Source organism: Pristiophorus japonicus, chromosome 12, assembly GCF_044704955.1.
Source record: "Pristiophorus japonicus isolate sPriJap1 chromosome 12, sPriJap1.hap1, whole genome shotgun sequence".
Classification (NCBI taxonomy): domain Eukaryota; kingdom Metazoa; phylum Chordata; class Chondrichthyes; family Pristiophoridae; genus Pristiophorus; species Pristiophorus japonicus.
In genome coordinates this window covers 44,852,654-44,924,742 of record NC_091988.1, presented here as the reverse complement: position 1 = coordinate 44,924,742, position 72,089 = coordinate 44,852,654, and the positions used below count along the sequence as shown (strand labels likewise).

Below are 72,089 nucleotides of genomic sequence, written 5' to 3'. Positions count from 1 at the left end.
ACGCACTTAGCAAGCTACCCCTGGCGACCACGGAAGGGTCCGACGAACAGGACTGTGAGATGGTCATGGCAATCAATGCCTTTGAGTCCACAGGTTCGCCCATGACGGCTTGCCCAATCAGAGCCTGGACGACCAGCGACCCCACGTTATCCTTAGTCAAAAGATGTGCTTTAACTGGTGACTGGGCAGAGGTTCGCGATGCCTGTCCCAAGGAGATCAAACCTTTCCACAGGCGCATGCATGAACTATCACTACAGGCAGACTGCCTGATGTGGGGCAGCCGAGTCGTCATGCCTTTGCGAGGCAGAGAGGCGTTTGTCCGGGAGCTCCACCACGAGCACCCGGGGATCGTTCTCATGAAGGCCATAGCCAGATCCCACGCCTGGTGGCCTGGCATTGACGCAGACTTGGAGCTCTGCGTCTGACGGTGCACCATTTGTGCCCAACTCAGTGATGACCCCAGGGAGGCTCCCCTGAGCCTCTGGCCCTGGTCCACCAAACTGTGGTCGCGGGTGCATGTAGACTATGTGGGCCCATTCATGGGCAAAATGTTCCTCGTAGTCATTGATGCATTTTCAAAGTGGTTCGAATGCACCATTTTAAACTCAAGCACCACCCCCACCACTGTGGAGAGCCTTAGAACCATGTTTTCAACGCACAGAATTCCTGACATATTGGTCAGTGATAATGGTCCGTGCTTCACCAGCGCAGAATTCCAAGATTTTATAGTTGACCACGGCATAAATCACGTTAAGATGGCACCATTCAAGCCAGCCTCCAATGGCCAGGTGGAGAGAGCAGTGCAAATCATTTAACAAGGCATGCTTAAAATCCAAGGTCCCACGCTGCAGAGCTGCCTGTCGCAACTGCTGCTGGCATATAGATCTTGTCCGCATTCGTTGACTGGGGTTCCCCCCGCACAACTATTGATGAAACGGACCTTAAAGACTAGGCTCTCGTTAATCCTCCCAGACATGCATGAAATTGTTGAGGCAAAGCGCCGGAAACTAACTGAGTACCATGACCGAAATTCGAGGGGGAGGTGGAATGAGATAGGGGACAAAGTGTTCGTGCTAAACTATGGCAGGGGTCCCAAATAGCTTGCAGGGACAGTAACCGGCAAGGAAGGAAACAGGCTACTGGTTGTACAAACGGACAATGGTCAAACCTGCCAGAGGCATGTAGACCAAGTAAAAAATAGATTCACCAACAACACTGCAGAACCAGAGGCAGACTACAGTGTGGAACTCACACCACATCTGGTGGACAGACAGAGGAAACAACCTGAGGAAAGGACAATCTCAACAGACACCAACAATCATACTGAACGAAACAGACAGCCCAGGCGAGATACCAGCAATCACACCAAAAGAAAAACAGGCACCAAGGCAAACAACTGAACCACAACTAAGACGCTCCACGCGAGAGCGTAGACCATCTGAGAGACTGAATCTATAAAGACAATAAGACCTTGGGGGAGGGTGATGTCATGTATCTTGCACTACTGTACATAACTGTATCTTACCATGCTATACATGATTGTAACTAGATATGACTTGTAACCACAAGCATACCCTACCACCAGGGGTGCACTTGCAGGAGACACTGCATACCTGTTCAACACAGGTATATAAAGGCAGGTCTCAGGCAAGTGTGGCATTACAGAGCGGTGAAATAAAGGTGCAGGTCCTGAGTGACCTTGACTTCAGCATGTGCCTCGTGTAAGTCTGTACTGCAGGGTCAGGACTTTACAAAGTGGAAGGTAGAAGTGATTAAGAGACAAAAAGAATGATGGTGCAAGGCAAAAGGAGATGGTAATGGGACAAATTAAGAAACAAAAGATGAGCTTAGATAGGGTGTAAATGGAAATGGCAGAATCAGCAACAGTTGCCAAGGGAAAGAGAGAAAAAAGCAGAAACAAAGAGAAAGAGAAAAAAAATCGGGACTGGGGTTACGGTCTGAAATTGTTGAACTCGATGTTGAGTCCAGAGGCTGTAAAATGCCTAATTGAAAGATGAGGTGCTATTCCTCAAGCTTACATTGAGCTTCATTGGAACAGTGTAAGAGGCAAAATTCTGGACTCAAGGCAGTGTCCTAGTCGCAACCATCTTCAGCTGCTTCATCAATGATCTTCCCTCCATTATAAGGTCAGAAGTGGGGATGTTCGCTGATGATTGCACAGTGTTCAGTTCAATTCGCAACTCCTCAGATAATGAAGCAGTCCATGCCCACATGCAGCAGGACCTGGACAACATTCAGGCTTGGGCTGATAAGTGGCAAATAACAATCACACCACACAAGTGCCAGGCAGTGACTATCCACAACAAGCGAGAGTCTAACCACCGCCTCTTGACATCCAATGGCTTTACCATCGTCGAATCCCTCACCATCAACATCCTTGGGGTCACCCTTGACCAGAAACTTAATTGGACCAGTCGCATAAATACTGTGGCAACAAGAGCAGGTAAGAGACTATGTATTCTGCGGCGAGTGTCTCACCTCCTGACTCCCATTCCACCATCCACAAGGCACAAGTCAGGCATGTGATGGAATACTCTCCACTTGCCTGGATGAGTGCAGCTACAACAACACTCAAGAAGCTCAGCACCATCCAGGACAAAGCAGCTTGCTTGATTGGCACCCCATCCACCACCTTAAATATTCACTCCCTCCACCATCGGTGTACCATGGCTGCAATGTGTACCACCTGCAAGATCCATTGCAGTAACTCACCAAGGCTTCTTCAGCAGCACCTCCCAAACCCATGACTTTTAGCACCTAGAAGGACAAGGGCAGCAGGCGCAAGGGAACACCTCCACCTCAAGTTCCCCTCTGAGTCACACACCATCCTGACTTGAAAGTATATCGCCGTTCCTTCATTGTCACTGGGTAAAAATCCTGGAACTCCCTCCCTAACAGCACTGTGGGAGTACCTTCACCACACGGACTGCAGCAGTTCAAGAAGACAGCTCGCCACCACCTTCTCAAGGGCAATTAGGGATGGGCAATAAATGCTGACCTTGCCAGTGACGCCCACAACCCATGAACAAATTAAAAAAGTGTGTGAGGCTTGTGGTGCAAATAGTGAAATATGGCATTTTCTGAAGCCTTCACTCACCTTGACCTGCCGTGTGATGTCATTCTTCTTGCGGCATTGGATGGAGGATCTGGGGACAACACTGGTGTCCTTCACACAGTCAGATATCTTCCGCCACAGCCTTCTCGATGTATGGGGAGATGGCTTCCTGCTGGCTTGTGGGAAGAGGACAGCCCGTCTCCTCTGCACGACAACCACTAGTGATTCCAGAGCCGCGACTGAGAAGCGTCTTCCTCTCTCCCCATGCCAAGGCTCAGCCATCTGTTCGTCGTTGCTTGTGCTTCCAAGTGGAGTTCCAAGTGGAATGACAGTGAGGTGCTGTTTCATCAAAGCACTTCCCCTTTAAGTACTGGATAAAGCCTAGGCCAAAAACGCATTCGACTGCGCCCGATATTGGCTGACCTGTTGAGCGGTAAGCGAAAGAGCAGTGATTGTAGCACTGACATTAGCACTATAATCATGTTAATGAAGAATGAGCATGAATTTTGTGTGCTACCGAGACCAGTTTGACCCAGCACAGCTTAATAGCACTGGGCCATGACACCACCTGTTTTCAGGCCATATCCAATTTCTAGACCATAGTTCCCCCTGAGCCAAGTGACATCCCTTCTCAGAAGTAGTGCAAATCCTGTACCCTCCCCTCTCCAGAAAAAACAATTTTTCCTTCTCAGTTCTTTTTGTATGGACACTCTGATATAAGAAATATTGTATGGATTTCTTACCCTGACAACAACGCCTTAATTTGTACCAGGTTCTTTTATTGGCTGTGTGAACAAAGCTTTTAAGTGAGTATCATTGGCATATTGGGTAATTGTTGGACAGGCTAAGTTCTTGGGACAGGCTGCTCTGAAAAACCTGCTCAAAAATCACAATGTTGGCTGCTAAGGTAAGTCTATATTGCAGCAGATGCTATCCTACATGTAGCACGAACCATTGCAATGTCATTTTTCAGTGACTGTTTCATAGGATTGCCTAGGATATACAGCGCAGAAACAGGCCATTCAGCCCAACCAGTCCGTGCCGGTGTTTATGTTGCACTCGAGTCTCTTCCCAGCTTTTCTCATCTAAATCTATCCCCATAACCCTCTATTCCCTTCTCCCTCATATGCTTGTCCAGCCTCCCCTTACATTTTATAGTGGCTAATGATTGACAACAACATGAAGAAGAGTTCTAGTGTTCACTTACTGATAATAAAATCATAAAGACAAGTATAATAAATGTATATATGATTTCACTATAAGTAACGAACAAAGAAAAGTTTCCTCCATGCAATCCAATCATATTCGAAGCAGTCTTCAGCAAACTATGTCTCCCTGAACGGTACCTTTTCAATATAGCTCCAGTACATTAGTTCTGAGCACCAAGGTAAGTTAGTGCACTAATTATTATTTACTCACAGAAATCTCATTTTTGCTAAAGGCAAATGAATGCAAATTTGATCATGGAAATCCTGATTTCATTTTTATGTAAGGCTGGCTGCTACTTGTAGTTTTTTCACTTTCAGTGGGCAGCCACAATAGTGCTTTCATGATGCACAATACTACTATTGTGTAATTCAACAATACTGGACCCTATCCTAGTAACTCATGCCCAAAAAGGAAAACAACAGTTCTATTTTGTTCCAATGAATTACTCCTGGATTTTTTGTTTTTCACACACACCACTTTTATTAGGAACTACTTTCTGGACTAAAAGCAACTGCATTGTAAATGGTTTGTTTGATTGTTTGTACCTTAGTAGGTTCATTTGGTTATTAATTGCCAAACCAGGTCAAACAACACATGGAAAGTGATTTAACCTTTCGTTCTTGAGCCTTTAAAGGGGATGGAGTGTGAAGAAGCCGTGCGCTTCAACAGCTACTAAAAAGAAAAGATGCAAATGTTGGAAACCTGAAATAAAAACATAAAATACTAGAAATACACAGCAGGGACACCAGCACCCACAAAACATGGATCAATGTTTCAGAACTGCACTAATTACATTTTGGGGTACTGTAGCATAATGGTTATGTTGCTGGACTAGTAATCCAGAGGCCTGGACTAATGATCTGGAGACGTGAGTTCAAATCTCACCACGGCAGCTGGGGAATTTAAATTTTAATTACATTTTAAAAATCTGGAATTAAAAGCTAATATCTGGAATAAAAAGTAATGGTGACCATGAAATTACCAGATTATCGTAAAAGCTCATCTGGTTCACTAATGTTATTTAGGGAAGGAAATCTGCCATCCTAACCCAGTCTGGCCTATATGTGACTCCAGACCTACAGCAATGTGGTTGACTCTAAACTGCTCTCTGACATGGCAGCTCACCACCACTGTCTCAAGGACAATTAGGGATGGGCAATAAATGCTGGCCTTGCTGGCGACGCCCACATCCTGTGAACAAATATTTAAAAAAATATCCTTGCTTTCTCTTTCAGACACTGGCTGATCACCTTTAGCAGTATCTATTTTTCATTCAACAGCTGTTTTTTGTATCATGTCCCAAAGCTTAAGTGATCCACAGCTGGAATAGGGCAAGTGGAAAGCCATCTCCTTCCTCTGGATACCATTAGGCCCACCCTCCATCACCAACATTGCTTACAGTAAATAAATATGGCTGAGGTGTCAAGTTGCTAAAGAAAGTGTTCAGACCAGAGGGCTGCAGAATGCCAGGCAGAACAAAGTTATACTTTTCCTGAAGCTTACATTAAACTTGATTGGAAAAGTGTAATATTGAGCTTGGGTGCAACAATGTAATAGACCAAATAGGAAGAGATCAGAGTGGGAATGAGACAGGAAGTTAAAGTGGTGAGCAGAAACTTGGCAATGTGGTTAATCTGCATTTGGTCACCCCAGTATAGAGGGCACCTCACCATAAATAGTGAATCACAGTACCCTACATTGAAAGAAGTACAGGTAGATTGCTGACTTACATGGAAGGAGTGTTTGGAAAAAAAAGGACTTGCATTTATATGGCGCCTTTCAAGACCACCGATTGTTCCAAAGCACTTTACAGCCAATTAAGTATTTTTGAAATGTAGTCACTCTTGTAATGTAGGAAACGTTTGTGGGCCGAGACTGACATGGGAGGAGGCAAATGGACATATATTGCACAGCAAAGTGCAAGGGAAGGCCAACTGGGAGTTGGGATAGTGGAAGTGTATTGTCGAAGGAACTGTTCCTCTGGAAAGGAGAAGGGAAGATTTGCTTGGTGCTGGGATCATGTTAAAATGGCAAAAGTGACAGATGATTTGGTGAATGAGAAGGTTGGTGACATGGCAGATGGGAGGTTTATGCTTCAGATTTTCAGCATTTGCAAGTTTAAAAAAATTTATTTTATTCACAACCATTTTTGGGGCCCAAGTTTCGGGCCACGCCGACCTGGACGCCCGTTTTTCGCGCTACAAAGTGCGCCTAAAAAAAACTTACAGATTCTCCGGCTCCCTGCTGGTCCTCTGGAGCCGGGCGCTGCGCAGTACGAGCTGTAGGGGGCGGAGCTAGGTCCCTGTGCTGAAAACAGTGTTGGGACCTCTGCACATGCACACTACAGTGGGCGCGCATGTGCAGTAGCTTCAGGCGCCCAAAACTGTGTGGGAGGGGCCCGAAGCACGCAGCCCCTAGCCCTGGCCGAATGGCCTCACTGGGGCTGCGTGCATAAGGCAGCCTCCCACGCCCAGCTTCCACCCGACCCGACTCGACTCCCGCTTCTCCCCCCCCCCCCCCCGCCCCCGGACCGGACTGGACCCGACCCGCGCTCCCCCGCCCCCCGACCCTACCTGACCTCCCTCTCCCTCCCTCCCTCCCTCCCACCCACCCGACCCAAACCGAACCGACCACCCTCCCACCACCCCCCCGACCCGACCCGCGCTCCTGAACCCACCCCCCACCCCCACCCGGACCGGACCCGACCCAACCTGACCTCCCTCCCCCCGCCCCCGACACGAACCGACCTGACCTGACCTCCCTCTGCCCCCCCCCGACCCGAACCGAACCAACCCGACCCGACCCACGCTCCCTCCCTACCCGAACCAACCCAACCTCCCTCCTCCCCCCACCCGACCCGACCCGTGCTCCTGACCGCCCCTCCCCACCGGACTCGACCCGACCCGACCTGACCTCCCTTCGCCCCCCCCCGACCCGACCCGCGCTCCCGACCCCGGACCCCGGACCCGACCCAACCCAATGCCACCTGCCTGTAAATCTGGTGCTGGGGACGGGCCCTGCCCGAAGTCTTGGGCCCGGCCGGGCCCGGCCCGTTCAGCCTCCCTCCACCTTCTCCTCCCCCCACTTCTCCTTTTTCCCCCCCTTCTTCTTCCCCCCTTCTCCTTTCCCCTTCTTCTTCCCCCCCTTCTCCCCCCCTTCTCCCCCCCCTTCTCCTTTCCTTCTCCTCTCACCCCCTTCCCCTTCTCCTCTCCCCCCTTCCCCTTCTCCTCCTTCCCCCTTCCCCTTTTGCTCCCCCTTCCCCTTCTCCTCCCCCCTACTCCTTCTCCTCCCCCTTCTCCCCCTTCCCTCCCCCTTTCCCTTCTCCCCGTTCCCTCCCCGTTCTCCCCATCCCTCCCCCTTCCCTCCCTCCCCCTCTGACCTCCCTCCCCCCCCCTGCCCCCCCCTCTCCCTCTACACCCCTCCTCCCCCTCCCCTCGCTGTCAGAAACACAGACACTGACAGACAGAGAGTAAGAGACACACACAGACAGACAGACAGAGAGATAGAGACACTGACAGAGACACACTGGTGGGGGGGGGGCATCCCAGCACGCTTTTGGAGGGCTCCCGGTGCTGCAGTCGGTAAGTAGAAAATGTTTTATTTATTTGATTTTTTAAAAATTCTTTCTTATTAATTTTTTTTGATTGATTTATTGGTTGATTTATTGATGTTTTTATCATTTATTATTGATGATGGCTCTTTATTTGTAAAACTGAAGTGTTTAATGTTTGTAAACTTCCCTTTAAACCCCCCCCCCCCATTCCCTATGCCTGATTTGTAACCTACGCCTGATTTTCTAAAGTGTAGACAAGGTTTTTTCGAGCGTACAAAAATCTTCACTTACTCCATTCTAAGTTAGTTTAGAGTAAGTTTTCACTGCCGAAACTTTGAAAACAGGCCTAAGTGGCCAGACACGCCCCCTTTTGAAAAAAAAATTCTGTTCCAAAGTGAAACTGTTCTAACTGACTAGAACTGGAGCAAACAAAATGCCGAGAATTTGAATTTCTAAGATACTCCGTTCTGCACCAGTTGCTCCAAAAAATCAGGAGCAACTGAGGCCGAAACTTGGGCTCAAAGTACTTGCTCTGGACTTATTCCATAAAGTTTTCTAATGCTCAACTTTCAATTTTCAGAACAATTAACTTTCGAAATCCCTCAAACGACCAAGTGAATCAGGTCAAAGAAGAAGTCCTGCTGTCAAGGTTTTCTCAACTTGATTGAGAGGTGCCTGTCAATTGGCAGCTGTGGAAAGCTAGTGATTTGAACTGCAAGCTGCACTGTACCAGACAGTTCACCACTTGGCAACATCAGTCACTTGCAGCACTGTTGAAGGTCAATGTTGTCCCAGATGTTTTTCTACTGTGTAGGATTGTGATTTCTGCCAGAGTTGTTCAAGAATTTGTCTTTTGATGACAAATTGAAGAATGCCAGTTATTCACCATAATTACTAGCCCACAGCAACATGCCACTTCTGAGAATTCAGTTTCATTAGTAGGTCATTAATCATGGAAAACAGCGGGCATTCTTGTGTTCTTTGTCAAAAGAAGAATTTCACCCCCCTTCCAATGATAGTTAATTATTTTCAAGGGAGCATTGAGTTGCCAGTGTTGGCTTTAACCCAGCTGATCACCAGTAAATTGACGACTGTAGGATTTTTGGACTGAATGCATATCAGGGATGAAAGTTTCTAAAAGGCCATTTTTGACAATGTCCCTTTGATATCCCAATTTATTTCCAGTTTGATTTCTTCACATTAAGACACACTATATTAACAATTGAAACTAATGAGCTCTCATAAAAGTACACTCATCGTGCACTTCATTGGCAGGAACTGGCAATTGAAGGAAAATTCTGTGGGAAAGAATTTGTTCTTTACATATTAAGATTTTTAAGTAATACTGACAGGAATGATTATGTCTTTTTTCTACACAGACACTGGAAATCAGTTGAGAGTGATTTAGATTAATTTACTTTATTGTGCTTTTGAATACAAAGGGACAAAAGGAACCAAGATGGTTAATGTCTACCACACAGTAATCATTTTGTACATGAATTAGGTTTCTACCGGACGAGCTACCCAAGGCTACGCTGAACAAGAACCAATAGAAGATGTTGGGGCAAGGCTCCAGTTTACGTCATTCTAACAAAGACTGGGGGGAGTTCGGAGAAAACATTGGTGAAAATGTTTTTACTTTCTTGTAAGGTGGGGCGCTTGAAATTTAAAGTCAGTTGTTGGTGACTGCCCTTAGCAGAGAACTGGAGGAAGAGCAGCTGAACCTGAGACATTTATTTCTAGGCGTAAGGTAGGTTATGCTAGAGTGTGATTTTTTTTTTTTTGTTGCAGAAATGAGTAAGGATTGGTGCTGAAAAAACAATAAAGGAAAAATGTCAGATATCCATTCAAATCCAATTCTCTTGTCCTGGGCTAGAATTATGGATACAGAATGTTAATTCTGTGGAAAAGTGAACTTGTTTGAGATTCCCAAATTCTTACAATAAGATCACGTTAATCCTGTGATCCCCTCACAAAGTAAGAACAACCAAGTTAGTCAAAGAAAGTCTAACTAAGGGAATTCTGCTTAGAGGAATTGTGATCACAGAAACATATCGAGGGGATAGTATGGCTCTGGAGCGCTGGCTGTGGAGAAGGATTGTTAGATGATCCAATTGCAGAGATTAATGCAGTCTCCGTTGAAAAGCTGGGCTGATCCTAGTCAGAAAGTGGGGAAAAACGAACTGCATACAGGGAAATAGCCCAAAGACCATTACTGAAACTATACCACCTGTAGTGGGAGGACTGTATAGGTTAGATACCTTGATTATGGTGCTTTTGTGTTGATTACAAGAGATCCCCCCACCCACTACATGTAATCACAAAGACAACAAATAGCAGTCCATGCTAGCTGCAGCTATGTACATACGCCTTCCTCAACAAACACACATCAAGTAGGTATAGTTGTACTCACCTGCTAGTCTAAAGTTTCAAAAGAGTGATAGTAAAGAATGGACAATTTGGGGGAGAAATTCTGCAGCGCCCCGTTTGAGACATTAACTTTTAAAAGTTGAAAAAATTAGCACCAGGCGCTAATGTTTTTCAACTTTTACAAACTTCGGAGTTTGCGCTACAGGAAAGAAGTGGAGTGCTAAATTCAGCATTCCACTTCCTTCCTGGAGCGCAAGAGGCAGTGGGCGGGGCGTTAGGTGTGCAGCGCTGTACAATGGGCCGTGCAGCGCTGCCACATTGGAAGACTCCTTCCCTCCCTTAAAGGGAAGGGCCATCGCTGCAGGCCCTGCAAAAGAATAACTTACTTTCTCCCCGACGGCAGCCACGATCCGGCCTGATCAGTTCGATGCATTGCAGCAGAGTGCCGGGCTGATCAATCGCCGGTGAAGACAAATGTAAAAAAAAGAGAAAGAGCATTTCAGAATTTTTTTTACTTACCTCGGTCACCTCGCCTTTAAGTATCGCTCCTGAAGCGCCCGGCCTCCCGATAAGCGGCTCTAGCAGCTGCCGGTGTTTTCACCTGGCAATGCTGGAGGGGGCGGAACCTAAGTTCAGATCCGGGACACTACCGGGACGATGCACACGGCGATGATGTCACGATCTCCGAGTGCAATATCCTACCGCCGCCACAAACCTCCCGCTGAATATAGCGGGAGTCGATCTTCTCGCTGCGCCCGCTCGGTAAGTGCTCAGCGCCCTGGAGGCGATAACGGGAGGCGGTAAGGAGGCCAATTTCCAGGCCAATATGTTAAAACCTCATCTTAATCAATTTATGTACAGCATGACAAGGTCATGTTTTCACAACATTATTTAGCGATGCATCTATAACCTGATCCATCAGAAAATCCTGATACAATGATTACGATATCTCAGAGACTCAACTTTCCATTCATTTCCCACTATACGTAGAATCGAGGGAAGGGTGGGAAAAAAGTTGAGAATCTAGTGAACTTAGTAACCCGAAAAATAAGGGATTGGGTAAATTTACAAATAAATTAATTCTTTAGCACTGAGATCCTTTGCAGCTTTTAAATGATATACATATTTCTACCATGGAACAACTGATAGTAATCTTCACCTTGACATGGCTTTGAGATCACGTCACTTTATGAAACACAAATCTCCAGGGTGGTAGTCTAATTATTCTATTGACTTCTGGATTTATTTTCTTTGACCTTCATGTTTTCTTCCAGCATCATTTAACTTTTAGCTATCTGAACAGGAATATTCCTGCATTAAAATAGCATTACAAGATTGTACTATTCTGTGCCACCATGTGTCAAGGCACTAACATGTTGTGCCACAATAGGAACATAGTAACAGGAGTAGGCCATTCAGCACCTTGAGCCTGTTCCGCCATTCAATTAGATCATGGTTCATCTACACTTCAACTCCATCTACCTGCGTTAGCTCCATCCTTGCCAAACAAAAATAATCTAGATTTCATTTTCTGCTGGACCTATGTTGGTGTAGTATATAAGATTCATTCTGTTGATTTTTTTTTAACATTGTGTCATCAGATCATGTTTTCTCCTTCAGTGACTTATTTTCTCATTAACTTGCTATGCTGGTGCTGCAGTAATTTTCTCAGCATGGCTTATGTTTTTTTGAGTCACGCTTGATAAAGGAGGTCAATCAGGCAGAAATATACATGTGACTTAAGAAATGAAAAATGCAAAACATCCAAATGTGATATTTCATGTGGAATTTACAGTGGATTGAACGTCTGGAGCTAATGTTCCATTTAATAGCTTGCAGACCAAAATGGATTTACTAATGTATCCAATCAGAAATAAAACACAGGTACTTTTTTATTTTAAATATATTTCACCTTTAAAAGGTAGATATTAGATTATGCTACATCAAAGACTTACAATTTCTTTAAGCCATATATCTAAAGTGGTGTTCAGAAAGAACTCAAAAGAGTATATATCATTCACGCCAATATTTTCTGTGGAGCTGTCGAGATTGTGTTTTCTTGTGAAGGCAATGAGACCTCGTCCTTTGAATGTACTTTTTTCTCCCCTTCCGTTTTCTTGATCTTCCTGCAGCTATACAATCTGCTGCTGAGAAGCTGCTCCTTGGCCTCTGCGAGTAGCACTCTAATCCCAGTCATAGAAAGCAGATGAAAGTAATCTGCTTTCAGGACTGAATTTTTCCTCCTTTCAACAATGCCACGACTGAGCTGATATATGAGCAATTGTGGCTGAAAATCCATTATACTTCATCGTGCTGCGCCTCTATTCACCCCTATTAAGGTATATTTTAATCTCATAAAAATCATTTTCATAACAAATTTGCCAAATACATAGTTAGTTCTCTGCTGAAAGCAGCAATAGAAGCAGCTGATGTCCATTCTATGCATTACTCACTTTTCTTTCTGTTTAATTCCTGCAATGCTTCCCAATGATTTCTTATTCCTTTGGTCACTCACCATCGCTACACATCTTATGCTATTGCGATAAATTTGAATATTTTAAACTCTCAATAATCCCAGTGACAGCACAAATATGTATTAATGAAACACCGCTTAATTCCTGCAAGTTCCTGATTTTGGACAAATTGTCAGGGATGCACTTCATTCCAAGGAGCCAGGGAAGTTTGGAATGAAGCACCAACCAGGTTTAGGCCGCCTGCCCCAGGCATGTAGGGACCTAGTTAAAATGAGAAAGTCAAAGCCCGATTTTAACTCCTGGATTGGTGAGGTCCTCACAGCGCTGAACCCATCAGCAAAAGCTGGCAGCAATCACCATTGAATCAGAAGAAACCCAGGTAATTTTATTTTTACATTTTCTTATGGTTTCTTGTGGCCCAAGAGGAACAGGAGTCCTCCCGACCCAACAAGAAAGCCTTGGGCCTCCTCTCGCCCAGGCCTTCCCTCCCTCTTCTCCAGCCACAATCTGCCTTATGGATCTTGCCGAGGGTCATTCCCATGGGTCCCCGCTGGAAATCTGCTGTCCTTACCTGGTCTGGTCTATATGTGACTCCCGTCCCAAAACAACGTGGTTGACTCTTAACTGCCTTCTGAAAAGGCCTAGCAAGCCACTCAGTTATATCCGAGAAGACATAGGCAATAAATCCTCCAGGATTGTCCTGGAATCTCCAGGACTTAAAGATGAATCTATTGGAAACTGCTATGAGCAACACAGGAGGAAAATCACAGGGGCATTAAAAAAATCATCCGCTTTTTTCATTTTGTTTATTAGTTGTAAAAATAGTGACAATTGAAAAACAATGGGAGCAACATCTTTTTTATTCATTCTCAGGAGGTGGGCGTCACAAGCTAGCATTCTGAATTGTCTTTGAGAAAGTGGTGGTAAGCTGCCTTCTTGAACTACTGAAATTTTTTTTCATAGCGATTTGGTATGACTGAGTGTCTTGCTGGGCCATTTCAGAGGGCAATTAAGAATCGACCACATTATTGTGGGTCTGGAGTCATATATAAGCCAGCCTCTGGGTAAGGACAGAAGATTTCCTTCCCTAAAGGACATTAGTGAACCAGATGGGGTTTTTATGACAATAATGGTAGTTTCATGGTTACCATTACTGATATTACCTTTTTATTCCAGATTTATTAATTAACTGAATTTAAATTCCCCAGCTGCCATGGTGAGATTTGAACTCACGTCTCCAGATTGCTAGCCCAGGCCTCTAGATTACTAATCCAGTAACATAACCATTATGCTACTGTATCGTTGGAGGATGGAGATTATGTATCAAAACAGGAATATGCCCAACCAGAGTTGGTAACCCGAGCCTCCGCCCTGATGGAATGCTGGCAGTTATAGTGGCATGTGGCAGGAACGTGTCAAAAATACAGCCACAAACCCCTCCGCCATTTTAACTACTCACCCACTCCATTCACTCTGGGCAGGTTGAGTTAAAATCGAGGTTTATAAGTAAATCATCAAAAAAACATAATAGACAAGATGACTTCTTTTCATTTCCCATAAACAGTGGCTTCATGATAAACTGCTAATCGTCAGAAGTAAACAAAGTATTTATGCAAACATTCGTTTTCTTCTTAACACTTTCACTAGATGCTCACTTCCTGCTGAGAAATTGACCCCAGTTCCCGTTCATCTTTGAAAAATGTTTCATTACTCTAAATGCATCAATACATTTGACCTATAACAGAAGGGTTAGCATCAGAGAATTAACTCAGTTCAGCACATTCTAGAATAGTTAGCTTTGAACTGTAACATTAAATAATATATGCATTTATACAATGTCAAAACATCACTTCACAGAATCAATTATTCTTGGGGTGCAGTGACTGTTGTTACGTAGCACAGCACCCATTCTATACCAGGAACATGCCAATATTTATTGGTTATTTGGTGTTTTGTTGGTTGAGAGAGGAATGTTGAGCAGGACATCTTCTTGGTCTTCTTCAAATAATGCCATGGAATCTCTAATATGCCCCCTAAAAAAGCGATGATTGTTTATCGTCCTACTTGGAAACGTGACGTTCCCTCAGTACTGTACAGGGGTATCAGCTGGTGTTCCTTCAGGCCAAGTGCTACCAATCGAGCCAAGCTGACACACATTATCATCAATCTAAATTATATTGTGTTTATCATTGCCAGAATAGCTATCCATGTACCATTTCGTGCCATTTTGATTGCTTGAGTTGCGTAAGTACAAGCCCCCATCCTAAATGCAAATACGATTTTTAAAAGAAATGTGCTGTAATGTTAGATGTAGCTAGAATCTTTTGCGAACATAATTTAATACTTCAAATCCCATATGCAGTAATACTGGGATATATGTTTTAAATACATCAACAGTATTATCCATTTTCATGCTGTCTTTTCCATAAAATACTTCATTTTTCTCTTAACTAATGTGTACATTTAACAGCTATCAGTGCTGTTTATCACAGTTTACTATCCTTTGTCATGGTCTGTAGGTTACTGCTATTAAAAATAATTGCCTGGATCTGTAAGCTTTTACGTGTTGCTTCAGGAGGAGCAACCTAGCAACCATTAGCAATGAAAACACTGAATTACCCAGGGTCACGCATAATGCTCCTTTCTAGTTACCTCACGCAAACATACACAACATAATTATGATAAAAGCAGGAGTTCTGATTGATTTAACTAGCTCAGAGCAGAATATTGTAATAACAGAGGAGTTTCATCTCTTCCTAAATCCTATAGTTTCAGATTCAAATGTGCCGCGAACATTTTCTCCAGCCGTACACAAATATTTGCAAGTTGTATCCTCTCACTAATTTTTACCATTCAAATACGTCGAGTAAACTGGGCATCTTTTGCTCATGATAAGCACGTGACAATAAGGATGAATACTGAACCAAATTCCAGACCTAAAGTGCAAGTGAGCTAAATCTTTGGAAGCTATTAAAAGAGATTTAAGCCCGGGTTTCCCACTGCCCAATTTCAGGTGGACTTGGTGTGAGTGGTTGCGAGACGTTAGCTGGGGGAGCTGTTCTACTGGCTGTCTGCAGGTCGCTGTTGCTTCTGAGATTTCTACCTAGATTAATGGGGGCCACTGAATACAAAGCATTTTTTGTCATTCCCGCCATTGCCATACTGGACCTTCAGTGCATTCCTAGTGTATTGTTGTAGTGGCGAGAGGCGGATTGAAAATATAAGCCATCCAGTGGAGTATAATTAATCACGGGACAAGCAATACCCTCTCCTCGGGACATGCAATTGCTTTTTAATTTGGGGAGGGAGAGATAGCCACACTCTGTAATGGCGATTTTCTGACTCTGGATCAGTTCCTATCGAGTGGAGGGTAGCCAATGTAACCCCGCTTTTTAAAAAAGGAGGGAGAGAGAAAACAAGGAATTATAGACCGGTCAGCCTGACATCGGTAGTGGGTAAAATGATGGAATCAATTATTAAGGATGTCATAGCAGCGCATTTGGAAAGAGGTGACATGATAGGTCCAAGTCAGCATGGATTTGTGAAAGGGAAATCATGCTTGACAAATCTTCTGGAATTTTTTGAGGATGTTTCCAGGAGAGTGGACAAGGGAGAACCAGTTGATGTGGTATATTTGGACTTTCAGAACGCTTTCGACAAGGTCCCACACAAGAGATTAATGTGCAAAGTTAAAGCACATGGGATTGGGGGTAGTGTGCTGACATGGATTGAGAACTGGTTGTCAGACAGGAACCAAAGAGTAGGAGTAAATGGGTACTTTTCAGAATGGCAGGCAGTGACTAGTGGGGTACCGCAGGGTTCTGTGCTGGGGCCTCAGCTGTTTACACTGTACATTAATGATTTAGACGAGGGGATTAAATGTAGTATCTCCAAATTTGCGGATGACACTAAGTTGGGTGGCAGTGTGAGCTGCGAGGAGGATGCTATGAGACTGCAGAGTGACTTGGATAGGTTAGGTGAGTGGGCAAATGCATGGCAGATGAAGTATAATGTGGATAAATGTGAGGTTATCCACTTTGGTGGGAAAAACAGAGAGACAGACTATTATCTGAATGGTGACAGATTAGGAAAAGGAGAGGTGCAACGAGACCTGGGTGTCATGGTACATCAGTCATTGAAGGTTGGCATGCAGGTACAGCAGGCGGTTAAGAAAGCAAATGGCATGTTGGCCTTCATAGCGAGGGGATTTGAGTACAGGGGCAGGGAGGTGTTGCTACAGTTGTACAGGGCCTTGGTGAGGCCACACCTGGAGTATTGTGTACAGTTTTGGTCTCCTAACTTGAGGAAGGACATTCTTGCTATTGAGGGAGTGCAACGAAGGTTCACCAGACTGATTGTCGGGATGGTGGGACTGACCTATCAAGAAAGACTGGATCAACTGGGCTTGTATTCACTGGAGTTCAGAAGAATGAGAGGGGACCTCATAGAAACGTTTAAAATTCTGACGGGTTTAGACAGGTTGGATGCAGGAAGAATGTTCCCAATGTTGGGGAAGTCCAGAACCAGGGGTCACAGTCTAAGGATAAGCCATTTAGGACCGAGATGAGGAGAAACTTCTTCACCCAGAGACTGGTGAACCTGTGGAATTCTCTACCACTGAAAGTTGTGGAGGCCAATTCACTAAATATATTCAAAAGGGAGTTAGATGAAGTCCTTACTACTAGGGGATCAAGGGGTATGGCGAGAATGGGGTACTGAAGTTGCATGTTCAGCCATGAACTCATTGAATGGCGGTGCAGGCTAGAAGGGCCGAATGGCCTACTCCTGCACCTATTTTCTATGTTTTTCTATGTCTATGTTTTCCCTCCTAAGATGCACTCCCCAACGCAGGAGCCTGCCAAAGGGATGCAAGTGCAGCAAAAAATGTACTGGGATCAGTGGTGGAACACATGGATGTAAAACCTACCTCACCAACTATGCTCTGGGAGGATTTGTGTTTTGAAAGTAGGGCCTCTGAGTCCCTGGTCCATGGCTTGTGCATGGAGAAGGAGCCCTCCCTCTCTGGGGCAGGGCCTCCTCATCCTGCACATCATCTTGCACTCTTATGCTCAGTAAATCTACCCTCATTCTTCCCTCATGCTCCTTTTATCGATATCTACCCGCCTCCCTAAGGTGGATGCAGCTGGGCGATTGCACGTAAAGTCTTCAAATTATGATGGGTTGTCTGGTAATCTGCTTCCTGCAAGTTCTGAGATGGATCTGACATCTGCTGGCTGTAGCGTTCTGTGTAAAAACAGACAAGCATCAGATGAAATGCCATAATAATTTAGGGGGAGAAATTGAGTAGCGCCCAGTTTAGGGGCGGTAATAGCCGCGAGGCGTGAGTTCCTGCGCCAGGTGCGGAAGTCACGCTCTGCTCGCGATATTGGAGCTACCGCCCCGAGAGGAAGTGGAGCGCAAAATAACGTGTTCCACTTTGTCTCTGGAATGCTAAGGGGGCGGAAGCACAGGGAGAGGCACGCAACGCAACACGCTGGGATGCAAAACGCTGCCACGTAGAAGGGCCCTCCCCTTCATTACAGGGGAGGGACAAACTGCAGACACTGCGGGTCCTTACCTGGACCACCAGGGAGCGGGGTGTGTTGCATCAGCCCGGCACTCAAGCAAAGTGCCGTGCTGCCAGATGGTGGCACGGACCCCGTGTTGAAGGATGCAACGGGCCACAACATGTAAGTTGGAGGAATATTTTCTTCACGCACGCCACCTCCCCTTTAAGGAACGCCCCATGAGCGGCCTACAGCCTGGTACGTGCCCCTGAAGCTGTCGCTGTCATCGCCCACCGCATGAGACAAGGCGCACCTACCATATTCAGTGTGTTCTGGCTGCCCCCAATGCATGGGACGGCCGAACAGTCAAAATTCAGCACTTCAGGGCGGAAGTGGCCTCATTATGGGGGCGGAAGTGGGGGCGGGGCAGAGTGGCTGTCAGTCATCAGTGCATAACTGATGACGTCATTGCAATGGCACATCACAACATCTCACCCCTTCAGTTAAAGGGGAGTGTCATGTATCTTACATTATTATATATAACTGTATCCTAACATGCTATACATGACTGTAATAAGATATGACTGTAACCACCAGCATACCTTACCACCAGGGGTGCACTTGCAAGAGACAGATATATAAGGACAGCTCTCAGGCAAGTGCAGCATTCCAGAGCTGTGAAATAAAGGTGCAGGTCCAGAGTGACCTTGACTTCACTACATGCCTCGTGTGAATCTGTATTGAGGGGACAGGACCTTACAGGGGCGACAAGTTACGGGATTACAGAATCCACAGAATGGCGAACAACGGATCAGCTGAAAAGTACAATGCGGGAGACAATTGGGAGGACTTTATAGAAAGGCTCCAGCAAAGCTTTGTAACCAAAGACTGGTTAGGCGACGATAAGGCAGATAAGAGAAGAGCCCATCTCTTGACCAGCTGTGGCTCGAAAACATAAGCTTTAATGAAAGATCTTTTGGCACACAAGAAACCAGCAAGCAAGTCGTTTGAAGAATTGAGCACACTGGTAAGAGACCACCTGAAGCCAGCGAGCAGCCTACACATGGCCAGACACAGGTTCTACAACTACAGACGCTGTGTGGGCCAGAGCATACCCGACTTCATGGCGGAACTTCGGAGGTTGGCTAGTTTATGTGAGTTCTCCGATGAACTGAGGAGAGAAATGCTGAGAGACTTTTTCATTGAAGGAATAGGCCACGCAGGCATATTCCGAAAGCTCATAGAGACCAAGAACCTGACCTTAAAGGCAGCAGCACTGGTTGCACAGACATTCTTGGTAGGGGAAGAAGAAACGAGATTGATTTACAATGCAGGTACGACAACTAACGAAATATCGGAACAAGAAGTTCACAGCACTAAACAAGCTGCTACCCCCACACACAGACAAAACCGGGAGGACAGGCTCTCAACAGCAGGCAGAAGCCATCAAGGGCCACAGAAACGGCCATTCACACCTCATCAATCCACAATGTGAGCAATCAACTACAAACTGAGAGAAGCTCAAGAGAGAGCAGCCAGACGCAGCTCATTCTTTGGGAACACTTTGAACAATGGAACAGGTCTGTGCTGGAGGTGTGGGGGTGGGCACTCATCAAGGGGATGTTGATTTCAGCAGGCTGTTTGCAGAAATTATGAATATACAGGGCATTTGGCCCACATGTGCAAAAAAATGGCAGCTCGGCTGGTATACGAATCGCATGGGTTGGAAAGCGGACCAGAAGATGGTGGGCACAGTACCCAGGACATCGATGTACAGCGGGTCAACACGATCAATGGCCGCTGCTCCTACAACAGGACGCCTCCTATAATGATGAGGGTCCTACTCAACGGGATATCTGTCAACATGGAGCTGGATACGGGAGCGAGTCAATCTCTCATGGGCGCTCAACAATTTGAACAACTGTGGCCGCATAAAAGAGACAGACCCAAAACTCACAAGGGTCGACACCAAACTAAGGACCTATACCAAAGAAATCGTACCAGTCCTCGGCAGCGCCATGCTCTCTGTCACACACAAAGGGACAGTGAACCGACTTCCTCTGTGGTTTGTCCCCGGAGACCCCCCAGCACTGCTGGGGAGAAGCTGGCTGGCAAAACTAAACTGGAAATGGGATGATGTCCATGCCATGTCATTAGAGGAACGGACCTCCTGCTCAACAATTATAAAGCGATTTGAACATCTCTTTCAGCCAGGTATGGGCATTTTCAAAGGGGCCAAAGTCAAAATCTACATCACACAGGATGCTAGACCGGTCCATCACAAGGCCAGAGCTGTACCCTATGTGATGAGGGAAAAGATTGAACACGAACTAGACAGGCTTCTGCAGGAAGGCATTATATCACCTGTGGAATTTAGCGACTGGGCAAGTCCCATCGTCCCATTCATGAAGCCTGATGGATCCGTACGAATCTGTGGGGACTACAAATCTACCATAAACAGAGTCTTCCTACAGGACCAGTACCGGCTGCCCAGAGCGGAGGACTTATTTGCCACATTGACTGGAGGTAAACTTTTCTCAAAATTAGACCTCACATCTGTGTATATGACGCAAGAATTGACCGAGGAATCCAAGCTACTCACCACTATCAACACACATCGAGGCCTTTTCATGTACAATCAATGCCCATTCGGCATCAGGTTGGCAGCTGCCATATTCCAGCGCAACATGGAGAGTCTGCTCAAGTTCATCCCGGGGACGGTTGTGTTTCAAGACGACATACTTATCACGGGCAGGGACACCGACTCCCATCTCCGTAATTTGGAGGAAGTTCTAAAGCGGTTGGATCGGGTAGGCCTACGAGTCAAGAAATCCAAGTGCCTGTTTCTCGCACCCAAGGTTGAATTTTTGGGCAGAAGGATTGCCGCTGATGGAATCCACCCAACAAAGTCCAAAACAGAAGCAATTCACCTAGCACCCAGACCCCGGAATGTCTCAGAACTGCGCGTCTTTCTCGGACTACTCAATTACTTTGGGAACTTTATGCAGAACTTGAGCACACTGCTGGAGCCTCTCCACGTGCTACTCAGAAAGGGGTGCAATTGGTTTTGGGGGGACGCCCAGGAACGCGCCTTCAATAAGGCACGCAACCTTCTGTGTTCCAACAGTGTTTTGACTTTCTTTGACCCAGGTAAAAAGCTAGTTCTCACATGCGATGCGTCAGCGTATGGGGTCGGGTGCATTTTGCAACATGTCAATAGTGCGGTCAAATTACAACCCATAGCTTATGCCTCCAGGTCACTTTCGCGGGCGGAGCGCATGTACGGAATGGTAGAGAAGGAGGCGCTCGCGTGCGTGTACAGTGTCAAAAAGATGCACCATTACCTTTTCGGGGCCAAGTTCGCGTTAGAAACCGACCACAAGCCCCTCACGTCCCTCCTATCCGAGAGCAAGGCAATAAACGCCAAGCCTCGGCGCGAATTCAACGGTGGGCACTCATGCTGGCGTCCTACGACTATACCATAAGGCACAGACCAGGCACAGACAACTTTGCCGACGCGCTCAGCAGGCTCCCCTGGCGACCACGGAAGGGTCTGACGAACAGGACTGTGAGATAGTCATGGCAATCAATGCCTTTGAGTCCACAGGTTCGCCCATGACGGCTTGCCAAATCAGAGCCTGGACAGCCAGCGACCCCACGTTATCCTTAGTAAAAAGATTTGTCCTAATCGGTGACTGGGCAGAGGCTCGCGATGCCTGCCCCGAGGAATTAAAACCCTTCACAGGCGCATGCATGAGCTATCACTACAAGCAGACTGCCTGATGTGGGGCAGCCGAGTAGTCATGCCTCTGCGAGCCAGAGAGGCATTTGTCCAGGAACTCCACCGCGAGCACCCGGGGATCATTCTCATGAAGGCCATAGCCAGATCCCACGTCTGGTGGTCTGGTATTGACGTGGACTTGGAGCTCTGCGTCCGAAGGTGCACCATTTGTGCCCAACTCAGCAATGCCCCCAGGGAGGCTCCACTGAGCCCCTGGCCCTGGCCTACCAAACCGTGGTCACGGGTGCACGTAGACTATGCAGGCCCATTCATGGGCAAAATGTTCCTCGTAGTTGTAGATGCATTTTCAAAGTGGATCGAATGCACCATTTTAAACTCGAGCACAACCTCCACCACTGTGGAGAACCTCGCAACCATGTTTGCAATGCACGGAATCCCTGACATATTGGTCAGTGACAATGGTCCGTGCTTCACCAGCGCAGAATTCCAAGACTTTATAATTGACCCCGCGCAACTGTTGATGAAAAGGACTTTAAAAACAAGGCTCTCATTAATCCTCCCAGACATGCACGAAATCGTTGAGGCAAAGCGCCGTAAGCTGACTGAGTACCATGACAGAAATTCGAGGGCGAGATGGAATGAGATAGGGGACAAAGTGTTTGTACTAAACTATGGCAGGGGTCCCAAATGGCTTGCAGAGACAGTAACGGGCAAGGAAGGAAACAGGCTACTGGTAGTACAAATGGACAATGGCAAAACCTGCCGGAGACATGTAGACCAAGTCAAAAGCAGATTTACCAACAACACTGCGGAACCAGAGGCAGACTACAATGTGGAACTCGCACCACACCTGGTGGACAGACAGAGGGAACAACCTGAGGAAAGGGCAATCCCAACAGACAGCCCAGGCGAGTCAACAACAATCACAGCAATCGAAACAGACAGCCAAGGCGAGATACCAGCAATCACACTCAAAGAAAAACAGACACCAAGGCAAACAACTGAACCACAACTCAGACGCTCCATGCGAGAGCGTAGACCACCTGAGAGATTGAACCTATAAAGACAATAAGACCTTGGGGGAGGGTGATGTCATGTACCTTACATTATTATATATAACTGTATCCTAACATGCCATACATGACTGTAATAAGATAAGACCTGTAACCACCAGCATACCTTACCACCAGGGGTGTATTTGCAAGAGACAGGTATATAAGGACAGGTCTCAGGCAAGTGCAGCATTCCAGAGCTGTGAAATAAAGGTGCAGGTCCAGAGTGACCTTGACTTCACTACATGCCTCGTGTGAATCTGTACTGAGAGGACAGGACTTTACAGGGAGGGCCGCTGCGAACTCTGCAGCCGCTTTAGTGGCAAAAACTGGGCCACCAGGGAGGGTTTTGGCTGGGCCAGCGGCCTGGCACGAAAGAGGGGGGCGGGGCTGCCTGTTGGCGGCCTGGCTGAACCCGTGGCCATAATTGTCAGGCTGACCTGGCAGACGGCCGAAAAAAAATAACATGGCGGCCGTGGTAGTGCGTCCTCCCCTTTAAGGGCGGCCGTGCCATCATGCCACAGGAAGTGTAGCGACAGCAAAAGCTGTTGGCACCGATTGGCGGCAGGGCAGTTCCCGCGGGGCCAATTTCTTGAGGGGCAATTTCGCGAAGGGGTCCCTGCTAGTTGGTAAGGGGACGGCACGTGCTCGCCGCAGCGGGAAAACGGGCGGAGCGATCCCAGGCACCGCTCCAAAACTGAGGTCGGGCAATTTCTAAAATGGCGGCCCCTCGGCAGAGACGCGGTGGCCATTCTGTGCCATCCCCTGGCCACCGCTTTCAGGCAGCCAGAGGCCTTATCGGATTTCAGCCCCAGTGCCTTGAGATTCTGAGCAAGGAGACAATCCCAAAAGAAAGAAAGAGCTTGCAATGTTTTTAATTCATTCCGGGATGTGGGAGTTGCTGGCGAGGCCAGTATTTATTGTCCATGTCTAATTGCCCTTGAGAAGATGCTGGTGAGCCGCCACCTTGAATCGCTGCAGTCTGTGTGGTGAAGGAACTCACACAATGCTGTTCGGTGGGGAGTTCCAGGATTTTGACCCAGCGATGATTAAGGAACGGCAATATATTTCCAAGTCAGGATGGTGTGTGACTTGGAGGGGAACTTGGAGGTTGTGGTGTTCCCATGTGCCTGCTGCCTTGGCCTTCTAGGTGGTAGAGGTCACGGGATTAGGAGGTGCTGCAGAAGAAACCTTGGCGAGTTGCTGCAGTGCATCTTGAAAATGGTACACACTGCAGACACGGTGCGCCGGTGGTGAAAGCAATGAATGTTTATGGTGGTGGATGGGCTGCCAATCAAGCCAGCTGCTTTGTCCTGAATGGTGTGGAGCTTCTTGAGCTCTTGTTGCAGTCTCAACTTTATAGAGTCTGAATAATAACTGTACACACATATGGTTTAGCAGCAGAAAAGTAGGTGTGCTAAGCTCTATCTAATTTATAGAGCACCTTTTACAACCTCAGGACATCCCAAGCGCTTTACAGCCAATTAAGTACTTTTGTAGTCACTGTTATAATGTAGGAAACATTCTGCCTAAATGGCAGAATTCTCTGCTGGCTTATATTATTGAATTTGAAGTAAGACAATACAATGTCTTTTCTGATTCGCTATTAATAGTGTTGGGACACTGGAAATATGGTTATATTTTGTGGCTTTTGAGCAAAGCTATCGTACTTTGAAAATTATTCTGGACACTGAAGACTGACTGATGCCCAGGGTTGATCAGGGTAGGTTTGATCCGGGTGGGGTAGGGAGATGTAAATAATCTCTGTGGTAGAGGAGAGAAATATGGTTAAAAAAAAAAGGTAAAGCACTGTATTTCATTATCTGACAATCTCGTGATGGAAGTACATTTGAAACCAATGTTCGATGCTTAGTTCATGCTAACAGTTCATAAAATTAACCATCTTAAGATAAGGCTATTAAAAATTTATGAAGTAAGTATTTCTGGTTAGCAGTCTGAACTTTATGGAGTCTGAATAAAAACTATACACACAGATGGTTTAGCAGCAGCAAAGTAGGTGTGCAAAGCTCTATCTAATTGCAGCTCCATTTTAGATTTGCTTAAAGCCATAAGGCCATCTGAGAAAGTCATGTCTTGTAATCATGGAACTGTTAAAACCTCCCTAAAACCTGCCCTGCTTCCCCCAAGGCTGAAACTTTTAATCCTTTCTGATCAGAAAAGATTTCCAGAGCTATTCTTGAAAGAATATAGCAAGGCTTTGTTCTGTTGAAAGAAAAGAATACAACCACATTGCTGTAAGCTATTAGATTCTTTCGACAACACAGAAAGGCTTTCACTTCGTAACTAGAGACTAGAAACTGTTCTTGAAATGCTATTTTGGGTATAACTGTGGGCTGCAAAGATTTTTTTGGACGGGAATTCTCATCTGGCCATTTATCCTCAATGCTGCTGTTTCTGTTCCGAAACCATCTGATCTTCCATCCGCACAGTGGGCTGTACAATGGGGCATCAAGAATCATTATTAAATAGAGCAACAGTTAGCTGAGTTAAGCCGATACTTAAATCCATACGTTTGCACAGGGGAGAGATAGTCCTGGGCTTTCTCAGCCATTTTCCTGAACGATGAAATTAAGAAGAGCAAGAACTGTAAGATTTGATGGCCAAGCCCTGGAAGTACTAATTTGAGAAGTTGGGAAAAAGAGGGCTGTTATGTATGGAACAAAACAGCATCTTCCTCAAGAATACTAGTTCAGCTAGCTTGGGAGAAAATTGTTGACAGAGTAATGCTGTGTGCAGGACATAGAAAAACCAGAAATAGGTCAAGATGAAAGGTGCTAAAGTAAGAGGAAGATGGCTATAACTGGAAGGTGGGTCATTGCAACTGGAGAAGGACCCTCCACCATCAAAGACATTGTATAGAATTAGATAGGGATAAAAATTCATGTTCACCAGCAAAGTTGCCGGTGTCACCAGCAACTGCAGTTCACGGCCGCTAGAAATGACCACAACACTAACTGAGTGAAATTGGTCTGGGGCGAGGGGGATGGAGATAGGTGGCGCAGTGTTCACCTTCCATAACGCCATCCTCGTGGTGTTGCTAAAGGGATCTGGGACAAATTTCCTGTCCAGGTCCGGCGTTGCAGCTTCCCACAGCCCAATTTCTAGCCCAAAGACTTCTATTAGGTCACCCCTCTGCCTTCTCTTTTCTGGAGGAAAGAGCCCCGGCCTGCTCAGCCTTTTCTGATAGTGATAACCTCTTGATATCATCCATGTAATTTGTTTTTGCACCTTCTCCATTTGAAGGGGTTGTGGAGCTGCAAGATCAAAACTTGGGTGAGGTGGCAGGAGATGCTGAAGTTCTTAACAAGGATTCACTGTTCCCTTACTGTCGCTCCCAATCCTAGTAATTGTCAACTCTGATAACTTTCCCTGGCAGATGAAAGTGATGGTACCGGTGCATAAGTATACCTTAAGTTATTTCTCCATTTCCTCTTATGATTGTCCTGCTTTGTGTCTTCACAGGAATGGCACAACAAGGAAATGCCAGACCCTCTACAGAATCTGTAGGAAGCAGCTCACCTGGCACCCCAGCACAATTCCAACACCTGCATGCAACAGCCAAGTTGCATCCACCTGGGGTGGGGGTGGGGAGGGTTGGGGGGAAATAGAGGGAATATGAACGGAGTACTGAGGTGGGGTCACTGAACACAGGACAACAGGTGTAGGTGATGCAGGAGGAGAAAGGAAAGATGGAACTTCAGTGGAAGTGGAGAGCGCCTCCTTCAGCAGTTGTGCAGGCTGTGGGCCTAGATCTCCATGGCTCTGCTTTCAAATGAATAATACTTGTAGAGCATGTTGAGCTACGGCAGTAACTGCAAGATGTATGTTCCTATATGCTTAACAGCTTTCATAACATGGCGACAAGTGTGGAGGGGCCCACACCCTCATGTGTGAGTTTTGGATAAACAGACTTGAAAGCCTGCAGACATTCTTGGAGCAGGTGCTAGCTCCAGGGTCAGGGTTAGACTTAAATGTGATGACCAAAATGACAAATAGCCTAATGGCACTCATTATCCAGGCTCATGCACGGTGAGGCATTAGAGGATGAATGGTGCCCATGGGAACCGTATTCCTAAATCAGAACAGAGATGGAAACTGGCAAGGGGAGAAATTGATTACTGTATTCAAAGAAATGAGTAAAAAATATATTCTGAAAGATGCCAAAACCTTTACATTATTACACAAACAAAAGCAAACTGAAAATTGCCTGAGTTCCAACAAGAATCCTTCAGCAAAATGGCCCAGGATAATTAACTATGTCAGCTGTGAAACAAGCTCACAAAATAGCATGAACTGCCTAAGGAGCCTTAAGAATTCTAACTTAAAAAGAACAAGATCTCTGTCTAATGGTCAATGATGCTCAGTGTTTCACATCTGAGGACCTACGGGTTTTCCTTTTATCTATTCATCATGAACAATTACTGGAGAGCAGCGGCGGGGCTAGTTAAAATGGATAAAATCAATGAACAAAATATAAGGACACTACTGTGCTCTGTGCACAATGCAGTGAGGGTGTTTTTCTGAAAATAAAAGTCTAATCTTCGGTAATACTTCTACCCAATTTAGAAGAGGTCAATGTTGAAGTAAAGGGGCCAAAAATCCTTGGCCAAGCTCCACCAGCATGAGTGCGGCACAGCGGGTGCTGGTGACCTCTGACCCTGACCCTGTCAGTGTTTCCAGGGTCGGGACGGGGTCACTTAAATCGAATACAGCCAGCAGGGGCCCAGGCATTTTGTGAGAAGGTCACAATTGGGTTGTGAATGGGATAAATTGTGTGCACTCATTTCTACTTAGGACTTTTAAAGCAAACAAAATATTCTACTTTACAAATTAGATTGTGAATTAATGACACTTCAAAGTGAAGAATAAAACCACTTTGGACTGTGCAAGTAGCCAAATAAGGGCAGCTAGGAACCATTCAGTGACTTGCAGGCCAGTGATAAGTAATATAAAGTAGATTGGGTGAAACTATTGTCCTTCGTATTTCTCCAACTATGCATACATATCCTATAAAATAGGTACCTATACTCTTCTATCCTCTTGCCCTCCTAACTCTGGTTGACAGAGCACAAGCACAGATCTGGATTGAAAGACATTGGGATAGAAATTCCGTAGCGCCCCGATTGGGGCGATAACTTTTGAAAGGTAGAAAAAAATAGCGTCAGACGCTAATGATTCTCTCCTGCCGGGAAATTAAGCTTTCGCGCTCCAAGAGGGAAGTGGAGCATTAAATCAAGCGATAACCACTTCTCTTAGGGTGCTGAAGTCCGAGAGCGGGGTGGTAGCAGCAGCGTATTGCTAATGGCATCAGAGGCGGATTCCCTCGCTTAAAGGAAGGAGCAATGATGCTGCACAAACTACTTGTCGGCAGTTCTGTGTTGCAAGGCGACCTGCGTGACTGCCATTGCAGCCCCAAACACTCTCGCAAAGTGGAGGGCTTGGACATCTTGCAGCAGTGAAACACCAAAACCTTCAAGCAGGCACCAGACCGGTGCAAATAATAAAGTTTGGCCTACCTGAAAACCATTTCCTATAATTAGCGCTCCCCAAGCGGCCAGCCGAGTTGTTAACATCTCATCTTCCTGCTGTTGTTCACACCCGGCGATACAGCGGGTGGCGGAAGGCAATTTCACATCCAGAGCGGTAACGGGGCGCTGCGCACCTTAGGATGTTATGATCTGCAAGGCGCTGGAGGCTCAGGCGATAAGAATTAGCGCCAGCGCTAAACCGGCACTGAAGTTCGCGGGCGTCGCTGCATTTGCTGCACCCAATCACTAACCTCTTAGCACCCCGTTAGCGTTCCCCACCGCCCACCCCAGGCACTAACAGGAGGCACTAAGCAGCCACATTTCTCCCCCATTGACTAAGAAGATCCTGTCTGAAGTTGTGCATCAGATCATTAACCGCTATAGTAAAATGATGCAATGACCACAATTAAGCCCCTATTTAAGCAGTGAAAACTTGCCCCCATTGAAACTTCCATATTCTACAAAAGTGTGTGCTAAATAATTGAAGTAATGCTCAGTATAATTACATGTCAGATAAATTCTGAGTCAAGAATCTCTCGTGAATAATCTGCCAAGTAAGCAACTACTGTAATTTATAGATTTACTGGAATTCGTTATCAGTTGCTATGGTGACCACCACAGGCAAAAATTGTTACATTAAAAGTCATGTATATTTAAATATTATGCAATTGTAATATTTAATAAAATGACCTGATAAAAGACAAACCATCTCCCACAAGCTTTATGGGATAGAATAAAAGACAGCGGATATAAGCCTAGTACGTGTGGTTGACCATTTCAGGGAAATGCAGGGTCACCTTACAGCATGGCTCCTTTCTATTTTTAATTTGAAATTGTAAAAATATTTCTGGAATCAAGGAACTAGCGGATCAAAAATTCAGTACAGGGTATCGCCGATGTTAAGGCGGTGACATCAGCTGAGTGTGGATTTTAATGCCTGGGACTGCAAAATTCAGTTTTGCCACCTGACAAATGGATTGCAGCGTTATATTATGGCATTGCACGTTTATGCCTTTGAAAAAGCAAAACCGAATTTTGCACCAGGCGTCAACACTGCCTAACACCGGCACAAATCCACTGCCACCCGGACAATGTCTAACGCCGGCGTTAGCAACCGAATTTCGGCCCCTGATAAGTTTTTTGTGTGTTTTACGCGCAATACAATTGCCCGGTTTATATTGTCTCAGTGGCACATCACGCAAAACAGCTTCCCAGTAAGTCTTTGAGTCAGGTAATATTTGCTCTTATTCCAAAAGTCCTTGCTAAGAAATAAAGCACATTTTCACATTGGAAAACATGTTTCACTACTGCTTATTCTTGCCATAAAGCTTCTGAGTGTACAACTTTGGGAGACAGGATCATGGTGAGGAACCTCTGACAGGATCAGCCTCTGAGTGCTGTAGCACATCAGTCACCATGGCACTTGAGGCTGCCCTAACAAACCTACCAGAGGCCTGCGGCAAAGCACAGTCATGATGAATGAAATCTGAGGGTTCAAACACGACCTTCTGTTATCATGCCACCATAGGATTCATATCCCACTACCGATAGGCAGCACTGTTTAGAGGAGGCTGCATTCAATCCCTGGACATTGATTAATAAGAAACACGTTAAAACACACAAGGTTGTTTACTTATTATCATTTGGGGTAGACAGTACAGGCATTTAAGCATTTAAAAAAAAAACACTTGTATTATTCCACATTGTCTACCTGTTTGTATTGCTTAAAGAAGCATCACATTTTATCATTGAGCTTTAAATTATGAAGGGGTTTGATAGGCTAAACGTAGAGAAGATGTTTCCACTTGTCGAGGTGTCCAAAACTAGGGCCCATAAATATAAGATGGTCACTAATAAATCCAATAAAGAATTCAGGAGAAACCTCTTTACCCAGAGAGTGGTGAGAATGGGGAGTGTTTGAAGTGAATAGCATAGATGCATTTAAGGGAAAGCTAGGGAGAAAGGGATCAAAGGACATGATGACAGGGTTAGATGAAGAAGGGTAGGAGGCGACTCGAGTGGAGCATAAACACTGGTATGGACTAGTTGGGCCGAATGGCCTGTTTCTGTTCTGTAAGTTCCATGTAATAGACATCGCTAGATGTGTATGAAGAGCATTTTGTTACTTCCAGTTTAAGTCATGCTACCTACAACCTGTTCCTTTCAGAGGTGACAGGCAGCCATCATTGGGATTAAATATTAAAATCACAGGAACATCTGAAGGCCTTGTACAGCTTTTACAAAAATGGTACTGCATTTTGAAATGAGCTGCATTTCACAAGCTGATCAGTGCCTATGAGCCTATAGCTTCCTCGCTAACAAGCTCGGACCTCTGCAGCATTTAGATTCTACCCTGAGGAACATTAGTGTTTGAAAGGAGCTTACTGCTATTCAGCAAAGAATTTCAGCCATGAAGAGACAGTTCTGACCTTTGGGGGAGAAATGTAGATTTTTTTTTAAATGCATGGTCTATCTCAACATCAAATATTCCACTACTGCATGATAGAATCAGTCAAATCTTCCTAAAGTTGAAATACGCTTCTGTCAGATAAATAGCTTAGGGTGACACAAGGCTGCTTATCCATTGAACCATAGTGCACTTCACAGAGGAAAACAACATGATTAACAATTTCAGGTTCCTATCCTTCAAAACTCTCTTTTTAATCAATTCTTCTCCTCTTCCAAATATCTTTTGATGACCAAATATTATTTTTTCTCTTCCACCCAAAAAAACATTCGAAGCTGGATTGAGATTGTTTTATTTTGTTTTAGCTTTCTGTGTTTTGAGTCCTGCTCTCGTGTTTCTGCTGGCGACATCGGCCCTGGAGGCACCATTCCCTCTCTTTCTTTCAATGATTTCTGGCTAAATGTGACTGCATGTCGCTAAGACACTTTTTTTTGCATCATTTTTTTCTCTGCATTTTTTTTATTTTCCTTTCTGCTCCTGAAACCTTATTGGGGTGCAGTTCCATAGGTCATTATTCTTGTGTGACGTTCAACGGTGAGTGGCAGCAGGCTGCTCAACCACGAGGGGCATCACAATCCTGCCATCACCAGACATACACACACTTGCACTGCCGGCAAGGATCATAGCATTCATAGAGAAACTGTTTTTGAGTACTAATAGAGCAGACAAATACTGTAGTCATGGTAACTGTGGTAATTAAAAGTGACAGCGTCAAAAACCACAAAGCTCTTAATCCTTACTTACGAGTCAGCTGAGGCAGGGAAGCTCAACCTAAAACTGCTGCAAGTTATTTCATATAGTTCTGTTTTATCCCTATAATCTTTAAATGTTTAGTTTGATTCTGTGATTTTTAATTATAATCCTTGACATCGTTAATGTCTTATGTGTTATGCAGCTACATTCCTCCACCCCACCTTCCTTTTAAGTTATAAGTTTTCCCTTAGTAAGATTATATTCTTCTGTTTTCTTTCTGATATTTACTAAGTTCTGTTACTTCAGTGATTGGAATACAATTTTCTGCCAACAATTTTCAGCTGTTCAGATGAACTAAATATTTCCTTAAATAGTTGAGATAAATGATCGCCAGTCTCATTTCTCAACAGATCCTGGTCTACTCCCAGATGGTGTTATTAATATGTGGGTTTGTTTGCAGCAAAATCATTCCATTCATATTATAGATGCCGAATTAGACACAGCACAAGAAAGCAAGAAAGAACACAAACGGGGAGAAATTCATTATCGCCTCGTTCGGGGGCGGTAATGTTTGAAAGCTGGGAAACTTAGAGCCAGGCGTTAATGCTTCTCCGCACTCAGAAAATTGGCTTTCGCGCTACAGGAAGGAAGTGGAGCGCCAAATCAAGCACTCCATTTCCTCTTGGAACGCTAAAGGATGCAGACGGGGTTGGGCCGTGCAGTGCTGCCGCGTACATAGGGTCCTTCCCTCCCTTAAAAGGAAGGGATATCGCTGGAGGCTCTGCAATTAAAAACGGAGCCACCTGGACTACCAAGGGAGCGGCAAACCCGTGTGATCAGCCCGGTACTCAAGCAGAGTGCCACGCTGAACGACCGCGGGCAGGAACCCGCAAAGAAAATGGCATCAGCAAAGGTAAGTTTTTTTTACTTACCTCGGCCACCTCGCCTTTAATCATCGCCCTGGTAGTGGCCGGCCGCCTGACCCACACCTCCTGCAGCAGCCGATGTTTTCGCCCGGCACTGCTGTAGGGGGCAAAAGTGAATTTCCGGTCCGGGGCGCTAACGAGGCGCTAACAGGGCGATGCGCACAGCGATGACATCACGATCTTTGGGCGCAGGGGGTCAGAGCGCAACGCTATAGCGCCGCCGCTAAACTCCCATCCAATATGGCAGGAGTCGATGTCAGTCGCAAAGGCGGGGATGCTAACGGGACGCAAATGCACCCAATTTCTAGCCCAAAGTCTTTGAGAAAAATACCGAGGGAGATTTTCAAGTTGCGCCTAAAACAGGCTCAAAATGGGCGGGTCAACGATATCAACGGGAGGCAGTAACATAAATATGATGGGCGAGCTGTCAGCATAAATCGCATTAGTAATCGATGGGCCAATTACCCAACCCGATTTATGCTGACATTTTGCCCACTGGATGGAGGGAATTTGGACAGGCCCAATGGCATTTCCAGCTGGCCTGCACCTCTTAAAGGGGAGGTGCAATGTTCGTTGTTGTGCTCAACTGACAACTATTTCTTTCCAGGCTGCAGCTGGAAGGGCCCTTCCCTCCACCCCCCTCCCCCCCCCCCCAATTTTCTGATAGTGCCCTGGAGTGCAGGAGGAAGAATAGCCACCTCTCATCTTACGGGAATGGGTGCCCCACCATGCTGCCAGGAAACGATGGTCCAGGGTGGCTGAGCCTGTCAAAGCCAGACATTTAGCTCCTCAGACCTAGCGGCAGTGATGGAAAAAGTTCAATCACCTGGTTTGGGCTATTAAGGTAAGACTGCCTTTCAGAGTTTGTCATTGTCTGCACAGCTCTGTACCAATTTACTGTAACAGCAACATTGAAAAGTTTTACCTTCCCCGGTTCACATTCCTCCCATCGCAACATGCTTCAATGGATCTCCTCCTGCTGCCACGTCCACACTGGTACTTGTCACTGATCTCACAATTAATGTCCTCTTTCTGGACACACCTGGATACTTCTGCATAGCACTAGCCAGCGATTCTACCCTCACTCACAGGTCTTCACAACTCCTCAGCTGCCACTCACTAGCACACTCCCCTTCCTCTTGCAGGAAATAATTGCACACATTGCCAGGGAAAGGACCCACACCAGAGGAGAGACACCTTCCTTTCAAGTCCTCACATTCGCAGCCGTGATGATCTTGGGCAGAGGGAGAGCCAGAGCAGTAGCACAGGGCGAAGCAGGAAGAAATAGGCTACAGGGTGCTTGGCCCAACAGTCATCCTTTTGTCTTATCACTTAATACAATCCCTCACTCAAGCTGTACCACAGCCTGGTGCCACACCGAGTGACCACTCATTTGTAGCACTATGACATTGCCTCTAACTACCAACCATTTTCTTTATTCCCTCTGTCCAGGTCCAGTAGAGGTCTCAGGTCCACTGGCAGGAAAGGTGGAAGAGGAAATTCCAACTGAAAGTTGCTCCATCCCTCAATTTTATCTTTGCAAGCACCAACTCAGAAATTGGTACACCACAACCTTTAGATAGTGACTTAGACGCATCAGCACTGAGCACAAATGTACAGCAGCAGGGACAGGAGGAGAGGACAATACAATACACAGAGGGAAAGCTTGCATTCGAGACCTTCTGTAGAGGATGCAGATGATGACATTCGAGGCCCAGCTTACAAAAGACGAAAAGTAGCTGTGCAGCAGGGTCTGTCGGGCGTACTGGAGCTTGTGTTAAAGGGGCTACGCACGCACCATGTTGGACAGTGTGGGGGAATCAACTTTCAACTTATATGTAGCATCCACATATGATATCAAATCACTGCAGTTGACCATGGAGTGCGTGGTCACCTCTATGCAGTCTAAAATTGAACCTACATCCAGGAGTCTCAAATGGTAGTATCTCTCAGGATGCACATACTGAGGCCATGCAGCCTCTGGGCTTTACCATCTCCTTCAGCTACTCAGCTTGAAGGAAAGTATAAATAGGAGCTTCCAAGAGTCACAGCACTCCTACAGTCGGCTCTTCCTCAGAGTAGTGGGAGTGCTGAGTTGCAGCCCCATATGAGTGGCAGTGACTCCATGGGAGCAACACATGTTGGCCTCTTTGCAGCACTGGGACTGGCATTGGATGAGGGGTTGGCGGGGGAGCAGCACACCTGCTCCCAGTGCCAGTCCTAGTGCTGCAAAACCAGCTGAGCCAGCCTGCAGTCTGTTGCTGGGTAATCCTAGGCCCAAGCTCCTTGAGGTTACCAGCCTCGGCCATCTGAAATGCCCTCATCAACATCCCAGCAGCATTGCACATCCCAAGCTGAAGCCACTCAGGGAGCACCTTGCAGTAGTATTAGAGTAGATAGAAGAGCACATAGGAGAACCATCATGGCGTTGCTAATGGAAGTTTCAAAGCTCATTATAAATTACATTCCTTTACCAAATTCTTGGTGTGTTGAGTTTGTTTGGTAGTATTTGTTGACCAGGCAATGTGATTTTTCTGAAAGAGCCATGCTGGTTTTTGTTAGTCCTGGCTCAGTGGGTAGCACTCTCGCCTCTGAGTCAGAAGGTCATGGGTCCAGGTCCCACTCCAGAGACTTGAGCACAGAAATCTAGTCTGACACTCCAGTGCAGTGCAGAGGGAGTGCTGCACTATCACAGGTGCCACCTTCAGATGTGACGTTAAACTGCTCTCTCATGTGGACATAAAAAATTTCATGGCACCAATATGAATCCCTCAATCAACATCACTAAAAACAGATTATCTGGTCATTATACTTCTGGACACCACTCAGTAAGTAACCGTGTAGAAGCCTGGACAAGGGATGTCAAGTTCTTGCTCAGACAGGAAGGTAGACCGACAACAGTTCTGATTGGTAATGAATCGACTGTAAGAATCATGGACCGTGACTGGCAGAATATAGATAAAGCAACTGAATGGATACGATACAAAGCAACCCAGTTGGATCAACCATTTTTTCTTTGCTTGGGTCTGAATTTGCCTCATCCCTATCCAACCCCAAGTATGGGAGACGCATGTGGAGGATCCACATTTAAAACATCTCCCTACTGGCTTAAGAAGGTGCAATATAAATCAATCAGGGTTCCTAAATGGCTTTCGTTCTCTGAATTGCATCCTGTAGATTTTTATTCCTCCTATACCAAGAACTGTACTGGCAATTTCACAAATCAGGAAATTCAGAACATCAGAGCATTTTACTATGCAATGTGCGCTGAAACAGACTTGATGCTTGGTGAGATTTTAACAGCTCTTCGTGACACTGGGCTCCAAAACAATACTTATATAATTTTTACTTCTGATCATGGTGAACTGGCAATGGAGCATCGTCAGTTCTATAAAATGAGTATGTATGAGGGAAGTTCTCATGTTCCTTTACTGATGATTGGACCAGGCATCTCAGGAGGACAACAGATTTCAAATTTGGTATCTCTTGTGGACATTTATCCAACTCTTCTCAACATTGCTGGAATTCCTCTTCCTGGAAACCTAAATGGTTCTCCTCTGCTCCCATTGTTGAAAGGATTTGGAGAGGAAATTTTGAGAAAAATTCCACGACCTGACTGGATTTTCAGTGAGTTTCATGGCAGCAATGTAAATACCTCCACCTATATGATTAGAACTGGCAGATGGAAGTATGTAGCCTATGCAGATGGCATTTCTGTACCTTCCCAGCTGTTTGATCTGTCAGCTGATCCAGATGAATTGACAAATGTAGCTACTAAGTATTCAGAAGTTACAAGCCCCCTTGATAGAAAACTTCGCTCTGTATTAAATTACCCAGAAGTGTCCAAATCTGTTCATCAATACAACAAACTTCAGTTTGTCAAATGGAAAGAAAGTCTCGGAAAGAATTACACAGATATTATTGCCAACCTCAGATGGCACCAGAACTGGCAAAATGATCCTGTAGCTTATCAAAATGCTATTAAAAGGTGGTTATCTTCAACTACTGATGTATAGTTTTATATATATTGTAGCATCCTTGTATCGTTACCTTCAGTGTTTGCCAAAGATCCATCCGTGGCCCTCTCCTCTTCCTCATCTAGTTGCTGTCCCGTGCAGACATTATCCACAAATGTGGGGTCAGCTTCCACATGTAAAGCAATGGCATCCAGTGCTACCTATACCTGTTCTGATGGTCATCGACCTGAAACGTTAACTCTGTTTCTCTCTCCAAGATGTTATTTGACCTGCTGAGTAGTTCCAACATTTTCTGATTTTGCTACCTATATACCACTTTTCTCAACCCGTCCATTGCCTCTGCTGTCAGACTACTTGTCTGACATCCGGTCTTGGCTGAGTCATAATTTCCTCTAACTAGAAATTGGAAAGACCAAAGTCATCATCCTTGGCCCCACCGGAAACTCCACTCCTTCACCACTGACTCCATTGTCCTCACCAGTCAGACTGTTTGCAGTGTCAGGTTCTGATTTCCACTGAACTGAATTTCTAACCCCATATTCTCTCCTCCACAAGAACTAGCTACTTTTACCTCAAACATTGTTCACCTCCACTTCTACTTCAGTACATCCATGACTGAAACCTTCATACATGCCTTCATCACCTCCAGTCTTTATTGTTCCAGTGCTGTCCTTGCAAGCCTCCTAATCTTCTTCATCCTTCATATAAACTAGCTCATCAAAACAGAATGACAGAGACATGGTTAAATCCAAAGGATGGAAATTACGGTATGGAAGGTGTTGCAGCCCTATATTATCAGGGATAGGGTAAATTAACTCGATCTGTGGTAGGGTAAGTTTCAAAATGGATTATTTTAGCTACACATCTCAAATATAAACTAGGAAAATCCAAGTGCTATATTGTCAGAGTTAATCAATGTGATGCAAGACTTCATGACTAAGTCTGTCAAGAAAGCCACGAGAAGCAGTGATGTCTTGACTTGGTATTCGTTAATGACAACATATATAAATTAGAAGTCTTAGCACTGGGATGAATATAAAATGCAGAAACATTAAAAGGGTGATCAGAGGGGCAAGGAGGGACCTAGAAAAAACACAGCAGAGGATAAGCACATTAATAAAACAGTTCTTTCTAGTACTACAATAGTAAGACAGCAATCAGAGAAGAGGTGCAAACCCTAAAAGATGCAAAAATATGTGAAACTAAAGATGAAATATTCTGAATGATTACTTCCTCTAAGTATTCACAAAGGAAGAAATGAACAGCATGCCCTCCCCAATTGGCACTAAGCTAAGTAATATCAAGGACTTCAATATTAATTAATTGAATGTCCCAGGTAGGCTGACTACTTGGATATGCACTTAAAGTGCCATAACATACAAGGCTATGGATCAAGAGCTGGAAAGTGGGATTAGGCTAGTTAGCTCTTGGTCGGCCGGCGTGGACATGATGGGCCAAAATGGCCTCCTTCCGTGCTGTAAATTTCTATAATTATCACATTGCTGTTTGTGGGAGCTTGCTGTGTGCAAATTGGCTGCTGGGTTTCCCACATTACGACAATGACTACACTCCAAAAGTACTTAGTTGGCTGTAAAGTGCTTTGGGACGTCCGGTGGTCATGAAAGTGCTGAATAAATGCAAATATTTCTTTCTTTCTTGAGTTTAGTCCTAAGGATCGTGGTAGGATTAGGACTGCTGTTGGGAGAGAATGTTGGTGTCATCATCATCATCATAGGCAATCCCTCAGAATCTAGAAGGACTTGCTTCCACTCCCAAAGTGAGTTCTTTGATGGCTGAACAGTCTGATACGAGAGCCACAGACCTTGTTACAGGTGGGACAGACATTCATCGAGGGAAGGGGTCAGTGGGGCTGGTTTGCCGCGCGCTCCTTCCGCTGCCTGCGCTTGGCCTCTTCACGCTCTTTGTGTTGAGACTCAAAGAGCTCAACGTCCTCCCGGATGGACTTTTTCCACTTCTGGCGGTCTGCGGCCAGGGTCTCCCAGGTGTCAGTGGTGATGTCACACTTTACCAGGGAGGCTTTGAGGGTGTCCTTATAACGTTTCCGCTGTCCTTCTTTGGCTCATTTACCATGAAGGAGCTCTGCATAAAGCATTTGCTTAGGGAGTCTCGTATCTGGCATGCGTACTATGTAGCCTGCCCAGCGAAGCTGATCGAGTGTCGTCAGTGCTTCAATACTGGGGATGTTAGCCTGGTCAAGGACACTGATGTTGGTGCGCCTGTCCTCCCAGGGCATTTGCAGGATCTTGCGGAGACATCGTTGGTGATATGTCTCCAGCGACTTGAGGTGCCTCCTATACATCGTCCATGCCTCAGATCCAAACAGGAGGGCGGGTATTACTACAGCCCTGTAGACCATGAGTTTGGTGCTAGATTTGAGGACCTGGTCTTCAAACACTCTTTCCCTCAGACGGCCGAAGGCTGCACTGGCGCACTGGAGGCGATGCTGAATCTCCACATCAATGTCTGCCTTTGTTGATAAGAGGCTCCCGAGATATGGAAAATGGTTCACGTTGTCCAGGGCCACGCCATGTATCTTGATGATTGGAGGGCAGTGCTGTGTAGAGAATAGCTGAAGCACTTCTCGATGATCTGCTGTCGAAGATATCTGGCAGAATAGGTGGACCATGCTCTTCCTCATCATCATTTGAGTCTTCCTCTTGTTTATGCTCCACTACCTCTACAGCTTACCCTTCAGGTGTCTCAATGAGTTGGTCCTTCTGGATGACAAAATTGTGCAGACAATATAGCAGACAATGACCAATCTTAGAGACTCTCTGGGGGCTATACTGCAGCACACATCCAAGCCTATCTAGGAAGTGAAAGTGTTGCTTCAGAGGACCTATGGTCTGGTCTCGAGGGCTCGAGTGGACACATGACACTGATTGTACCTCATCTCTGTATCTGAGCTCTGGTTCCTGAAGAATCCATACATTTTTAACTTTTAGACACCATTAGTACATAACAAAGTTGTAGAAGTAAAATTGCAACAATCTTCTCCTAATAGACAAATATTACTTGAAATCTATTTTTAATAGATAAAGTATCCGCTCTCTGGTGCAGAATTCTGCCATCACTCTCTTTATTTAATATGGTTGACTGACCTGATTAATTATCAGCCGGCAGGACAAAAGATAAACACTTTGTCGAATTGTTGAATATATCATCAATCAAAGCTTTGAAAGGCACACTGAATGCAGGTCATCAAACTTTGCAAATTGGTGAAGTTGGGTGAAGCTTAGAGAAAATGTGCATTTGGTGGCATACGCCTTAGATCTAATGTTCATTTACCTTGTCTCCATCCATGAAAAATAGGCAACAGCTCTGTCTGCCTTCACTCAATGGATGCAAGCTATTATGTGGGCATCTTTTCTTAGCAGTATATTTCAGCACAATGACAGATTAAGCAAGTAGGTCAAGCAATCGATGCAGACAAGAATAGATGTCACTCAAGACAAATTAAGTCTTTTGTCTCTTAGGTTATTTTTCTTTCTTACAATTAAGGCCAATTTCTACCGCATTACATAAAGAGCCCATGTCATGGCTGATTGTGGTTCTAAATTAACATCAGTTCATACTGTGAAAGCTACAGAACATACACAGTATACTGTAATTAGAGAGGGTTTAGATCCAGGATAAGGAACTGAGTGCTTCTGTATCTGACTCTTTTAATGCGTGGGTACAAAGATAATTAAACTTTCATTAGTCCAAGACTAGAGCGCATTTCAATTTTTGTTTTATTTCCCTCAAATTTACTCCCATTTTCTACCTTCATCTCAAGGTATCAACTTCTGCTGGGAAACAGGTCTGTGAGCAATACCATCCCTCCAGTATCTCGCCCATTCGTCATATGTGAGCCAGACAGCTTCAGCCAGCTATTCAACCACAAAGGTATCACAGTTGTGTCAATTCAATTCTCTCTTGATGTCTGCACACACATTTTCCAGCAGGGATTATTTAAGTGCATCCAGAAGCATAATCCTGGCTGAAATGTTCCAACCCAAGTCCAACCGTGATGCTGCCTGAGCTGTGACTTGGGATGTTTCACTACGTTAAAGGCACTATATAAATACAAGTTGTTGTTGTTGTGGTGGAAATTTGTGGTGATTGACAGATTTTTGTTCAGCAAGGGTATTAAGGGTTATGGAATCAAGGCGAGTACATAGAGTTAAGGTATTGTAAGGGGGAAAAAAGTACACTTGAGTAAGAAGGTTAAAGGGAATTAGGAGGTTCTGAGGAATCGGGAGTTCCTCTGTCTTATGGTATGGATTGTAATATTGACCGGTTATGTATAACCCGCTTATGTATGTAAAGCACGCTTATACACTCACTTTCATTGGGCTAGTAAGAAGGGAATAGCGGAGCCTGATGGGTAATGAACCATCCATGATGTGAACTTTGCCATAGTCCCTATGATGTGTGAAGTAACTCTTGAACCAAAATACTGTCTTCCTTATCTCTTCCCGAGAGTCCCGAACCAGTCTAATACAGTTTTTCACGACAGTCACACGTTGTTTACAGTCTATGTTCCAGACTGTTGCCCTTGGTGGACTTGCTTATGTAAATCTATACTAAAGTTCACACCACGGTTGGTTCATTATCCATCAGGCTCCACTATTCCCTTCTTACTAGCCCAATGTAAGCGAGTGTATAAGCGTGCTTTACATACATAAGTGGGTTATTCATAACCGGTCAATATTACAATCCATACCTTAAGTCAGAGGAACTCCCGATTCCTCAGAACATCCTAATTCCCTTTAACTTTCTTATTCAAGGGTACTTTTTGCCCCTTACAATCCCAGGTGTCAAAAGTGGGATAAAATGAAGAGCAAGGGGGGTCTCTGAGATATGGACCAAAATGATCCCAGATATAAATGATTAGCAGGAAAGATGAAAAAACAAAAATTAAACATTTAAGTTGTGAAGGAACCAGATTAGGGAGGCAAACAGTATTGTTAGTCCGGCCGGACATCAGAGGGGCCCAAGGGCTTGGAAACAGTACACAGAATCTGGTAGAGGAGTAAATGTACCCAGACGAGAAATGGCATGCAAGGATAAGTGGCTAAAAAAAACATAGGATTGAATGAAAAGTTGGGGTGAATGTGTGACTTTAAGTGAATGCGTTTGTGTGGAAACTTTCTTGACTGTAGAATAAGTTGCTGGAAAAACATAGGATAAGCTGTATTGAATTCACAAAGGACGGGTTGTTATAAAAAGATAAAAGATGTAACCTTGGAAGCTACAGCTGCTAAAAGAAAACCAATTGGGAAAACGAATCGCGATTGTCTTATATGGTTTAAATTAACAAATTCACGAAGAAGCAAGCCCTCTCTGTAAAATGTTTGTTAGATACAAAACTAATTTACAGAAAGGAGAAAATGGAAAATGATGTAACTTACTGGATGTGATACTGGCTGTGAAAAAGATATTGGTTTGATTGGAGGGTAATTAACCAATGAAAACCGAGCTCTCATTGTGGCCACAGTGAAATTTCGGTTTTGTTTCAAAGTGTGAATATTGAAAAAGAGATAAAAGACACTCTATGTTGATAATGATTTTAAATTACGAGAAAGTTTCACTGCAGTAAAGGAGATTTAAATTGCGGGTTTGAAAACCTTTTTAAAATGGACGGTATCATTCGAGAAAAAGTTCCGAACAGTCTAAACAAGCAGGAGAGGGTTTTGGAGATAACGAGGGGAAAAGATCGAAGCTGTGTGTTAGCCCATCTGCGAACTCAGCAAAGGAAGGAAAAAAACAACTGGGAATTAGAAAATATGTTGCTAGAGGACAATTAAAAAAAAAGATAGAACCGGCATGGAAGTTTTAACTTTTGTGCCATGAGAAATAAAACACAAGATTTGCTCAGTGAACGGGACCTTAAAAAACGAAATGCTGGAATGTATGTAGCTTGTGTGAAAATGTATTAAAGTGTGGCAGTTTCCCTGATTGTTTTGACTATGATTTACAGAGCTAAGAAAAAATAAGCTTTGGCCTTGAAGTCACAGTTGCCAGTACTTTATTTTAAATTAGATTTCAGTAAACAAAATTGCTATTAAAAATGTGTGGTCTTGTTTTAAATCAATTCGTTTGATGGATTCCGTGCTCATTGTATGGGCAGGGGTGTCGCTTCCTTATATCAGGGAGTCCACTTTAAGGAGAGAAGTCTTCTTTCTACCCCAACAGGTACAGATCAGCCATAATCTAATTTAATGGTGGAACAGGCTCGAGGGGCTGAATGGCCTACTCCTATTCCTCTGTTCCTATGTAATCGTCATTTCAAACTGGAATTGTGAGACCTTCACACTAGCACAGCGCACACTGTATTTAGCCCACACAGATTTCAACTTCATTTTCTGTTTCATTGGCAGATTGTGCAGGCTTCAGAGTAGAAACTTGGCCCGGGGATTCCCCCTTCTGTGCTCCCCAGCCCACGATTATTTTGTCCATTAAAGTCAATGGGCAGCAAATCGCAAGGTGATGAGCGCAGAAACAGAACACCCTGGTCCCAGTATTTCCGTTTGGAAAGCTACCATGCTCTTAAATGCCTATATGAAATCCAGAAAAAAATAGAAATTAAATTCTACTCAGATTTTTTGTTTGAATTCAGCACCAAATGTTCAAAGTTTGAATATTTGTGAAGCTAAATTAAAACAAAATGCAACTCAAAATCCTTGCAGCTTTTAGCCGTACTTCATGGCACTTTATGAACGTATCAAGTAGCTTCATCTAGGCTATGCTTTATGGTCACCACCATTTCACGAGCTAAATTTCCCGAATTAAATGCACGAACTATTCAAGAAACTTCTTTTGCATATGAGCTTACTTCTCTCCTTACGAGATGACCAGGGCTGGGACAGAGACACACCACCACCAAGACTGCCTACCACATTCCTAGACTTCGAGGGACTTCATGGTTGTACTATCATCATGAAGTTTCTCCCCTCATTTCACCCACCACCCTCTATACCACCTGGGATGACAATCAGATTTCCCATTGAGCTAGCAGCGGACCAATAATTCAAAACTATGGGCCTAGTTATTTGCTCACACCAGCAGAACTGGCCGCAGAGAACAATCCCTGTTGCTGAACAGATTGAGCCAGGTCCCACCTGAGACTGAGCCTCATTAACATGAGACTGGCGAGCCGCCGACACTTGTTGAGTCACCCCAGGCAGATAACCAGCAAAGAGGCCACTGCATCTTCAGCAGTTTCCCTCAGGAAACTTTTGAGAATTTGAGGGTGATAAGAGGGTAAGGGGGGTGGGAAGCGGGAGAGGGTTGGTCAGGTGTCCGGGCAACGGCGCGGTGGGGGGGGGGGCTTGCCATCAGCCAACTGGGACACTGGGCTATTAAGCAGCCTGGCCAGAGGTGACCGGGATATCTGGTACAGGAGGTGATCGGGATATCGGGAAGTTGGAGAGGTGGTCGCAAACGGATTATGGTTTCAATGTGGAGCCAGGAGGAGCACTCTGGTGCAAGCCCTGGATGCCTATTTTTTTGCCTATATCTATAGGTACACTTCCGGCTGGCATTGAGTGTGCATTTCCTGCCTGACGTAATGGAGGCTTAGCCACTTGTCTAGTGCCTGAAAAATGAGTGCAGTGCCATCAAATTGCTAGGCCATCAGCTTTTAAATAGATTTTTCTATATATCAGTAATATAAAAACAGAAAATGCTGGAAATACTCAGCAGATCAGGAGAGAGAAACAGAGGTAACGATTCACATTGATGACATCAACCTGAAACATTAACTGTTTCTCTCCCCACAGATGTTGCCTGACCTGCTGAGTACTTCCAGCATTTTAGTTTCTATTTCCGATTTCCAGCATCCACAGTATTTTGCTTTTGTTTCCTGATATAATGTTGCTGTATGTTTTCCTGTGTACCTGTATGTTACAGAATCAGGCATTTTGGGTATACAAAACTAGGTATTGTGCATGGAGCTTGGATTACACAAATATTCAAGTTTAGTAGCAACTGAACTAAGAAAAGAATCTTTACTGACAACGTGGCATCAAGCAATGTTTTAATTCAGTGCCTCAGCAGCAGCCCTATGATCATACAAAAAGAGCTGTCACATATCATTAACAAAGCAATTATCTAAAGCAAAACATAAAACAACACTGAGGGCTAGAATTTCCCCAGCCAAACGCACGTTTTAACGTGATTTTTTTTCACGTTAAAAGGGCGTTTTTGTTCTTAAAATGAAGCCCACAAAATTCCCCAAACCTTAAGAATGGCGTTTTGAAAATATCGACAAAAAGCAGATTGTCCTTGTGCAACGCAGAAAAAATCCGCACCGCCGAAGTTTGGCCATTCGGCAAACCCGTTTTGGGTGAAAAAAACACACAAGGAAAGCAGGCGTCGCAGCCTCAGAAACGTCGGTAAGTAGGAAAACCTGCAAAAAAGGTATGTTAAAGTTTTTATTTTTTAATTCTTTTGCAGCAATTACTTAGTTAAGGGTCTTGTAAATGTTTTGTGATTTAACATTTTTTTTTTGCCATTTTTTTGGTGTTTTCTCCACTTCCAAGGCCTGTATTTTTGGTGTTGATAGGCCTCGGGTTGAAGAACGCTGCTTTTTAAGGATAGGCGTATTTTGAGGCCAAATTTACCCCCTTAAAAAATTGTGACATTTTTATTCTTATTTATTCACTAAAATGTCGTTATTTATCAAATAACGACAGGCTGGGGCATTTCTAGCCCTTCGAAACAAAATGTTATACATGATTGCAGTTGCAGTTCACCAGACTCTTGGTGCTTTTCACACAACTGGAAATGCATATTGTGGCCCGATAGGCTAGATAGCCGCAGTTCTCCTGCTACCTGAAACTGTTGCTATGCTGTTTATGTAATTTGATGTCATGAAACAGCTTTTCAATCTTGAATGCCTCATGCAAGAAATTGTCTGGTTTCCTCACACATGACATAGAATATCCAGCACAGAAACAAGTCTTTCGGCACAACTCGCCTGTGCTGATGTTTATACTCCACATGAGTCTCCTCCCATTCCTTCTGCCTCATCTCAGCCTTTCAGCATATCTTTCTATTCCCTTTTCTCTCATTTACTCATCTAGTTTCCTTTTGAAAGCATCCAAGCTCTTTGCATCAACTACTTCCTGTGGTAGCGAGCTCCACATTCTAACTACTCTCTGTGTAAATAAATTTCTCCTTATTTCCCTATTGAATTTATTGGTAACTATCTTTTCCTACATGGCAACAGTGACTACACTTCAAAAGTACTTCATTGGCTGTAAAGCGTTTTGAGACGCCCGGTGGTCATGAAAGGCGCTATATAAACCAAAGTCTTTCTTTTCTTTTTGTATTTTTGTATTGTTGTTGTTGTTGTTATAGCCTCTAGTTTTAGATTATCCTACAAGTGGAAACATTCCTTTCACATCTACCCTGTCCAACCCATTCATAATTTTAAAGATCTCTATCAGGTCACCTCTAAGTCTTCTCTTTTCGAAAGAAAAAATGCTCCAACCTGTTCAATCTTTCCCGATAGCTGTAATCTCTCAAAGGGAGAATTTGGGGAGGGGATCAGTGGGTCAGGTGGGAAAATTATTTTTCTGACAACGGGTTGGGAACCTTCTGTCAACCTGCTGCCATGTGCCTTTCCTAGATATCCAGTTTGTCAGCGCTGAACAGACCTGACACACAGCGGCAGGGGAGGCAATTCAGGTCATAATGACCTTGTTAACAGCCCATCAAGAAGTATTTTGCGCTCACCTTTACATTTTATGAGGTCGCCCATGGGGCTCACGTTGCTCAGGGATCACGTCAGGTAAGCAGGTCGGGAGTTGAATGGCCATTGAATCATCTCAATAATTGATAGCTGCAAATGGGCTATAAAAGCTCCCATCTCACAGTTGTTCGCTTTCCAAGCTCAGAAGCTGTTGCTTACTCTATTTGGAAGATAGATTAAACTTTATGCAGGTTGGAAGTGTTTAGAGTAAACTCTATCCAGTGTCACCTCTTTGGAACAACCTCTCTCACCATTGACAGATCACTTCTGTCATCTCAAGTTCACCTGCCATCTATTACATCAGCATTGTTGCCCTTGAAACTATCTCACCTTGGTTCTCAGAACCCCACCATGATCAGCCCCTACACCAGCAGCACCAGGCACACCAGCAGCATCAACAACAACACCAACCTTCTCTGCAATCAATTGATGCTGCACAAGACAGAGGGCATCAGAATCTGACCATATTGCTGCCCGGGACGCCAGGGATGGCCTCACCATGGCCAGATTTACTTCACTTGACTCTGTACACCCTGGCTGCCACATGATGCGCCAAGTTGGCACCACCCCACACTAACACCATAAAGCATCCCTGCAATGCCATTCCTTTAACACTCATCACCATTGCGTGGGGTACCATTATGTCCCACTATTCACTGCAACTTAAGTCACTTCCAAAGTTGCATACAGATCTGTCCAAGAATGCAAAGTGTTGAAAATAAAGGTTTCACTGTTTGACACCACATGAACATTGCATAAAACACCCAAGTGCCTACCCTTGTGTGTTGTTGGTAGGTATGTTTGGACTAAAATGAGGGTGAGTGTGAAGGGTGGCTAGTGAGATAGGGATGTGATAATGAAGATAGAGTGCGATGGGTGGAGGTGCAAGGTAAGTTGGTGTGAGTACATATGTGCAGGAAAAGGGTAGGGAAGGCAGAGTGATGGGGATATAAATGCTTTCTTTCTTTTACTCCTTGGCAGTTTATTTCAGTGGATTTACTTTGCTGAGCAGAAGTCATATCAGCCCTTCATGTGACATAACAAACAACTCTGAAGCGAATCTGGACAACAATGAAAAGTGAGAAACAAGATCAGTGTGTGCTGGAAATACATAGCAGGTCAGTCAGAGAGTAGGCAGTTTAACGATTCAGATATAATCTTTCATCAGAACTCAAAAATCAAGGCTCGCTTAGTTTCTACTATCCCTCATTTCACTGATGTAATTGCCAATAATCATTCCATTGCTCAAATATTGTGTCAGACTGCTGTGCTATTAGGAAAGTTGTCAGCCGAAGACAAACATGTACTTCTGTAGAAGATTCTCATTCCTTGACGAAAGGATTCCACATTTTTGTGTGTTGTGCTTCCAAAGTCTACAATCATTAGGAAATCATTGACAAGATACAACACAGACATTTTATACCAGCCAGAAAGCTAGAAACTGTCTATTATTTTATCATGTTTCAGTTCATAAATCTTATGTCTATCAACAACAACAACCTGCATTTAAATAGCACCTTTAATGTAGCAAGACGCCCCAAGGCACTTCGCAGGAGCGTTATCGAACAGAATGAGCGTTATCGAACAGAATTTGACACCGAGCCATGTAGTTGATATTAGGATTGGGTCAAAGATTAGGTTCTAAGGAGAGCCTTAAAGGAGGAGAGCGAGGTAGAGAGGCGGAGAGGTTTAAGAAGGGAATTCCAGAGCTTAGGGCCTAGGGAATTAAAGGCATGGCCACCAATGGTGGAGTGATAAAAAAATACTTACATTTATATAGTACCTTTCATGACCACCGGACGTCTCAAAGCACTTTACCGTCAATGAAGTACTTTTTGAAGTGTAGTCACGGTCGTAACATGAGAAACACGGCAGCCAAATTGTGCACAGCAAGCTCCCACAAACAGCAATGTGATAATGACCAGATAATCTGTTTTGCTACCCACTGAGCCACAGCTGACACTACAAAAATTAGGGATGTGCAAGAGGCCATAATTGGGGGAGTGCAGAGATCTCGGAAGGTTGTAGGGCCGGAGGAGGTTACAGCGATAGGCAGGGCGGAGGCCAATGAGTGATTTGAACACAAGGATGAGATGTTTAAAATTGAGGTGTTTCCAGACCGGGAGCCAATGTAGGTCAGCGAGCACATCATAAACCTATATAAGAGGAAGGGTTAATTCAGTCAGATCTCTTTATGTAGAATATGGAGTATCTTGTTGGAACGATTGAAATTCAAAGATGAGAGAAAAGTTGTAATCAAGGAACATTTAAAAAAACCTCTCATCTCAAAGTACTTTGATGTTCTTGATGTTTGATATTTATTGACTTTTGCTTTCAATGTTAAACTTAAAGGTAGCCCACTATTTGGTCAGATTCCAAGTAACTTGATTAAAAACATAGAAACATAGAAACATAGAAACATAGGTGCAGGAGTAGGCCATTTGGCCCTTCGAGCCCACACCACCATTCAATATGATCATGGCTGATCATGCAACTTCAGTACCCCACTCCTGCTTTCTCTCCATTCCATACCCTTGATCCCTTTAGCCGTAAGGGCCACATCTAACTCCTTTTTGAATATATCTAACGAACTGGCCTCAACCACTTTCTGTGGTAGAGAATTCCACAGAAAACCAAGCTCCACTGCTCTATCACCCAGAACAATGGATTTTAAATCATTAAGAGCTCAGAATGTCATATATATGAACATATATCTATACACATATATGTGTGCCTATATATGCATGTGTTTAATTAAGAGTGTGCACTTTGCTCCTTTTCCTTTCTGCCCTCCATCTAAGTGATATTTTGCGGTCAGGCGTAAAGACACAAATTTACCCTACTCAATTTTCCAGCCATTCTGAACTCCAGAAGGTCCAGAACAGCAGCTGAGTGACTGGTCCAATTTTCTCTTTCTCCAAGTGGTGAAGGGCAAGACCTCCACTCTGTCTCCTGATAGCAGCTGGAATTAACAGCTCACCACATGGGTGATGATGGGCACAGGGTTAAGAAGCATTTTTGGAGTAACGTAAAGAGAATTTCACTCTGCGTCTATCGCATGGGGGGGCTTGACCTGGGTATGCGTGACGTTGATGCTAGTTGCAAAAAGTAATGGGAAGTGAATTTCCATGCCGTTAGATGCACTTCTGCTATGCCAATGAGCAAAAGTAATCAAACAAACAGGATCTTGCCAGTGTTAAATTGGAGGATGTTCTCGATCATCAATTCTTTAACATCTATGACTTGAAGTCAGACAAGCAATCTGATAGCACATTGCTGTTGTGGAGTCAAGTTTGATGACAGAGATGTTGACCTCAGTGTCATCATCATGCACGTGGAAGCTGACCTGTCGATAATGCTGCCAAGGAGCAACCTATAAATGAAGAATTGGAGCAAGAACCAAGAATGGAACTTTAGAGCACCCCTGAATTGGGCAGAGCGTGCGTGCATGGGCTCCGACCCATTGCAGGAGTTAGTCTAGCCGAGGAGGAGCCCAATTATTTATTTTTGTTGGGCCAGATGGAGTAGGAATTTTTTTTTTTTTAATTCGTTGCCAATCTTTCCAATTCTTTGTCAGATCACAAACGCCAGAGGTCACCTTGCACACATCAAGGATCACCCTGCGCTAATGCTCTTAGCCAAAAGGCCTAGAGCCCAAGCACCGTTCCTGGAAGTACTGCAATACCAGGTTCGTGCCATGGAGGTGGATGGGTCAGGCCCCCCACACACCTCCGTGGAGGTGGATGGGTCAAGCCACCCCACCCACCTCCTATTTCCAAAAAGCATAGGAGAATCACCTTCCTGATCCAGGGAGAACCACTTTGGGGTCATGGTTACTCCCCTGTCAGGTCAGTTACGCATGATCTTAGCTAAAAGGCCCAGATGGAATAGGAATGCACCTCCAGGCTGCACAAAAGTAACCTGGTCGCTGACGCACACCCTCCCCCGGCAAATGGACCCCCTCCCTGACCTATCATTTTCTGGGTCAGGCTGGCCTTTGGGCTGTCTGATTATGTATCAGCCCAGAGGTGGTGGATTGCCCCTAGGGCACGTATTTGCGACCAGAAGCCTGCCAGGGTATGCTAATGAGCTCCTTGCCTCTATTGTTGCCAATTACCACTCACACTCCAAGCCCAACGCATTGAATTTATAATCCTTATCTTCCTTACAATTCCCTCACTCCACTCTACCACTGCAAACTCCTCAATTCTTATATCCCAGCCTGTGCCCTTTAGTTTTCCAATTCTCACCTCTTGTGAACTCCGCTCCACCCCAATTTGCTCTGTCAACTGCCATCTTGATTCGCTATTCTGGAACTCCTTCCCTAATCTGCTCCACTTTACGACCTCTCTTCCCACTTACAAAAGCATCCTTATAACCTCAAACCGTTCTTTCAATCGTCTCCCGCACTCTTCTTTTACTGCCCAGTTTCTCCTCCGTGAAGCCTGCAAATGTTTAGCAGATTTAAAGAGACACATCAGAGCAAGTTGGCGCTGAAATGTTTCTCAGCACTAATATCCTTCAACTTGACAAGCACACAAAACTCCATTCATGCTGCATTTAAACTGCTGCTCATTTTGTTCAGATTCCAGAGAATTGACATCTGTGAGCCAGCACCCTATATTTACATTACTAAATCCATCTCCTTTATCCCAGCAGTAGAATCAGCAGTAGACCTCTTAAAAATAATTCCACCACTGGGAGAGAGAACCAGATTTAATGGTGTAAACAGCACACAGATGTTGGTCTCCTGAAATCTAAACGGAACGAACACCAATATAAAAGTAGCTTGAGAGAGAGAGAAATTTATGCAAATTACAAATAGAAAAACAAGTGGAAGCTTGATCTCATTTACCATAAATCCTGGGAGGCCATTTGCATTGAATCAGTTCTTCAGGCTTAGTGAGATTTGCATATACTTCAAAAGACACCACATTTTCCTATTTCTTGAAAAATTCAGTTATTTAAACTAGGAAGTGCAATTCTGAGCAATGCAAATCAAAGGGATTAAAAGGAAATAATAATCCTATAATGAAGAAGGCATACAATGATATTCACAATTCATATATCTAGAGAGATTCTAGGGGCTAAATTTGATAGATCACAAAAACGGGCCCAGGGATCGCAATGAAAGATTAACCCGCTCCTGTTGCAGACAGCACGCCAACTTCATACTGCTTGCTAATCTACATGATTGGTGCATGCAGCCAGCACTAACTGTGCTGTTGAGAAGCTGCATGCCTCAGCAGGGGGCCCAAGATTGTACGAGGGTAGCACCGCTCAAAGCTAGCCTGCACTGCTTAAAGCTAGCCTGCACTGCTTAAAGGGGCAATGCATTGTGGCTGGAGTAGGTGCTGAAAGTAGCTGTGGAAGACATTCTGACCAGGACAAAGACATACTAATGGCACAAGAAGGGAGAGAGCAGGCTCGAAGATTTTCCAATGCTGCACTGGAGGCCTTGGTGGAGGTGATTGAGAGGAGGAGAGATGTGTTCTATCCACAGGGGGCCAGGAGGCCTTCCAGACAAATTTTGTGAGGACCTGGAAGCAGTGCCACAAAACTTTCAATGACTTCACACAAGTGGTCAATTCATCTTCAAATGTCATATCCCACCAAATGCACCACTAGCCTCAGCCTCTGCTCAATGCACCACACCCCCATCACTTGCCAACCAACAATCTCTATCAATTAAGACTCATACCTAGTATTCATAGCTTCACCTCACCCTCACACACTTAGCATTGTTGCAAGCCTCACTCCCACATCTCACTGCTTGCACACACTGCCACCTATTCATCCACGACAGCCACATCACCCAAACATATTGCACCACGTCACTGACACACTTCCCTCTCTCTTGCAGGACAATATGGCGCAGAATTGAAGGCAGCAGGAGCTAACCAGAAGGGGACAGGTGCAGCTTAATGCTCTAACCCCCATGGAGGAGATGGTGCTCGCTATCATTGGAGCAGCTATTGCTGAGCCTGTGGGGCTGAAACATAGAAGATACCTAATCCTCGCTCTCACATCCAACTTGCCCCTCATCCCACAATCTCTTCTACTTTACAAGCTGCAGATGGTGTAAACATGCCTCTCTTACTTTCCGTCGCTTCCCCTACCACAACCCAGACCTTGTGCCTTTCTCCTTTCAGATACCCAAAAACTGCAACCTGGCCATGCAGTGGGGGAAGAGCAACAGGTGGTAGAGGAAGAATACAGTGATGATGAAGAAACACCATGACTTGATTTCACGCTCTCAACCACCAGCTCAGATATTGACATTGCGTCTAATTTAGAGGATACCTTAGAGGCGGGATCTGCACGTGGTGAGACACCGGACACGAGTGGCCTGCAGCCAGGGAAGGGGGCAAAGATAGCACAGGTGCCAGCTCCCCAGAGGGCGAGATCACACACAAGTTCTGCTGCAGAGGATTCAGTTGAGTAATTTGATGGAGCGGGCTACAGAAGAAGGCTAATGGGTATGCTGATGAGATGCTTGGTGCATTGGCAAGCCTGCCATGAAACCTGAGTGCAATATCAAGGAGCATGGAGGAGTCCGGCAGCAACTTGGCACAGGGCTTTGCACTGAACTTGGAGCCCATCCTTTCCAGCATGGAAATGGTGGCCAACTCAATTCACACACTTGTGGACCCAATCATGATGCAGCGTCTGATGGCTGAAGTCTCAGCTTCCATTGCAGCACAAGCAGAAACCACCCAATGTTTGAGTGTTGCAGTGGAAGCTCAGATTTCTGTCATGCAAGCACAGCTTGCTGGCATACAAGCTCAGACTGTTGCCATGATGGCTGCAGATACCAGTATTCAAAGGGGCTTACAGGGTGTCACAGCAGTCCAGCAATCTGTTCTACAACAGATTACTAGAATTGCTGAGATGCTGCCCTGGGGCAGTGGCTGTGGCTCTGTGGAGCGCGAACCTGCTGTCCTCTCTCAGGATGACAGCATTCGTACAGCCACCACTGTCTCCCTGCCAGTGCGCTTGTTGTTTGTCTCAACCAGCCAGCCCAGACTGCTGCCGGCCATGCAGAGATGGTGCTATCCACAGTCGGGCCTTTTAGGCCCAGAGATGTCCTCCAAGACCATCTGTAGTCGACTCCACTGAAAGTCAGCCGCCTTCCACCAGCCATACTGCAGCTAATGAGGTAGCACTGCATAGGAGCACCAGGACAGGCAAAGGCACATGAAATACAGGCACTAAGGGAATGCACAAAGGTGATTAGTTGATGTTTCTTTGCAATATCGCATGGTTTCTGTCATGTATGTACATGCTGTTTGTAGCCACCAGATGGTGTCATTGTTGGAGGCCACTGAGCAGCACGCACATGGTACTGCTCTGGTATAAAAGGCCAGCCATTTTGTGAGTCATGCACTTTGGGGCTAAATAGAGCATAGGCAAGGTTGTACCTTGCTTAGTTAAACAGTACTCAGTTTGAACCTTTATTGCATACATAACATTTGGTGACGAGAATACAAGAACCTTTATTTGCAAAATGAACACGATTGGATTTTTAGAGCGATTCATGGAGGGAGAAGATTGGGCAGACCTTGTGAGCCATTTGAACCAGTACTTCGTGGCCAACAAAGGGGTTTGACGATGCAGATCAGCACCGGGCCATGTTCCTCACTGTGTGCGGTTCAAAGATCTACGGTCTGATAAAGAATCTACTCATGCCTAGTGATCCAACAGAGAAAAAATACGAGGAGCTGTTTACATTGGTACAGGAGCACCTCAAGCCAGGCGACGGCATCATCATCTCAAGATACAGGTTTTATACACACATTCGATCGGAGGGCCAGAGCGCGGCGGAATTCGTTGCCGACCTGAGACGTCTAGCGGGACCGAGCAAGTTCGGGACGGTGTTGGCAGACATCCTGCGCAAACTTCTGGCGGTGGAGGAGTTGGATTTAAAAAGGGCCATCCAGATCGCTCAATCATGTATGACGACTGACAGGCGTCTAAAGCAAATGTCGGTGAAGAACTGAACCTTGGAAAGTACTGTAAATGCGATTGATTCGGAGTTCGGCAGAGCGGCACACAGCTGCGTTCGCGAAACCGTGGCTGCCCAAAGTCCGCCAGCAGGATTGTATCCGACTTCTCCGTGTTGGCATTGTGGGGGAAATCATTTAAACAATATAGTTGCAAAGGCTGTCTGAGAGTGAGGCATCTCCAGCGCAAGTGTCTGCAGATGAGCAAGCGAGCTGTGACACACCACGTGGAGGATGAGAGTCAGACTAGCGCGGATCCGGATATGCAATCCGAGATGCCAGAGGAGGAAGTGTATGGACTGTACTCTGTCACAACCAAGAGTAAAACATTTTGATTATTGTGAAGTTTAACGGGATACCGGTATCGATGGAACTGGACACGGGGGCGAGTCAATCGATCATGAACGAGAGGGCATTTAATAAGCTGTGGGATACTAAGACTGCGAGGCCCAGGATGAGATCTGTTAATGCCAAGCTGCGCACGTACACCAAAGAACTGATAAAGGTGATTGGCAGTGCACAAATTAACGTATCGTTTAACGGTGTGATTCACGAGTTACTGCTGTGGATTGTTACAGGCAATGGCCCAACACTGCTCGGCAGGAGCTGGTTAGAGAAAATCAGATGCGACTCGAACGACATAAAGGCATTGTCGTCGGAGGAAGATACATGTGCCCAAGTATTGAGCAAGTTCCCCTCGCTGTTCGAACCGGGTATCGGCAACTTCACGGGAGCCAAGGTGCATATCCATGTGGACTCAGATGCAAGACCCGTCCATCATAAAGCTCGGGCAGTGCCGTATATGATGAGGGAGAAGGTCAAAATTAAACTGGACAGACTCCAGCGTGAAGGGATCATATCACTGGTCGAATTTAATGAATGGGCCAGTTCCATTGTTCCTGTGCTGAAAAGTGATCTCACAGTCAGAATCTGTGGAGACTACAAGGCTACAATCAACAGGGTTTCGAAACAAGATCAGTACCCGTTACTGAAGGCTGATGACTTGTTTGCGACGCTAGCCGGAGGGAAGTCATTCACAAAACTGGACTTGATGCCGGCCTATATGACGCAGGAGTTGGTCGAGACGTTGAAGAGACTTACGTGCATTAACACGCACAAAGGACTGTTTATTTACCAAGGGCGCCCGTTTGGAATTCGCTCAGCTGCAACAATATTCCAGAGGAATATGGAAAATCTACTAAATTCCGTTCCCAGAACTGTCGTGTTCCAAGATGACATCCTGATCACCGGTCGTGACTCCAAGGAACATCTGAACAACCTGGAAGAGGTTCTACTGTGTTTGGACAGAGTGGGACTCAGACTTAAACGCTCAAAGTGCACCGGAGGTCGAATTCCTCAGGAGGAAAATCACCGCTGATGGCATCAGACCTACTGACGTGAAAACCAAAGCCATCAAGAATACACCCAAGCTGCAGAACGTGACGGAGCTGCGTTCGTTCCTGGGTCTACTCAACTACTTTGGTAACTTCCGACCTAAATTGAGCACCTTACTTGAACCACTGCATATGCTATTGAGAAAAGGCAACAACTGGGTGTGGGGCGCATTGCAAGACAGAGCTTTCGAGAAAGCCACCAATCTGCTTTGCTCGAACAAGCTGCTGGTACATTATGACCCATGTAAACGTTTAGTTTTGGCCTGTGACGCATCGTCATATGGAATTGGTTGCGTGTTACAACAAGCCAATGAGTCGGAGAAACTTCAACCTGTCGAGTATGCATCCAAAAGTTTGTCTAAAGCAGAAAGAGCCTACAGTATGGTAAAAAAAAGCTTTAGCGTATTTATACGGTGTTAAAAAGATGCATCAATACCTGTTTGGTCTGAGGTTCGAATTAGAGATCGATCACAAGCCACTCATTTCATTGTTTTCCGAGAGCAAAGGTATCAATACCAACGCTTCATCCCGCATCCAAAGTTGGGCGCTGACATTATTTGCCTATGATTCTGTCATTCGCCACAGACCTGGCACAGAGAATTGTGCCGATCTTTGAGTCGGTTGCCGTTGCCCACACCGGAGGTGGAAACGCCACAACCGGCAGATTTAATGTTAATCATGGATGGTTTTGAGAGTGAAGGTACCCCTGTCATGGCTCAACAAGTTAAGACCTGGACCAGCCAGGACCCGATATTATCAGTGGTAAAGGGTTGCATCCTCAAAGGGGATTGGTCTGCCATACCTAAGCAAATGTGCAAGGAGACCAAACCGTACATTCGTCGCAAGGATGAGCTGTCTATTCAAACAGATTGCATATTGTGGAACAATCATATTGTAATGCCTAAGAAAGGGAGAGAGAAGTTTGTGCGTGAGTTACACAACACACATCCTGGTATAGTGATGATGAAGGCCATCGCCAGGTCCCACGTATGGCGGCCAGGAATTGATTCTGAGCTGGAAGCATGCGTGCATCAGTGCAACATCTGCATGCAGCTCAACAAAGCACCAGCGGAATCACCGCTGAGTCTGTGGTCATGGCCATCCAAACCTTGGTTCAGAATCCATGTAGATTTTGCAGGTCCCTTCCTGGGCAAGATGTTTTTAGTGGTGGTGGATGCGTATTTGAAGTGGATAGAATGCATCATGTCATCCAGTTCGTCCACGTCAACCATAGAGAATCTCAATGTCATATTCGTGACACATGGTCTGCCTGATACAGTGGTGAGCGACAATGGGTCGTGCTTCACCAGTCAGGAGTTTCACGAGTTTGTAAAACTTAACGGCATAAAACATGTAAGGTCAGCACCATTCAAGCCTGCGTCCAACAGGCAAGCAGAACGTGCAGTACAAATTATCAAGCAAAGCATGAGGAGATTAACCCAAGGGTCACTGCAGACCCGCTTGTCTTGCATACTGCTGAGTTACAGGACAAGACCCTTGTCTGCTGAACTCATGATGAAAAAAGGTTTAAGACCAAGTTATCTTTTGTACACCTGGATTTAAGTAATCATGTTGAATATAGAAGACAGAGTCTACAAGGGTACCACGATCGCGCAACTGTGTCACGCGAGATTTCTGTTAATAATCTTGTATACGTGTTGAATTATGGTCAGCGTCCCAAATGGATCGCTGGTACGGTCATGGCCAAGGCGGGCAACAGCTTATTTGTTATTAAGCTCACGAATGGGAAAACTTGCAGGAAACACATGGATCAAACAAAGCTGAGGCACACAGACGAGCCAGAGCAGTCGGACGAAGAAACCGTCGACGACCAACCAACCTACCAGCAGCCTTCAGTGAACTCACGGGTCATCAGTGAACCCGGAATTTCCATCACAGACTTGTTCAATAAAAATGGACTTGCAATTCCTGACATGGCCACTGCCACCCCAACAAGTCAGCCATCCAGCCACCAGCCACAACAGATTCTGCACACTCACCCACGGCCGGAATTGAACTGAGACAGTCAACCCGGGAGCGTAAAGCACCGGACTGTCTCAATCTGTGAAAGACTGTGATAAGATCTCCGAGGTGGGTATTGTCATGTATGTACATGCTGTTTGTAGCCACCAGATGGTGTCATTGTTGGAGGCCACTGAGCAGCACGCACGCACATGGTGCTGCTCTGGTATAAAAGGCCAGCCATTTTGTGAGTCATTTTGGGACTAAATAAAGCAGAGCCAAGGTCGTACCTTGCTTAGTTAAACAGTACTCACTTTGAACCTTTATTGCATACATAACAGTTTCATTTATAAATTTGTGTTGGCTTCTTTTTTGCATTGTGACCAAACGGACACTATAATGGTCAGTGACAGAGGGAAGGTAAGGTGTGGGACTGTTGGTGAATGGGGAATTGGGTTCTGTTTACTGGTATCATTCACAGACAGCCCGGGCAAAAAGGGACTATTTATGTTGCCTCCTCCCTTCCTCTTCCTCCTCCTCCTGCTCCTCAGCTGTTCACCGTATAGCTGGTGGCAAGGGCTATGCCTTTATGGTGGCGCGGTTGTGCAGCATGCAGCAGACCACCACAAATCTTGACACCCGCTCTGCCGAGTACTCTACCGCTCCTCCAGAGTGGTACAGGCAGCTGAGGCATTATTTCATGTGGCAGCATGGCTTTCGTTGTATGCATGTTGCCCACGTATTCATGGATATGCACACCGGAGTTGTACCGGAGTTGTGAGACGCGTCATCAACGGATAACTCTCGTTGCCTAGTTTGTCATGGCTCAACTGCTAATGGTACAGTGGACTGCCGCAGAATGAAGGCATCATTACTGTTGCCAATATGCCAAGCATTGACCTGCATGATGAAGAGAAGAGAAGAGAAGAGAAGAGAAGAGAAGAGAAGAGAAGAGAAGAGAAGAGAAGAGAAGAGAAGAGAAGAGAAGAGAAGAGAAGAGAAGACAAGACAAGACAAGACAAGACAAGACAAGACAAGACAAGACAAGACAAGACAAGACAAGACAAGACAAGACAAGACAAGACAAGACAAGACAAGACAAGACAAGACAAGACAAGACAAGACAAGACAAGAGAAGAGAAGAGAAGAGAAGAGAAGAGAAGAGAAGAGAAGAGAAGAGAAGAGAAGAGAAGAGAAGAGAAGAGAAGAGAAGGAAAGGGAAGAGAAGGGAAGGGATGGGAAGGGAAAGGAAAGGAAGAAAGGAAGGAGCAATAGATAGATAGATAGATATGCATTTATATAGTGCCTTTCATGACCACCGGACGTCCCAAAGTGCTTTACAGCCATTTAAGTACTTTTGAAATGCAGTCACTGTTGTAATGTGGCACACCAGTTGGACATTAAGGAAGTGGAATCCCTTTCGGTTGCAGTACATCTCAGAGTTGACATGCGGCGCCCACAAAGCGATGTGTGTGCAGTCAATGGCACCCTACACCATGGGGAAGCCTGCAATCCTCGCCAAGCCGCATGCTCGCTTCGCCTGCTGCTCTCAGGCAAGAGAGAATGAAATGTATTCAGCTCTCCGAGCCTCACTGACCTCCCTTATGCAACAGTGGATGGCGAACCGGGAGATGTTGCAAATATCTCCTACTCCAGCCTGAAAGGAGCCCGCGCATAAACGTTCATGGCCATGCGCACCTACACAGCCACTGGCTCTGCGGTCCTTGCCCTGCTCTGAGGTTGCAGTTGTGGCTGCAGCAGGTGGCAGATTTCAGTGAAGCGTGGACTTCTCACACACTGGTCCTCACTGAGGTTCAGATAGGTGAATTATTCCCTGAAACCCCGGGAGGAGATGGCTTCCTGCTGAGAGAACTCCTCCACCTCCTCACTCTGCCAGCAGCTAGTCCTGCTCTGCCCACCCTCGATTCATTCTCCAGGTCATGCTGTATTCCAAGGGGATCCCCGACTAGTGCACCCATATCTGGGAGCAACAGGTTTGTGCAGAAGCCTTGAAGTCAGGACAAAGTCCTTCAGCATCTCCCACACCAATCCCTGTAGACCTTAGCAACGTTAAAGAACTCTGGAAAGCCCACCGAACACTTGTACAATCGTAGCAAGAGCCAGTCGACATGAATCACCAACTAACCTGAAAGTAGTTGATGATCCCTTTAAATAGCGTTGGTGGTGGATCCTCCCTACTGCTGAACGCATGTACAGCTGTATGAGGTAAAGAGAGGATGTTAGCTGGAGTGTTGAGCTCCAAAATGGCAGCGCTGGTGTCAAATCAGTGATGCATGCTGATTGACGTCACAATCTGCCTATCCCGCATACTTCTGGCAGATACTCACATCCCGTGTGCTAATGCTCTCACAAAGAGGGCGGCCTGTGCGACTCAAGCCAGAAGTGTGTGTGACTGCTGAGGATACCATTTTGGAGCCAAAACAGCACCAGTAGTGCTGAAACAACAGGCGCTAAGGAGCCAAATTTTGCATTCTCAGAATTCTGCAGAATATATTTGTCAATAATTTTTTCCTGTTAATAAGAAAAGAAATTGTTTGCAAACTGTAACTGCAGAACAATTGTATAGAAACTGTCAATGCTGATGGATTATATCAGTGCTTCACCTGACCCTTGTGCAAGAATGTGATCATGTGATATGAGCTCATTATCTCATTAGAACATCAGACCCACAAAATCTTAAGGTGACATAACACAAACAAAATAGAATCAAACAAACTCCCAATCAAGGTCAAGTATTAATAGCTGGTATACACATACTTTCTCCATTATGATATCGTAGATCATTTATTGACAAATGGTAAGCAACAGCATCATAAAAATTGACAACTACCCTTAAGAATTCTGAGGTCCTAATATTTACAACTCCACATTGTGCAACAAAGAAGACCACCTTACTCAACCAAAACCCAATTCATAGTCCATATATGATGTTTGTATGACCATATTAGATGAGAGAAAGTAGTGATTCATGACAGGATATACTTCAGTGGATAGGTCATAGAAACATAGAAATATAGAAAAAAAGTGCAGGAGTAGGCCATTCGGCCCTTCCAGCCTGCACCGCCATTCAATGAGTTCATGGCTGAACATTCAACTTCAGTACCCCATTCCTGCTTTCTCGCCATACCCCTTGATCCCCCTAATAGTAAGGACTACATCTAACTCCTTTTTGAATATATTTAGTGAATTGGCCTCAACAACTTTCTGTGGTAGAGAATTCCACAAGTTCACCACTCTCTGGGTGAAGAAGTTTCTCCTCATCTTGGTCCTAAATGGCTTACCCCTTATCTTTAGACTGTGACCCCTGGTTCTGGACTTCCCCAACATTGGGAACATTCTTCCTGCATCTAACCTGTCTAAATCCGTCAAAATTTTAAACGTTTCTGAGATCCCCTCTCATTCTTCTGAACTCCAGTGAATACAAGCCCAATTGATCCAATCTTTCTTGATATGTCAGTCCCGCCATCCCGCGAATCAATCTGGTGAACCTACGCTGCACTCCCTCAATAGCAAGAATGTCCTTCCTCAAGTTAGGAGACCAAAACTGTACACAATACTCCAGGTGTGGCCTCACCAAGGCCCTGGACAACTGTAGTAACACCTCCCTGCCCCTGTACTCAAATCCCCTCGCTATGAAGGCCAACGTGCCATTTGCTTTCTTAACCGCCTGCTGTACCTGCATGCCAACCTTCAATGACTGATGTACCATGACACCCAGGTCTCGTTGCACCTCCCCTTTTCCTAATCTGTCACCATTCAGATAATAGTCTGTCTCTCTGTTTTTACCACCAAAGTGGATAACCTCACATTTATCCACATTATACTTCATCTGCCATGCATTTGCCCACTCACCTAACCTATCCAAGTTACTCTGCAGCCTCATAGCATCCTCTTCGCAGCTCACACTGCCACCCAACTTAGTGTCATCTGCAAATTTGGAGATACTACATTTAATCCCCTCGTCTAAATCATTAATGTACAATGTAAACAGCTGGGACCCCAGCACAGAACCTTGCGGTACCCCACTAGTCACTGCCTGCCATTCTGAAAAGTACCCATTTACTCCTACTCTTTGCTTCCTATCTGACAACCAGTTCTCAATCCACGTCAGCACACGACCCCAAATCCCATGTGCTTTAACTTTGCAATTAATCTCTTGTGTGGGACCTTGTCGAAAGCTTTCTGAAAGTCCAAATACACCACATCAACTGGTGTTCTCCCTTGTCCACTCTACTGGAAACATCCTCAAAAAATTCCAGAAGATTTGTCAAGCATGATTTCCCTTTCACAAATCCATGCTGACTTGGACCTATCATGTCACCTCTTTCCAAATGCGCTGCTATGACATCTTTAATAATTGATTCCATCATTTTACCCACTACCGATGTCAGGCTGACCGGTCTATAATTCCTTGTTTTCTCTCTCCCTCCTTTTTTAAAAAGTGGGGTTACATTGGCTACCCTCCACTCCATAGGAAGTGATCCAGAGTCTATGGAATGTTGGAAAATGACTGTCAATGCATCCGCTGTGGATATATCCACTGCCTCCTATCTATATTCAACCTACATATAGCCTCTTAAGTTATGCAATGTAATATCAGCATACAAACAATTTACACATTCACCTAAAATTTCCCTCTACGCTATTTTAGGAGAGCCATTTATTTAAAATAATCTTGGCTTAAATGATAGAGATTAATTTACGATAAAGCAATCAACATTTTTAAGATCTCATGGTATAACTCCCACCACTGTGTCAGAAGATGTTGCAAGATAAGTAAAGCAGAGTTTGCAAAGTTAAATTGGAAGGCTAAATGCTTCAGTATTTTCACATCCGGATCGTTTTTATTAGTATAATCTGCTTTGGGCAGCTTGATGGTACTGTGCATTCATGCATGAATATACATTCAGTACAAGTTAAGGATTGTACTTGCCTACACTGTTAATTCCCAGATCGCAGCTGTGCTCAGAAGGAAATAAACGGCAGAGCCACCTCGAGTGCCCTGCCATGCCCACTAGTGGCCAATTGCAGTGTCACTCTTGAGCTCTTGGCCAAATGCTTGCCTTAGTGGGCAGGGCATGGCATGAGGGTGGGGGGAAACAGGGGAGAAAATATTTTACAAAAACAGAATTATAAAGTAAATGTAATTTTGTTCAGGTCTGCTTCTGGCAGCTTCAACATTAAAGCATTAAACCTAACTAACATTGGCACTCTGAATTACTGTAGTCTCTGGGTCCTCTCTGGGAAGCGAATTAAAGAGATTATGGTGCCCTTTTCTAGACAGGCCAAGATTAGAATTTTCGAGAGCAACATTTTCAACATTTCAATTGAAAAAAGGTAGGGTTGAATGCAACATTCCCACTAAGGCACCCAGCTGCGCATCGATCGGGAGGTCTCATGCAAGCAAGCTGTTGCCTCTGTAAAAGATACCGCGCGCAGCAAATTTAAAGGGACCACGCACAAAATAAATTAGAGGTAATATTGGTTGGATCCCACTTTTTGCTATTTTCGTATCACACTAACACTAGATCCAAACCCGTGACACTCATCATCATCATCATCATCATAGGCAGTCCCTCAAAATCGAGGAAGGCTTGCTTCCTCTCTAAAAGTGAGTTCTCAGGTGGCTGTACAGTCCAATACGGGAATTACAGTCTCTGTCACATTGGGGACAGATAGTCGTTGGAGGAAAGGGTGGGTGGGGAGCCTGGTTTGCCGCACCTTCCGCTGTCTACGCTTGATTTTTGCATGTTCTCGGCGCGAGACTCGAGGTGCTCAGTGCCTTCCCGGATGCTCTTCCTCCACTTAGGGCGGTCATGGCTGTGCGGCGCTCAGTCAAGAGGAGGGCGCACTACTGCGGCCGCCATTTTATCTTTTTTGTCAGCCCGACAATTATGTCCCCGGGTTCGGCCGGGCTGCCAACAGGCAGTTTGGCAGTCCCTCTTGGGTACCAGGCCGCTGGCCCGGCCGAAACCCTCCCTGGTGGCCCAGTGGACCGAACTGAAATAATCGCAGAGCTCGCAGTGGCCCTCCCCTTTAAGTGAAGGGAGAGAAACGTGGTGGACGCACAAGCATCATGATGTCATTAGCACTACGCCGATGACTGACAGCGGTGGATACTCTGTCCCGCCTCCACTTCCGCCCCTCTCTTGTGCTCACCGCCGCACTACCGCCCCCATTATGGCCGGCTTCCGGTCCGCTAAAAAAAACGACAGAGAGCTGAATTTCCCGCAAGAGGCCACCTCATTCAACGCGGCGGAGGAAACACATCAACAGCGGTAGGTGCGACCCGTTTCGGGCGGACCTGTATTTCTACCCCATGATGTAATAAATCCTCCACATCTCAACCCGAGACAATCCTCATCTTCGAGCCTTAGCCATGCTGACATCGCTGCCCTCCATGGCCCCTGTAAATCGCAGTTTCTGCAGTTGCCATGTAACAGGAAACCAACCTAACTCAATTCCTGCTTAGATTCATGCACTGCAGAACCCTCCAGCATCTTTGTCCCAGTTCCCACTTTACCTGACGGCCTCATTCCCCAGCCCTAAGATCTATTCTCCACCTAATAAATCCACTTCCAGTCCTGTGCCCTCAATTACCCATGAGCACCATTACAGAAGTCTAGTATTTGCATACTCCGTATGCAAATATTCTTTACTCTTATTGCTTGAATGCAGTAAAATCTTCATTTAAAAAATGTTGTAACAATTACTTTATTGGACTCTGTCACATCATAATAAGCATATATAAATATGTAACAGACCTTAATTAGCAATTTATATTATGTCCATGCTGTAAAATAATTACAGCTGTAACCATAGCAACAGTCACGGCTTAGGGCTATTTCTTGTTTTTATGAATAGGTTGTGAAGGTTTTCTTATGATTTATCTTGCAAGGCAACATTTGTAGCTATATCTCCCTTAATTTTCTGCGTTTGGAATTTTCACACTGCATTTACGTCCTAGTTTTAATCCAATACAAGGGTGCATAACCAAGGCCATTCACACGGTAACTGCGACACGTCTGTAGCTGTCCTTTAAACACAAAGAGCTATATGTTTCGGTTCATCTGTTAGTTCAAGAGAAGCGTGAATGGCCAATATCACAGCTGCATCGTGATTGCCGATTTTCTCTCGAATACATTTGTATTTCATTTAATCATTTTGATTGGCAGCTGTTAAAATCGACAGAAATGAATGTTACCCCTTTCTTTGCAAAAGAAGAACGTGTACCCCAGTGCTAGGTTTCATCCTGTGTCGGTTTTGTGCTGGAATAGAGTGCTGGCAGGTTGACGAAGGAATTGATGCCCGCCATGCAGATGTCTCCAGGCCGGACTCTACCAACTTCCTAACCAAGGAGAACAATTTGACCCTGGGAAACGATGAAATTGAGGTCATATTTGTGGACCTGATACAAATACACATAAAACCCTGTAACGTTTCCATCTCATGTCTCTGTCATCGTAGCCTATCACGAGCAGAGGTCAGGTTGTGCATACTTTTATCATTTCTTAACAAATCTTCTGTTAAACTTTGAAGTTGCTACTCGGTATCATTAATGATTGTATGTTTTGTACATTTTGCCTCCTTTTTTTTGAACTTCTGAGTACTGTGATGTTTTTATTTTCTTGATTTTCTTAAGTTCAGACCCAACATATAAATTATTTGAAACATACAAGTATAATTTGCTTTTTATTTCATCAATTTTGAAACAATACTGTGCAAAAAAAACACCCTACTGCTTCTTATTTTCCAAAGTACCCAATATTTAGAACACGGAAGAAAATAAAAGCTTGTTTCCTTTTGTAATTACCACAACTGAAATGGCCAAAAATAATTGAATACAGTTAACAAGAAGTCTCTTTTTTATTATTGAACAGATTGTACTGTCAGACCTCACCACAATCTACTCTGTAAACCACTGACAAAGCCCTATGGAACACTAGGCTTATCCCTAATGGCCTTCTACAAATCACCACTGACCTTTCACCAACTCCTTATCAATTGTCAGTGCTGATTAAATTCACGTTGGTAGGCTAAAGGCATGTTTACAAAATGTTATATTGGTTGAGAGCTGCAATCCAATGAAATTTTAAGGTTAATCAGAGACATTAACATTAGGAAGATACAATAATGAACTATGAGAATCGGAAAATACTTTATATGCTCCCTATAAATGTCAGCTTATTTTATTGTTTGGAGCTCTGGGGAAACCATTTAACTGACAGTAGCAATTTTTTTTCCTGACATTCCAGTACATGTTGGATCAAGCTCGATATGATTTGTATTGTACAGGACTGCTAAAAATGCCTTTACTACATGATCTTTTTATAATTAACAATGAAGAAATCTTCAATGGAACATTTACAATGCCCCTATATGTATAATGGCCAGTGGTGTTTTTAAATGTAATCAGAAGCAAATATAGTGAGGCAGAGATTATGCAGGTGCAAGCATATCGCTCCACATTTCTCACAATTTGACACAGGGATCAGCCGAGTGTTGTTAAAACAACATTTATTCAGCAATTGAGGTTGTTTCATTGGGGTTACTGAGGAAATAATAGTGGTCAAAATGATTTTGAATGATTTGATTGGTTCGGTTCTGTGTTGTTTTAATTGGTAGATTTTCATCGCTACTCGAGTTCTCATTTGTTGCAGCATGAAATTTAAGCCAAAGTGAGACGTGACTGACAGGAAATGTGTGTTAAATATATACCATTGTATAATAAGATAGATAGAGGTTAACAGCTTTCTAGTTCGAAAATTCATTTTGGTTAGTCCCAAAATCTTTTCTCATAAGTTTAATGTGTTTGAGAAAGTTACTTTAATACAACATTGGACAGCATAATTAAGCTTGCTTGGCAAGTGCTGCAGAAAGTGTTAAATTCTTATTTAATTGATTTTTGAATGACTTAATGTCTAACAGTTGGTAATTTATTGTGCTAATGTTCTCAACACTAATTCAGTACAGATGATTAAAATCCTTGCTTAATGAGCTCAGTATTTTTCACTGTTTCACAATGAATGCTGTAACTGTTTAATACTTCATAATACTACTGCTCATGATTATATATAACTGGTTCTTTTATGAATCTTCTCATTATATTAAAGTTGTGATATCTGATGAATAAGTTCATGGAATCATACAGCATAGAAGGAGCCATTCAGCCCATCGTGCCTATGCCGACTCTTTAAAAGAGTTGTCCAATTAATTTTACTCCCTGCTCATTCCCCATAGTCCTGCAATATTAAATATTTGAAGTGTTTTGGTTTGGCTGTGCAGTCTAGATGCTATGAGGTTTGTTATTAAATACACATTATTATGAGGTTTGCTATTAAATACACATTATTCCAAATGTCTTTTGTGCTTAATATAGATCCAAGATGTATTTCACATTAAGATAAAGCAAAATAGTAGGAAAACTGTATTTCTGTGCTCTTCCACTCAATTTTACAGCTCCTTTGTTTATACCATCTGTAAACGCCTTTCCTAGGCTCATGTAGCTGCCTCTCATCACTGTGACTTAGGTTTCAATCCATCTTCAGCTCAGCTGCAGGCACCTCAGTTGCTTCTGGTCAGTTTGGTCAAGGATCACTTAGCTCATGGATTTTGTCATTTTTATTGTTCCTACAGACTGTTGATATCTCAGTTCATGGAAGTGCCTTTGGCTAAAATTATTGATTTTATTCCCCTACTGTATGCATACTTTGTTGTCATACCTTATATATTCAGAATCATAAACAGTAGGAAGGAAACATAAATGAATATAAAGTATTTGTTTTATTGAGCAATGTAGAACACTCCCTCTATAGATTCACATTTAATGCTTATAGATATTTGTATCGGTATTACATAATAATGGTTAATCAGTAGATCGTCCCATGGAGTGTAGGTTGCAAGCAAGCATGGGTGAGTTGCTCATCTCAGCCACTAAATGAAGTCTCCTCCTGGTATAAAGGCAGAGAAAATTAAAAGGTAAATCTCTATGGGTTGCTCTGTCAGTCCTCCTGATATTTAGTTCGAAAGCAACATTGAAAGAAAGGCTTGTATTTCTATAACGCCTTTTACGACCACCAGACATCCCAAAGCATTTTACGTGCTTTTAGAAGTGTAGTCACTGTTGTAATGTAGGAAACGCGGCAGCCAATTTGCACACAGCAAGCTCCCACAAACAGCAATGTGATAATGACTAGATATTCTATTTTAGTAACGTTGATTGAGTGATAAATATTGACCAGGACACCAGGGATAATTCCCCTTCTCTTCTTCAAAATAGTGCCGAGGGAACAGTTATGTCCACTTGAGAGAGCAGACGGCACCTCGATTTAACGTCTCATCTGAAAGGTGGCACCTCCGACAGATCAGCACTCCCTCAGCACTGCACTGGTGTGTCAGCCTAGATTTTTGTGTTCAAGTCTCTGGAGTGGAATGTGAACCACAACCTTCTGACAGGCCTGGGGGCAGATCACATCCCCACAGTGATAACTCCTCATGCCAAAAAACTATGCACCAATACTTGGAACAGCACTGCACAGACATAGATATACTCCTGGAGATATACTCCTGATGCAATGTACACATGCCCACACATGGACAGTGGGACTTAGCCTGTCAGAGGAAACAAGTATTTAATTGAATGTGCTTCACTTGCTGCAGCTAAGTTAATGTAACTGGAACATATATGAACTAACAAACCTTGTCTATAGAGGTAACTGAGCATAACATTAGTCCCAAAGCCGTGGAATGTAAGCCAAAAGTTCTATTTCTAGATCTATCTAGGTGCTCAGGATTGATGTGCATCAATAAAACTTTACATCAAATGTCTAAAATGTCTGTGTAAAAATGCTCCTCATAATTATGCTCTGTTACCAAAAACTGGTCAGTTTAGCAGGAGAAGTATTCTGTATTAGTTGCTTTTGCATGACACTGTAGATTAACATTATGTTAATAATTCATGGTACGTCGCATAAACACAGCAAAGCTACACATTAATACTAATACAAGTGACAAATCTATCAGGGACAGCGTCAAATTGGAGTTTTCAGATACTGCTGGAGGGCTAATGTAATTCAGGGCACTGACAAACCTGAGATATATTAAATAATGTCATAGAAAGGCGGGAAAGGGAGAGTGGTGACCACAGCTTGCTACAAAATGCAGCAAAATTTAGAGAAATCCCTCAAGCAAGCAAAAGATCAAATTCTATTTATATTCTTGGATTTGACCTTTTACCTTCTTATATCCATGAAATAGTATTTTAACTCTACTCACAGCTCACATTGGCTTACATCAAAATATCCAAATAAAACGAGAACAAAGTTTCAGTTTGCATGGTCATGGTGCTAGAAATTTGGTTGTTTAGCGCCACCATTAGAGCCAGAGAGGAGCGCTAAGTGGCTGCTAAACACCTCCCGCCCAAGCACCGCGCTGTCAGTTCCTGCCATGACCTTTAGTGAAGGTTTAGCGGTGGCGCTATCACTTTGCGCTCACTAGTGCCACCCACTCAGTGAGGTCAACGAGTGCGCAATGCCTCTGTAGTCGCGCGTTTGCAAAATTTACTCTTTCGCCTGCCGCTGACACTGGCAGGGGAAAGCAATCGGTACAGCATCGATCCCGGTGATATTGTCCGGAGTGCAAGGTAAGTGATGAAATTTCAGTTTTTCAACTTCTATTTATTTGTTGCAGTAGTGGGGAAGTGTGGGTGACGATTATTGAAATTTTCACAAGGATTTTTATTGTCAGCTTCTGGCACGAGGATGCCGACATCCTAACGCCAAAACATTGAGCAAGCCTCCTTCGCCATCGCTCCATTAACGCCCCAAGAGGATTGTGCAATGCTTCTCTTAGTGCTCCACTCTCCTCTTGGGGCGATACAACTGAATATCCCACTTTGAGGCGATAGACATCGCCCGGCGCTAAAGGTAGCGTCCCAGTGCCATCACCTCCTCAAAGCAGGCGTTAGCAAATTTCCAGCCCACTTTTAAATTATAATGAAAGGTGCCATTTTATGCATTTTAGAAGAGAATTGTTTAAGCATTATTTATAAATTACTCACAACAAAAAACAAAGCTAAACAAATATGCACTCTATTTAGAATCAGAACATATATATATTCAGCATAGCTGCCATGACTATCCTTTGGACTGCAGTAACCCTGTGTTCCTCCTTTTAAAATACACCACCCCATTCTCTGTGCCTTATTCTCACAGGCATTCACAGCCAGGAGTGCGTTGAAATAGTCAAGTCCAGAGGTAACAAGGGCATGGATGAGGGCTTCAGCAGCAGATGAGCCGAGGCAGGGACGGAGACGGGCAATGTTACGGAGGTGGAAATAGGTGATTTTAGTTATGCTGCGGATATATGGCCAGATGCTCATTTCAGGGTCAAATGTGACACCAAGATTGCGAACAGTGTGGTTCAACCTCAGACAGATGCTTGATAGGGAGAGGGACGGAGTCGGTGGCTAACGAATGCAGTTTGTGGCGGGGACCAAAGACAACGACTTCGGTCTTCCCAATATTTAATTGGAGAAAATTTCTGCTCATCCCGTACTGGATGTTGGGCAAGCAGTCTGACAATTTAGAGACCGTGGAGAGGTCGAGAGATGTGGTTGTGAGATAAAGCTGGGTGTCATCAGCGTACATGTGGAAACTGACGCCGTGTTTTCAGATGATGTTGCCAACATGTAGATGAGAAATAGAAGGGGGCCAAGGACAGATCCTTGGGGGACACCAGAGGCAACGATACTGGAGTGGGACGAGAAGCCGTTGCAGCTGATTTTCTGGTTATGATGAGATGGATAAGATTAGATTTTCTCATGATTGTCTCTGAATTTATCCAGATTTTTTCGGTCCAATGTTTTGATTTTCTCCTTTATAAGAACATAAGAACATAAAAAATAGGAGCATGAGTAGGCCAAACAGCCCTCGAGCCTGCTCCGCCATTCAATAAGATCATGGTTGATCATCGACCTCAATTCCACTTTCCCACCCAATCTGCATATCCCTTGATTCCCCTAGACTCCAAAAATATATTTATCATAGCTTTGAATATATTCGAAGACTCAGCATCCACTGCCATACGGAGCAGAAAATTCCAAAGATTCACAACCCTCTGAGTGAAGAAATTCCTCCTCATCTCTGTCTTAAATGGCCCACCCCTTACCCTGAGACTGTGTCCCCCAGTTCTAGACACTCCAGCCAGGGGAAACAACATCTACCCTGTCAATCCCCTTCAGAATCTTGTATGTTTCAATGAGATCATCTCTCATTCTTCTAAACTCCAGCGAGTGTAGGCCCATTCTACACAATCTCTCATCATAAGACAGCCCTCTCATCTCAGGAATCAATCTAGTGAATATTCGTTGCACCGCTTCCAGGGCAAGTATATGCTTCCTTAGATAATCAGACCAAAAGTGTGCAAAAATCTGCAATAAAAGCTGAAAACAGGTTTTTTAATTAATAAAAACTGACATTCATGCTTTTTACCTATTAAGTAGTGATTGCCAAGTGCTCTGCCTTCAAAGAATGACTTCATGGTTGCTTCCTCACCTGCAGGGACATCGAAGCAGAATGCCACATCAAATCTGATTTGACAAAATACAAGGCAGAAAATATTTATTAAATTTGGACCAACTCTGTTAATTGTCAGCATGAATGTTTATTTATATAGAAAAGTAATAACAAATATTGGTGGTAACAGGCTTCAATTTGTTGAAAGTTAAACTCACAAATTTATTTTCCATTACAAAAGTAAGCAACCAAATATTGTTCGGCTTATTTACAGTCAAACACATGCTGTGCTCTTTTCACATTTGCGAATGCTGTACAATCTTGAAAGACTGAATTTATTACAAATACTCCAATCCTATTTTTGCAAAAGGCATTTTTCCATTCCAAAAGCAATTTGATGCCTGACACTCTATCTCTTGAGACACAGGCTATTTCAGAAATTGTAATCAGTTCTCTCAGATCACATCAAGAACTAACTTCAGAAAGAAGCTTACGACAGATAAAGTTGCTAAGGAGAATTAGAATGGGTTTGTTTTCTTTGAGGTTTTCCTGTGAAAGTACCTTAAAGAAGAAGAAAGAGCTTGCAGGAATATAATACTTTTTATGTCCTCAGAACATCCCAAACCACGTTGCAAGCAATGACGTGTGATCACTGCTGCTTTATAGGCAAACGCAGGAGTCAATTTGCACATTGCAAAGACCCACAAATACTAATGAGATGAATAGGCAAGATGGAGTAACCAAGAAGCCCACTACTCTTCTTCAAATAATGTCATGATCATTTACATCCATCTGAGTAGGCAGACATAAGAACATAAGAAATAGGAGCAGGTGTAG

General features: G+C 44.6%; 2 pseudogenes; one reads left to right on the top strand and one right to left on the bottom strand.

The window, feature by feature from the left end:
* The first annotated feature begins 35,380 nt into the window (after nucleotides 1-35,380).
* LOC139276760 (arylsulfatase K pseudogene) lies at nucleotides 35,381-36,634 on the top strand (annotated as a pseudogene).
* A 13,375-nt stretch (nucleotides 36,635-50,009) lies between these two features.
* LOC139277817 (U2 spliceosomal RNA) lies at nucleotides 50,010-50,247 on the bottom strand (annotated as a pseudogene).
* Between the last annotated feature and the right edge of the window lie 21,842 nt (nucleotides 50,248-72,089).